Source organism: Scophthalmus maximus, chromosome 10 (assembly GCF_022379125.1).
Source record: "Scophthalmus maximus strain ysfricsl-2021 chromosome 10, ASM2237912v1, whole genome shotgun sequence".
Taxonomy (NCBI): Eukaryota; Metazoa; Chordata; class Actinopteri; order Pleuronectiformes; family Scophthalmidae; genus Scophthalmus; species Scophthalmus maximus.
This window is the reverse complement of record NC_061524.1, coordinates 2300568-2352405: the sequence shown is the minus strand read 5'-3', so window position 1 is coordinate 2352405 and position 51838 is coordinate 2300568. Positions and strand designations below refer to the sequence as shown.

The 51838-nt window shown below is 46.8% G+C and overlaps 2 protein-coding genes across 2 annotated transcripts; one reads left to right on the top strand and one right to left on the bottom strand.

Moving 5' to 3' along the window:
• Positions 1-20382: 20382 nt before the first annotated feature.
• On the bottom strand, positions 20383-43444 carry arfgef3 (ARFGEF family member 3). Its single transcript, XM_047335090.1, has 42 exons — positions 43101-43444; positions 41435-41486; positions 41000-41081; positions 40462-40602; positions 40267-40335; positions 39541-39657; positions 39347-39386; positions 38930-39014; positions 38629-38733; positions 38419-38543; positions 37979-38226; positions 37771-37883; positions 37351-37483; positions 36658-37247; positions 36003-36355; positions 35165-35331; positions 34721-34892; positions 34530-34637; positions 34042-34257; positions 33693-33803; positions 33188-33338; positions 32642-32962; positions 31501-31634; positions 31145-31287; positions 30877-31056; positions 30643-30784; positions 30055-30177; positions 29844-29947; positions 29598-29742; positions 29377-29505; positions 29087-29263; positions 28882-28996; positions 28021-28123; positions 25287-25418; positions 24527-24657; positions 24171-24179; positions 23850-24068; positions 23586-23757; positions 23222-23323; positions 22723-23120; positions 22202-22646; positions 20383-21691 (listed from the first exon to the last, which is right to left on the bottom strand). Exons 1-42 carry the CDS (start codon positions 43183-43185, stop codon positions 21500-21502), a joined length of 6879 nt encoding a protein of 2292 aa, XP_047191046.1. The 5' UTR covers positions 43186-43444; the 3' UTR covers positions 20383-21499.
• Positions 43445-46820: 3376 nt separating this feature from the next.
• LOC118283839 (5-hydroxytryptamine receptor 7) lies at positions 46821-50754 on the top strand. The gene is made up of 2 exons (XM_035606231.2): positions 46821-47633; positions 48615-50754. The coding sequence occupies exons 1-2, from the start codon at positions 47044-47046 to the stop codon at positions 49495-49497; spliced, it is 1473 nt and encodes a 490-aa protein (XP_035462124.2). The 5' UTR covers positions 46821-47043; the 3' UTR covers positions 49498-50754.
• Positions 50755-51838: the final 1084 nt, after the last annotated feature.

The window sequence follows — 51838 nt, the reverse complement described above, 5'->3', positions numbered from 1 at the left end:
AACAGCTCTGATTGGTGATTGGTCAAAAGCTTCCAGCGAGCGTATGGAGGAAGTGTTCCACACACTTACAACAAGTAGGTCGTGGAGTTCCACAAGGTTCCGTGCCGGGACCGATACTTTTCATTCTCTCTATGTATATGTTTAATTGAAATGTCTGGATGAACATGGATCAGCCTCATACAACAAGTAAGTCGTGGCGTTCCACAAGGTTCCGTGCTGGGACCGATACTTATCTCTATATATACTTAATTGAAATGTCTGGATGAACATGTATCAGCCTCATACAACAAGTAAGTCGTGGAGTTCCACAAGGTTCCGTGCTGGGACCGATACGTTTTAACTCAATATATGCTTAATTGAAATGGCTGGATGAACATGTACATTTCTTCAAATACTGCATTTGTTTGTTTTTCCCAGCAAACGTTGAGGCAGATTTTAGATGATGTCGGCTGGGACTATCTGTGCCCGTCCTCTTTCACTTGGCCTCCTCTCAGTTTCATTTTTATTCACACGACGTTCTTATTCAAGGGTTAATTTAACTGGCCTTTCTTAAAGGAACTGTCCTTTGGATGGTCCCAAACTGCCACGGGTCCGTCGGGAATATTTATGAGGGGTCAATGCAGTTTCACGGACAATATTGGATGCTAAGCTAAGTCTTTGACTCCCCACACTGAGATAACACTGAGCTGGCCCGATGAAGAACAAACGCACCCAGAGGAAGCCGGGTTAATCTGCAAAGCCACAATAACAAGTCTAGAGGAGAGTTTTAAATCACCGCCTCTGTGGAGACGAGATTGATTGTGTCCGTCTCTTTGTGCCTACAGCCCGTTTTCTGTTTTCATCCATTAAGTGGATTTGGATTCTGTTAATGAATGGATGCATAAAAACAATTTTTTTTTCGAACGTTAAGTTTAGAATTATTTTCTTACTTAACTGGAAGTATAAGTCTGAGGTCATAGCTCATTTTTCAAAGTGTCAAATCTTCCAGGTGTGTTTTTTTCCATCTGTTGCACCAAAGTAAAATTGCAAACGAGTATATATGATAATAATTTAAATATCCCTCAAATATAGAGATGTTCTGGACACAGAAATTAAAACCTGGTGGTCGAGATATGACCAAGTGGTACTTTCCCTAATCTCTAATGTTGCCAATCACATGAATTTCTCCCTTTTACACATTTCAAAACTGCGATAAAGTCCGTAGGGTTCAAGTCAAGTGAGATACCCATACATTCAAATTTACAAATCACAAAACCATTATTCATGTTGCAGAATTGTTCATATGCCTGGAAAACCTCCATCACTATGACCACCCACACAGCGTTAGTAATCAGTTTAGCGGTGTCCCGTGTTCAAATCGCAACCTCTCCATCCATATTGATACCCATCTATGATCGAGCCAGGCCCCCGTGCTAAAGGTCCTCTCCTCTCCGGTGTATTTATTCGGTCTCAGTTGCTGTAATACATCAGTAATGCTGTTTTTGGCTCAAGGTCAGAGCCGAGCGTCCAGAGAGCCGAGGCTGTGATGGATTACTGCTTTTCCAGGGCGTTGAACTCCGGGGGACAGTGACAGATTTCAGCAAATCAAGCAAAAAAATAACCTTTTTTTGTATTTTTTCCTTATTGACACCTCAGAGTTCCTGAAGAGGAAAGAAATAGCTTCAGTTTACCTGCGTGTGATGTTCTGATGAGGACCCTTATCACCCTGCAGAATAAATGGAGTGTCTCCCTCAGAGGAAACGACAGCCTCTGTGATGATAAGAGGAAAACTTAGTCCTCGACGCCGCAGCAAACCTTCATCATCTTCCTCCTCCACCGTCCTCCTTTTTTCCTAGGACTTCTCTATTATGACATACATACAAAATTGTTCTACAGTCTCGGAGATCCTTTTTTTATGAAGTTAATTCTTTGAGTTCCTTCCTTGTGTATCTCTGTTAAGTTATGTTTGTTTTTCCTTGTGTTTCTTGTGTCCTGAGTCTCTTTCCTGTTTTATTTTGAAGTCATTTTCCCTAATGGGGTTTCACCTGTGTGCAATTAGCCCCGCCCACCTTGTGTATATGAGTCTCTAGTGGTTCCCTTTGTTCCTGTTTCCTGGTTCTGTTTTTAGTCCCCAGAGATTGTTTCTCGCTAGTGGATTATTTTTGTTGTATTCTGTTATTTCGGCCTCCTAAGACTGTAAGTCAGTTTTTTTGGTTTTCCATTTATTAAAATACTCTGCATGATGAGCCCATTCAGGCTCAACTCTAGTTGGTGATGGTTAGCAGCCAAAGATAAAGGTTTTCTGTTTCCAGGGGGCTGGTGGAGACCAAAACCAAGCTAAAAGGTGAGTGAATGGTGGATTTTGACAATTAAAGATTAGTAAGATAAATGGACATAAAAGAAAGGAATTTTAATCTTGGTCTTTTATCAGGTTGTCCCTCTGCTCTTCCTAAAGTTATAAAAAAAAAATGGCCCACAGGTCTTTTTGTCCCTTGAAACACCATTTAAACGATTTACGTGAAATTTGGGTAAATTAATTTTGTGTTGAATTTGATATAGTGTGATGTATAGACGACTTGAGTTTGAGGGACTGAATCATTTTCAATTTGTCAATTTCCTGATGGTTTACATTTGGAAAGGGAACTCACCTCATGCAGGGTTGTTGCACTTTGTGATGAAAAGACAAATCCCTTTTACGATGCACATTAAGAAGAAAGCGCTTACTTCTTTTGCTCCTTGTTGGAAGCCTGAAATACGTGAACAAAATCTTCTTTTTTTCTTACTTCAACCACCATTCCACACAATTTTGCAGCAGGGCTTTATTTTCTTCCAATCTACTCCAATCTCCAGGGTATTTTACCAAGCACGACTGATAGCAGGCATTCATAACATAAAGATGGCTTGATATGAACATAAAAGTGGTGCAGATTAGAGGGCGAGGAGGCTCGTGAGCTTATATCCGTGAACAGGTTTCTTTTGAAACAGGATTCAGAGATGTAATCCAGCAGGTCGTTTTTCAAACCATACCTAAATATGGAGTATATATACTCACAAGCCGGCATATATAAATATGTCACATTCTCCTCTTTATGATATCTACCATATGGACACATTTCATATGCAGCAGTTACACCAATTCTAAATGAAAATGCCTGTGCCTAAATTAAACACGTCATACAGTATTTCACACTTCGATCACACAGACATCTAAATTAGTGGGAATAAATTGGCGCTCAGCTGAAAATGGCACCTGCCAGCACGTTGAGAATCTGATTCCGTTCATCTGAGCATAATGTGTTTGCTTACTTTGACTAGTTGGGGCTTTGTTATGGTGAAAAAGATGAATAGATATATGGATAATCATGAAATTCAACATCCTAAAAGGACCCTTGACTTTTCTAGTCCCACCACTTTGACATTTTTGATTGTTATGGGGATATTTTAAGGAGTATAAAAGTATAACTTGACTAGATAGCATATGTTAGCATGCTAACATGTATCTAACAACGTGTTAGCATGCTATTTTCCCCCCCTGCTTCCATTCTTGTTATTAAGGCAAGCTAATATGAAGCTAAGAAATGTAGATTGTCTTGAAATTCAACATGTCAACGGCACCCCTTTGGGTTGTTACTAAATTATTTTGTAAGGGGGTGAGAATGACAAAATTTCAGTTTGTCCAATAGCTGTAGGCTACTTTTCTTAGCTGTTAAATGGCAAATGCTAGCAGGCTAACACATGCACAACACTAAGACATAGCTTAGCTAACCCCTAACCCTTGTGTTAGGGTTGTCTTTGATGGGCATGTTAGCATGCTGATGTTAGCATTTAGCCTGAAGCATTGTGCGGTTAGCATTGTTGCAAACCGTTTCTCCCTGCTTCCATTCTTAATATTAAGCTAAGCTAATATTAAGCTAAACTGGCTGCAGCCAATGCTTGGTGCAGACATTTGAGAGTGGTATGAAACAATTGCCTATTGCCGATTATTAATTTCCTAAGCTTAGCCTTAATTGAAGAAATATATATATATATATATTATATTCCTTATGTTCATTCCCTCTGTATCCAGATGACATTTACCCTTTGGGGGAAAGTTTTTAGTGTGTACTTTAGTGTTTATTTACTTTCTAGTGTGCCCAAGTCCCATCCGCTAACATGGAAATGTTTCACTTCACTTCTGCGTGGGCCGCCATGTCGTCCGTCCTCGTCTACAGTCGTCGGTGAGACGTGCTACTGACACACGAGTAGCTGTTCAGTTCATCAGTTTGAATTATTGAGGTGTGCCTCTGAAAAGCCACTCAGCATTCAGTCCACCGCGGCGTCCTGCTCCCGGGGGGGGTGGCTGCCGACCGAGCGCTTCCCACTTTGTCAAATCCACAGACACGACCGCGGCACCTGCATGTCAGGGGCCCGGTCCCAGAGGCTCATGGGTAATCTTCCATCCATTGACTCCATGTAAACAGACGTGTCATGATCTGACTCTTGATTCGTCAGCCTCAGCACCTGGAAACTCTGCTCCTCCGCCGCCGTCGCCGCGTGACAGCTCGGCTGCACTGCCACGACTCTCACATTCAAATGTCAAATCGGCGATGACTCCGGGTGCTGTTAGCGACACGCATACATACGCAACCGCGTGACGAGCCTCGAGAATTTAGCGTTGGACTATTCTAAGAGGAAGTACTTTATGGTCGTGAAGTAGATTTGTACTTGCGTTTCCTCTGACAGTGGCAGATATTAAAATATGGTGGGAAAAGGGGAAATAGGTACCTATGTTGACATTATAAAGATGTAGTGATTATTTATCTTTGTAACCAATATCTTCTTCATTTTTAGTAGGTCATAAAAAAAAGTTGTCGTCTGATGTGCACATGAGTCTGCAACAACAATGAACCCCGACACGAAGCGTAACCCGATCAAAGTTGAACGCAGCGTTTAAATGCTGCAAAAGTGTAAAATCATAGACAATTGATCGATTGTCCGCCATCTGTAGAATGACCTCTGTCTTACCGTGTTGTCGGCCTCAAGAATGCAAATAAATGTAATGATCCTTGCTTAAAAAAGTATGCTACCCATAGATTATATGAAAAACAGGATTTGATTTCCTAAAAATCTGATGCATCATCACTGATATTTTGAGCGCAGCCCACGGAGAATTTCGACGAGTCGCGAGAAACAAAATCAAAGCAGCGACGAGCGCAGTTACGTCCCCGAGTCAATGGCTCATTAACTTGACGCAACGCTGCAATTTCAAGATAAAACCCCACAGAGAAGCCATGTTTGACAATTTTCAACCAAAAAACAAGTTTCCGGTGAAAGCCAATTAGCAGGACGAGCCCGGAGGGGAGGGTGTGAGGGTGTGAAGGAGGCGTCAGCGGATCAGTAGATCCGACAGCCGAGGGCCGTCCGCCGTCTGAGCTTCGGTCTCTTGTTCTTTTCACACGCTCAGAAAAAGCGATCAAACGCATCGTTACATACTTGATGGAAAATCACGAGTTCGGATTCATCGCAAGAGCAAATCGCATCAAGAGACGCACATCTTGAACTTGAGCACTCAAACACAGTGCTAGAGTGTGTGTGTGTGTGTGTGTGTGTGTGTGTGTGTGTGTGTGTGTGTGTGTGTGTGTGTGTGTTTGTGTCTGTGTGTGTGTTTGTGTGTGTCTGTGTGTGTGTGTGTGTGTGTGTGTGTGTGTGTGTGTGTGTGTGTGTGTGTGTCTGTTTGTGTCTGTGTGTGTGTTTGTGTGTGTGTGTGTGTGTGTGTGTGTGTGTGTGTGTGTGTGTGTGTGTGTGTGTGTGTGCGTGTGTGCGTCTTTTTCATCACCTCCCTCTTTGATACGCCATTAAATTCAATATAATCTCACTTTCCAGATTTCAAGCTGCTTCTGAACGGAATCATTTGAACAGAATTGCGCAAAACAACAAGCAGTTTTACAAGAGAGGGAGAGAGAAAAATAACAAAAATGTAATATTCAGGTCCGCAGTGGAGCACATATACGGTATGATATGGAGAAGAGACAAACCGGGAATCGAACCCCGACTTCCTGTACCAAAGTCAGCGGTGTAACCCACTAAGATATACCAGCTACATTTGCATAAGAAGTGCTTAAGACTATTGTACAGGACGTGTATGAGGCAATATGACTTTAATAACCTCTGTATGCATCATAGGGAACCCAGACAGGAAACGCACGTGTGACAAAATCACTACGACGAAAATGTCATTTAAACACCATGACATTGTATTTTATTAATATATTAATCTATAGGTGTCAATCAAAGGAATTCATTCCGCCCCCGTACTTTTCTGCACTCATTTCTTTTAGACACAAGGTGGCGCCATTTGATAATGTCCTCCTGAAAACCTGCTCGTCCTCGGATCATGAGGTTGAGAACTGATCATCGGGACTATGTTTATTATGATTCCATGTTCCGTGTGCAAAATGCTCTGAGAGCTGCGTATTGATCAGCAGCGACAGACGGGTTCAATTATTGGGAAATAATCTCCACCATACTCTCTCTCTCTCTCTCTCTCTCTCTCTCTCTCTCTCTCCCTCTCTCTCTCTCTCTCTCTCTCTATTTTAGTTAATTTTCATCCTTCTTCATGTAAATTTTGTAAATTTATTATTCTTAATTTAAAATTATTTTCTTTTACAATTCGTATATTTTTAATTTATTGTGTAAATATTGTATATATTTTTTACTGTGTGCTGTGTGAAACGTGCTGCTGCTACACAACAATTTCCCATCTTGGGATGAATAAAGTATTTATAAATCTATCTAAATATCTATCTATCTTCACATCTAATATGGTCATATCGCACATCCCCACTGGTACACTTAAGTGCAATTAACAAACTGTGCAATATTTACATTTATATTTTTTCTCCACATGTCACTATTGATACTGCTCTGTACATAGTATTTATATACCTTTTTTATATTTTCTGTTATATTTTGCACATACCTATTGCCTTTTTAAATGTCTTCCTATGTTCTTCTGTCCACTTTGCTGCTGTGATGTCCAAATTTCGCCATTGTGGGATGAATGAAGGCAGATCTCATCTCATCTTATCTCTTTATATCTTCAGCTCTGACAAACTTGCTGGTTGGCATCAAAAACGCGTCGCAACAATTACGTCCTCGTGACAAAAACATGTCAAATGTCGATGTGTCGGAAGCGAACTTTCCATGTCTCCAGACTTTCGCACGTACATACGTGCGGCTGCAACCGTCGATTGTTTTCATAGCCGATTCATCTGTCGATGATTTTCTCGATTAGTCAATCAGTTGTTTGGTTCACACGATGTCATGAAACGGTGAAAAATGCCGATCGTCTTTCCCCAAAACCCCAAGATGATGTTTCTGTTTTGTCCACACACCAAAGATCTTCAGTTCACTGTCACAGAGGAGCAGAGACACCAGAACACATTCACGTTGAAGAGGCTGAAATCAGAGAATATTGACTTTTTTTTTCAATCGATTACTAATCGATTACTAAATTTATATATATATATATTAATTATATATATTATATATTATATTGCAGCTCTACATGTATGACAAATGTCTCAGGATCGTGCGGTGACACCAAAACCCAAACCATGCTAATCACTGATGTTGGGTTGTTCTTATGTATCAGTTTGCGTATGAGTCATAACTAGCGTATGAGTCATTACTAGCGTTTGAGTCAAAAGTGTCTTTTTATATGCTCATATTCATGAATGCTTTGTTTTCTTTTTAGTGCTTATGGTCATTTCTATGAAAGTGTCACCTCAGTCAAACAGACCACGGGGTTTAATTACAAATGAGTTTATGAAAAATAATAGTTTCACACACTGCACAGTCCCTCGAATGAAAAGAGGTGTCAGACTTTTGGATCACACGTGTAGACACAGTGACATATTAGAATGACGCCTATAATAAACTCATGGTGTACCTGTGGAAATGCAACAGCAAAGATATCATAGGAATGGCCTGTAAAAGAAAATATACAACAGGATAGAAGGTCAGCCCCGATCCTACGAAAGGATTCCGTGAGGAGGGTATTTCTTTTATTGTCTCTTGAAATAGAAATATAAATAATGTGTGGAATTAAAAACAGACATGTCACAAAAGACAACTTAACACTGAAATAATAAATAAAAAAAAACAAAGGCCAAAGTTTCCCTAAACTAGAAAGTTTGCTGTTAACAGCCACTGAATCAAAGTTAGTTTCACGTCCGCGGGTCGAACTTGTGTCAGCTCATCCCGAGAGAGTCGCATTTCATGTCAGATGTTCTGCTCCATTCATGAATCACTGACCTTTAATATAAAACCGTGGCTATTTTTAGATTGCCAGTTACACGACGCTCTGTCTTGCGAGAGAGAGAAATCATGTGGTTTACTGTAAGTGAAGCTTATTGGTGAAACGATTTTAGTGGTATGCAAACGAGGAGTGAGGTGGGGGACCCAGTGAGGGGCAACGCAACAGTACAGTTACAAATACGCAAAAAAAAATCAAATGTCATAGACTCGATGACGGAGATATGCTGCTCTGTTTGTGGTCAGAGTTAAAATGTGACAACTGCGTTTTCAAAGCTCATAAATGAGCCACAAAGAAAATTCCACATGCGGATCTGGAATGTCCGTATCTGATGTATGTGATGTCAACAGATTATGGTTGTCCACTATAAAACCTTTATTCTTATTCTTTTGGCCACTGGGACGCAGTTTTCTCGAAGAACGGCGACTCGATTTATGGCATTAATTGACTTGGTTACTCGCTTCCCTTCATGAAGTGTTGCCCAGACAAAGCGTTGTGTACATGCTGTAAACTTAACGTCAAGTCATAAAATTGTTAAGTATCAAATTGGCCGCGGTTTCGTTTTAAAGCTCAAACTCAACGGGCGAGTGACCAAAACAAGCGGAGAGCGTTCTGCCTGGCGCGCACACACACACACACACACACACACACGGTTACAACACTCCTCATGTGACAAACACAACTCTCACCACTAACTAATGATTGACTGACTGAATGAGTCATTGACAAATGGTAGCTGGTAAACGGTAAGCGAGCGGAAACAGTGAACGTTCCTGTTTCCCCTATTTTGGGACCAATTTTCTTTTCTTTTTCTATCAATGACTTTGGTGTACGATGATTAGATCCAGTAAGCGTACATCTCTATGCAGATGACACTTATTTATACCATGACACCATTAAAAACAAATAATATATATGATATCAATAAGATAATAAATACATTGTGTAAAAGAAGGGTTTTACAGAATCAGTGTACTCTTTAAAAATGCTCCAGCTTTAAGACATTTGTTTTTTTCCCAGAGGTCCTGTGGTTTAACTGACCATGTGAACAAGTAAAAAAAATTCTTTTTCCACAAAACGTGAGACTTATAAAAGGCCACAAGGTGTTAAAAAGGCGTATTAAGTATCTCAAGTCCAGTTAAATATAAATGGTCTGAGTTTTGTGGCTGAAATGTAGATGGAATAGTCAATAAAATGAAGCTTATATAGTCATGATACTTTGGCGTGCAGTATCACAACATTTGTCACACACATTCCCAAGTCTACACCATGACAGCGAACGGTAAATTACATTCATGTAAACACGATTAAATTCATAAACATTTTGGCAAAAACAGAGAGTAAAGCAGATGTGATTTCTTGCAGCAGTGGGAAATAACTAAATAATAATGCATCTAATGATGAGCTAATGATTTTTTGGCCATTTAAAACCCAATCCAATCAGAGAAGGGCACATTGCTACTAGAATCATGTCAGGGTTTAACAGTAAACAGTGCAAAAACCTTGAACATACTCGCGGCTGCTATAGCATATACAGTACTGTTTGATGAGGAGAGGTGCTTTGACATCCGATGTGCGTCCACATTAGCTTTGTTGGGGGAGCCGGCTCAGCATCCTCATGGCAGTGTACTCGCCGGAGTCGGGCTGTCTACAACTTCTTAAGCAGAAGATGCCAAAGAAGAAGCAGAATGAATTATTTAAAAATCAAAACATTTCAATCAAGGGAATTGAATGTGACATTTTAAATAAATACCTGGCCTTTCTCAACTTTGTGCGCAACAGGATAAACGCCACCAGCAGCAGGATAGCGACCACGGCGGCGACCACGGCGGCGACCACGGCGGCAATCCAGAGTTTGACGGGAGTCCCTGTCACGGGGACACGAGGTTCACCACTCAATTTGAATAATGGTATTTCAAAGTCTGACGGCAGGAGCGCGCGAGCACACACACACACACACACACATGTTCATGTTATGACACAGATTTAGACGGGACAGATTTAGATAAACTCCCGCAGGGTGTAACCCCAACACTTCATTCAAACATTAACTTGAGTGTCGGTTTACCACCTTCAGATGATCCCTACCATGGCTGTTCAGAGGCAGGCCAGCGTCTGCATTGCACTTGGCTGCAAAAACACACAAAAAAAGATATTCTTACTTCGGAAATTGGCTAAAGGGAAATGGACAGTTCACTATGGAAGTGTAATTCGGGCCATGCGGTAGAAAAAAAGGAATTTTTTTTAGAAAATCGCGGAGAATAAAGTGGAAATGTTGAGAATAACGTTGAGATAGCTAGGGCCTCAACTATCGATCATTTTCTTGATTAGTCGATCAGTTGTTTGGTCCATAAAATGTCATAAAATTGTGAAAATGTTGATCGTGTTTCGCAAAACCTCAAGAAGTTGTTTTTTTGTTTTGTCCACACACCAAAGATATTTAGTTCACTGTCAGAAAGGAGCAAAGAAACCAGGTAATATTCACATTTAAGAAGCTGAAATCAGAGAATTTTGACTTTTCCCCCCATAAAAACTTACAACATAAAAATCGATTATTAAAATAGTTGGCGATTAATTTAGTTGTGGATTACTAATGGTTCAATCGATTAACTGTTGGAGTTCTAGAAATGTCCCTAAACGCCCGTGTTGTGGTTCCAGTTCAGCTGTCACACCCGTAGCTTGGCTACGCTAGCTTGGCTACGCTAGCTTGGCTACGCTAGCTTGGCTAACTGCACGCCTCTCGAAATTCATTAACGGTTGTTTGCAATTGGACGTCGTCGTGTCCGGACACGCGTCTGTCACCGCATCGCTTCTTCCACATCCAGCCTGTCTATAATAATATCATAACTGTACAACTTGGTTTCTTGTTTATTTCTCGAAATAACATTTCAACCCTATTCTCGACATTTTGACTTTATCCTCGAAATGCAAGGCAAAAAAATATAAATATTCCTCCTCTCATTCTTTTTAAAATGAATTAGAACATCATTTTTTTTTACAGTGTCAGTTAAAAATTGAATGTAAAATAAAATCAAACAAAATACTAAAATATGACAGATACTCACTGACGCATTTGGCCTTGCGTTCCATCCCCTAATGAGACAGAAGAGTGGGACAATGCAGGAGGGATCATAATCATGCGGAACAGAATTATGGCAATTTCAAGATGGCGTTCATCGGCTTTTGCTGAGTCACTCGTCGCGACTGGCGTGTGTGTTGTGAGTGCTTCCTTTCTTTCAATTCGCTGAGCAGAAAGAGCAAAGTCGATGCTGCTGGCCTCTTCTTTAAGGACCCAGTGTTCACACCACACGGACAACAGAAACGCTCCGGGGGGTAGCGTGGACGGCAGCCGTTGGACATTGACTTTTTAAAAGTCAATCTAAAAATAATACACGCGGCGAATGACATCGGAGCCAGAAATGTCCGCCACTCACCTCAGAAGAGCAGTACCGCGCGTACTGAATCACCTCCAAGCACCCGGAGGTGGCGAGAGTGGTGTCGCTCTGCTTCACCACCACTTCGTCGGTTTCCCTCTGATGGCTGTTTGCCAGCACGTGGCCCTAAAGTCAACGCACGGGAGACGGATGAAAATCAAAACGGCCTCGGGAAAAAAAAACTAGAACAGACTTGACGTTTCGTTCGGCGACAGCGATCTTCAGGTGCAAAGACATCATCAATCACGCGACAGTGAAAGCGGATGTTTACGTGACTTGCCCCCCCCCATCACAAGAGGCCCACTTTGTACATTTCAAGCACAGGGGTCAGAAGGGTCGCTCGCACGTGGACGGCAACCCCAACATTGACAGGCCTTTCTTTATTTCCAACGCGGTTGTAAATAAAGAGAGTTGACGGTGGCTGACTGATGCAATGATATCAGTTTACACTTCCACCAAGTCACACGGTCTTCTCTGGAACTCGGCCCTGTGGGATGGCGTTGCACGTGTCATACCAGGGAGTCAATCACCGGGGCCTGAATCCGTCCCACTCACCGTCCGGTTGGTCCAACTGTAATGACATCCGGTCGCGTTGAACTGCGGCAGGCGGTAAACCGTCCGTCCGGCCTCCTGAGTGACGTTGCAGTCGAGGTCGTGTGCACCGCAAAGTGGCAGAAAGGCGACTGAGGAGAAGGAGAAAGAAAAAATACACTGATGACTCGGCCACAGTCCTGATTGTAGATTTAATGTGGCGACGTCGTTTGAACCACACTGTGATTGCACAATTATCATTCCTGTCACTGCTTGGTGGGAGCGGATTAGCTGGTTTTGAGTCATGCTTCTTTTCACTCATATTAATAATAATAATAATAATAATAATAATGTTCATATTCATGAATGCTTTGTTTTCTTTTTAGTGCTTATGGTCGTTTCTATGAAAGTGTCACTTCAGTCAAACAGACCACGGGGTTTAATTAAAAATGAGTTTATGAAAAATAATAGTTTCACACACTGCACAGTCCCTTGAATGAAAAGAGGTGTCAGACTTTTGGATCACACGCTTGGTGGGAGCGGATTAGCTGGTTTTGAGTCATGCTTCCTTTCACTCATATTAATAATAATAATAATAATAATAATAATAAAACCTTTTCAGTGTACTCAAAGACACATCACAAGATAAACGGCAACAGAGAAAGTAGCACCACTGGGATGACGTCATGACCCTCACTCCAAGAAAACTGTGTTTGAGATGCTTTTTTATCATGAAAAAAATTAATAAATAGAAGAGTCAAATACGAGTGGTAATGACTGAAGCCTTTGGAAATAAATTGGATTCGTTTCTCGTGCCTTTTTTTTTGTCTGTAATAAATGCTTGAAAACTGATGAGTAATGCTTGTAATCTTGGTCACTCTTAAATAACACGAGCACTTGATCTGTATTTCACGACCCGATATATGGACACAAAGGAGGAGAGTGACAGTGAGCCACTACTGTAAGTCCATGACTCCTGCGCCGACAGGAAAGAACATCAACAACCACTTCCTCTTCAACACGGTGCAACGTGGTTCGACTTTAAGAGCTTGTTATGGATGAGTCAAAAGTACAGTAGCTGCTCATGCTGTATATATATATATATATAAATATATATAATCGAATTCACTTACTTGCCAAAGGTATGAGGAGATGAAGAAGACGCAGCATCCTCCTCGATTCTTCTTCTTCTCTGTCTTCTTCTTCTTCTTCTTCTCCTTCTCCTTCTTCTCTAAAGACGCACGTTGTGTTGCAGGGCTCGACCTTGAAAAGTTCTGCGAAGAGAGGACCGTGTTCCTTCCTGGCAAGGAAGAAATGGAGAAGTGCGTCGCTGACGACGGCGTCACACCTGGGCCTTCTCTTCCCCTCCACGAGTCACGGGATGATGATGATCGACATCACCCCATTCTGCTGAGGGGAGGGAGGGAGGGAGGGAGGGGGCAGGAAGGGGGCAGGGAGAGGAAGAGAGGGAGGGGGCAGGGGGAGGGAGGGGGAGAGGGGGCAGGAAGGGGGCAGGGGGAGGGAGGGGCTATAATACTGATGGTATGTGTAGGCGTAAGGGCACAACAGCTGCATACTTCCAAAGGTCGTTGCACTCTTCAAAGTTGAATCCCGTCAATCCGGTGAATGCTGACATCAGTTTGGGAGGCTGGAGGTCCACGAGTGCTCTCATACTGTACTAGGAAACAAGTGTGCGCCGTAGTGAAGAAATGTAATCATGAACCCAGGTTTGAATGGATGAGTGAAGGGAAGTGTGTATCACAAGGGTCAATGAATAGGTGGTTTATTAAGGGGAGCGAGAAGTTTGCGCCAGGAAAGAAGGACATAGACTCTTGTCTCTGATTCAATTAAACATGACTCGTAGACAAACTTGTTCATATTTGAACGATTTATTTGCGCATTTCACAAAGGAAATCAAGATTTCCGCGCCCGTGCGCATGTGTGTGTGTGTGTGTGTGTGTGTGTGTGTGTGTGTGTGCGCGTGTGTGTGCGCATGTGTGTGTGTGTGTGTGTGTGTGTGTGTGTGTGTGTGTGTGTGTGTGTGTGTGTGTGTGTGCGCGTGTGTGCGCGTGTGTGTGCGCATGTGTGTGTGCGTGTGCGTGTGTGAACGTGTGTGCGTGTGTGCGCGTGTGTGTGTGTGTGCAGGGCAGAGTGACAGAGGCAGAAAGAGAGAGCGAGGTGCCAAGTACCGGCATCTTGCATCAATATCTTTTAGAAATAAACCACAGACATAGTTTTAAAGTTGGACATTCGACGGAAATCATGTGGCATATGTTTATTCTTCGTTCACATTCGATGACACGCGATGACGAAACACAAATGTGTGTGTGTATAATAAAGATTCTGCTGCGTCTGAGAAGGACACACACACACACACACAGAGTATAAAACACACTGTGGTTTAGGGGCAGGAGGGTGGTTGAGGGTGGTTGAGGGGCAGCAGGGTACAGACGGCGTCCTGGTGGACTGAATATAAAAGGTTTGATTCCTGCAGCAGAGTCGACGTCAGACTGAAACCCTCACGTGTTCCGTGTCCAGCAGTTCTGGACTCTGACGACAGGAAACGTTTTGTGGAACAAACCGCGTCGCCGCTTCGACCTGAAGCTGGACGACGACGACGACATCATCGTCGTCTTCTTCACACTCTTCGCTCTCACGTACAGTCTCTGTGTGTCCGAGGCGTTTCATCCTCCACTCGCTGCTCTTCAGTCTCTGATTTGCTCGCCTCCGTCCTGCAGCCCGGTGCCGTCCTCTTCGCCGCCGGTCTCCGGACCCGGACTCGGCGGCAGCAGCTCCAGGTCCTTGGAGCTGCTGGTGCTGGCGGCCCTGGCGATCCGGGTGAGCGTCTGCTCGTAGGGCGAGGGCAGGTAGACCATGAGGAACACGCCGTCCGTCACGTCCTGCTCGGAGCTGGAGCTGGGCAGCTGGTGCGGCCCCCTGCTGCGGCGGAGCGACGACAGCAGCTCGCAGTTCCTCTCCGGGTCCTGCAGGTCCTCCAGGGCGATCACGTTGGCCAATCCCAGCTTGCCGTCCAGGCTGAAGCCCCGCCTGCGGCGCAGGACCAGGAAGCCGACGGCGCTGAGGAAGAGGAGGAGGACGGAGACGGTCGCTATGACGATGTAGGTGATGGATCCTGCGCTGATAAGGGCCTCGCCCGACCTTTGACCCTGTGACTCACAGAGAAGATCATTAGAACAATTAAATAAGAGAAAATGAGGGTGAAACTAAACTACGTAACTTTTCAGCAGCATTCAAACGCAAAAGTCAATCAATACTTCACTATATTCATTATTCATATTATCACATCATCATATTTTACCTAACGACTCAGGAAAGAATTCACCTGATCCTTAAAAAAATGATTTGAATCATATTTTTTTCAAATAAACGAGGAGAAAACAACAAAGATGCTCAAGATACGTTTCATTTATCTGATAAAGTTATGTTTACTTTCTCATTTTAGGTTCTTTATATTTGTATTTTCGTTTTATTTATAGTTATTTATTATAAAGTTGATGGTTACACTGAAAAAATATCAAAACTGCATTTCTCTGTCAACAGTGTTTGATAACATCTTAACATAATGTTAGCATATATATATGCTGATATATCAGAAAAATTATCATTTTATTTTATCGGTTTCGAACTCAAACATCAGAATAGGTCGTTTCATTTTAATATTTCATCATCAGAAACAAGGAGAGAAAACATCGCAGCTCAGAGATTATGACTCGTCGTTTCATCATTAACATATTTATTTCTTTAGTTATGGATCATTTCGGTTGTTTCGATGTTGCTTGTGTCAAAAACAAAGAGGATACTTAAGAAGATTTATAGTTTATTGTTTCAGAAATGTTTTTTTATATTCATATGACACCAGCTGATGGTTTCATTATATTCATTTAGCTGTGACGTGACAGACACGGAAGCTCTGTGGTGAAGTCACGTCAAGTGACCAGCAGGTGGCGCCGTCGGCCCAAAAACATCCGTTTGGCCTCTTTTCACTGAATGAATCTGTTGCCGTGGAAACGGTTCAAGGTCAGCGACGACGTCTGGATAAAACATTAAAAGATTCTAATCAAATCAAAAATAAAGTTTAATCTTTTGAGCTTGACGTCAAAACGCTGAAAAACTGATTTTTTTTTCATGAATTAACAATTTAACAATTAACCCTTTTCATTATTTGAATTTAATTCCGTTTACTCGTTACTGGATCAGCTGTGCGTGTGTGTGTATATGTTTGGCTTCCACACAGCTGTGTCGTGGTTAACATTTACTTTTATTTATGATTCATGATTCTTTTTTTTGTAATTTTTATGCTCCACATAAAAACTAAATTGTGTTTCTAACATCCACAAGTCAGTTAATCAGCGCAAGACATTAAAATGATAAGCTCATAAATAAAAACACCTAATAAACTAAAGTTATGCTAAAATAGAATAAAATAAGATCATAAATAAAAGCATTTAATAAATAAACTTAAAAATTACATATTTAAAACATTTCACACTTTCTCTGGTATTTGACAAAACCGCACAACATCATCAGTTTTACTGTGAGCAGATTTTAATCTCACAGATTTCTTTGACTTTAATTAGAAGAAATGCAGACTTTTATTCTGAAAACCGATTAAGAGTAATTCAACAGAACGTTTTATTATTTTAATGCTTCAAAACATTTCTGCTTCATTTAACTTCTTCCTGCTATAATTTTGTCCATTTACAGATTACATTTTATGAAGATCAATAATAAGAAATATTGATTCATATGTCTATAATATAATATACTAAAATGAATATAATAAAAAAGTCTCCAAGTCGTCAAAGCCGGATCGAACTCACCGTGGTCTGCCGGTCGGTGGAGGGCAGCGCCGAGGGGCCGGGCGACCAGTCCAGAGAGTCTCGACCCGCCGGGCCGAACTTCCTCCAGCTGCTGTCCAGCAGAGAGCGCATGGTGGACCGGTTGTAAGGGGGGCCAAGCGGGCAGCCGGGGGGCCACGAGGAGCCGGGGGGCCGCGAGGAGCCGGGGGCCACAAGGTGCCGGGGGCCACGGGGAGCCGGGGGCCACGAGGAGCCGGGGGCCACGAGGAGCCGGGGGCCACGAGGAGCCAGGGGGCCACCAGGCCCGAGAGCAGAGGAGGACGACGAGTCCAGAGACGGTTCAGAGGAGAAAGTGACGCAGCTCAGAAGTGACAAGCCTGAAATATGTGAAGAGGAGGAGGGAGGAGGGGGTGGGGGCAGCAGACTGTGTGTGTGTGTTTGTGTGTGTGTGTATGTGTGTGTGTGTGTGTGTGTGTGTGTGTGTCAACAACAAACAGTTGAAAACGCTCGTCCCTCACCAACTTCATTTTCCTCATTTAATTAAATTAAATTAAATTAATTTCACCAATTTTCTTTTTCCGATTCTGGTGTAAATAAATGAAAGTGTTGAATGTTCACTTTTAGAATTGAGCTCGACGTCATCGTCCTGTCGTTTCCATTCTTTATCTCGTGATGCGTCAAAGACGATCAATGACTGTACACAAAGACAATAACTTACTGTATATAAAGACGATCAGTGACTGTATATAAAGACGATCAGTGACTGTATATAAAGATGATCACTGACTGTATATAAAGATGATCAGTGACTGTATATAAAGACGATCAGTGACTGTATATAAAGACGATCAGTGACTGTATATAAAGACGATCAGTGACTGTATATAGAGACGATCAGAGACTGTATATAAAGACGATCACTGACTGTATATAAAGACGATCACTGACTGTATATAAAGACGATCACTGACTGTATATAAAGACGATCACTGACTGTATATAGAGACGATCAGAGACTGTATATAAAGACGATCACTGACTGTATATAAAGACGATCAGTGACTGTATATAAAGACGATCAGTGACTGTATATAAAGACGATCACTGACTGTATATAAAGACGATCAGTGACTGTATATAAAGACGATCACTGACTGTATATAAAGACAATCACTGTCTGTATATAGAGACGATCACTGACTGTATATAAAGACGATCACTGACTGTATATAAAGACGATCACTGACTGTATATAAAGACGATCACTGACTGTATATAAAGACGATCAGTGACTGTATATAAAGACGATCACTGACTGTATATAAAGACGATCAGTGACTGTATATAAAGACGATCAGTGACTGTATATAAAGACGATCAGTGACTGTATATAAAGACGATCACTGACTGTATATAAAGACGATCAGTGACTGTATATAAAGACGATCACTGACTGTATATAAAGACGATCACTGACTGTATATAAAGACGATCAGTGACTGTATATAAAGACGATCACTGACTGTATATAAAGACGATCAGTGACTGTATATTAAGACGATCAGTGTCTGTATATAAAGACGATCAGCGACTGTATATAAAGACGATCACTGACTGTATATAAAGACGATCACTGACTGTATATAAAGATGATCACTGACTGTATATAAAGATGATCACTGACTGTATATAAAGATGATCACTGACTGTATATAAAGACGATCAGTGACTGTATATAAAGACGATCAGTGACTGTATATAAAGACGATCACTGACTGTATATTAAGACGATCACTGACTGTATATAAAGACGATCACTGACTGTATATAAAGACGATGATGGTCCCGTCCCTCTGAAGAGCACTCGGTCGAGCTCATTTCCCAGAATCCTCAGAAACATCTGCAACACAAACACGTTTAATCAAAAAACGTGAACATAAACAGATTAGCAGCCGATGTGTGGTTCTGTATGTTACTGTGGCGCCCTGCGTCATGTGACGTCCCCCTTTAGAAACTGTGTCACACGTCTGGGTCACGCAAACACTTTGTCCGTCGGCGTCCGACGACACGAGCTGAAGCTGCTCAGGCTGAAACGCGTGAAGCGAACAGTCACACGATTCCACTTTTTATTAAAAAACGCCAACAATCTGCTGAGGCTCTGAGCGACGCGAGCACATTAATCCCCCGACTGTCCGACTCCCAGCTGGAGGCACGGCACGACGACACGAAGACGAGTCGTCAGACCGGCGAATCAGAGACAATGAAAGAGTGATGGCGGGACACGTGGTGGGCGACGGGGGAGGTTGATCTACAACGTCAAACTAAAGGTTTAAGTCTGAAAGAAACAAGTGAGAGAATCGAACAGTCGGTGCAGAATCGAACAGTCGGTGCAGAATTGTCTCATGTCACTGTCTCATTATTCAAATGCTTTTTTTTTTTTTTTGATGGAAACGCCATCATGGACTTAACAGAATAAATCCTTCTCGTTGCAGCTGACGGTCGACAACATCTGTCCGCTCGCTGCTCGCCCCATAAAGCTGCAGGAAACAAGGGCAAGTGGTGACGGGACGTCCGGTGGTGGTGGTGGGGGGAGCAGGGACGGGACCAGGGGGGGCGGAGGCTGGACTACATCCTGGGAACAGATGTGAAACCCCAGTTCAGGGTTAGACGAGGTTTCCTAACTGTGACATATTTCGTATAAATATATCTTTACTATTAGCTGCATCGTGTGATAGAGGGAGCGTCGGAAGGAGAGAGAGAGAGAGAGAGGGGAGTGAATGAAGCAGGAGAAGAGAGAGAACGACCTCGAAGGGAAAGAAGAGTAAATCTTCTCAGGCGCTTCAGATGCCCCGCCCCCCTCACGCCCCCCCCCCCCCCGCCTGCCCTCAATATGGTCCGAGCGGCCAAAGTTCGCATCAGCTCAACACTCATCACTACATTCATCCATCCAGTCAGTCCAGACTCAGGAACAACCAGCTGGACGAACAGGAAGTGGATGTGAAAACATTACTTTTCATTTTCAGCATCGTCAACACGAGCTAACGAGTCCTCAAGTCCTTAAAGCTACAGTGTGTAATATTAAAGGAGACATTTCAGAATTTCATGGAATTATCAGACGCTGCCGGAAACCGGAAAACGGAATCGGCGGTGCTACACCATAAAGTGTCCCCCTGTCGTGTGCTCAGTTGTCTGCAGTAAGCAACTTTACCACCGGATGCAACCGCAAAAAAAGTTACACAGTGGTCGGCGCAAGGGTTCGTCCTCAGGGGAGCAGGACGCAGCTCGGTCACGAACAACAGGACTCAAGATCGTGGAAACCATCGTTCGTCAGCACGTTGAAGCATTTTAATCAACTGATCAGAAGCTGATAATCAATAATCACATAAATTGAATCAATTGTCTTCACGTGTCAAAGCTGTTTTGGTTACAGAACAAGAAGCAGCTGAAACTCACAAACAAATAAACCACAGACTTTAAATAAAGATCATCATGATTCCCCCCCCCGGTGTCTGGCTGCAGTACAGGTCATAAGCTCCGCCCCCACCATGTAAGCAGTTGGGACATATGGACTAAAGTAAAAAAAGAGCACAAAATGGCTGCGCCTGAATATCGGAGATATTATACAGTCTGTAGTTTAAACAGGAGTCTGTCAGTGACCTGCTCGTATCAGAGAAACTATGGAAATGAAACACATGAAATATTAAAAATTAGAAGCAAATTATACAAACACAGAATTTACAGCAGAACAAACAAACAGTTTGGTTTAAATAAAACGAGACAGAAGTTCAAGTTTCTACAGAAACATTCACAAACAGATCCGATCAGAGATCCTCGACAGTCTCCATCAGAACGTGACGAGGTCTCACTCTGACTCTGAGTGCAGGTTCAGACGGGACTTTTTCTCTTTGGCGTGCGTACAGTAGATGTCTGGGACGCGGGGGTCAGAGGTCGTGTGACAGGACTCACAGGTTTCTCCTCATCATCATCATCATCATCACAGCAGGTCAGAGGCCAGGACACGTCGCTAAATGACCATGAGCAGGAATGTACGCGGCAAAACGAGCGGCGGACAAAAGGCGGAAGGAGCTGCGACGTTTCTTTACGATGTGGAAACTGAAAACAACCCGTGTGCAGGTGAACTACAGTTCCCATGTTACACTGCACATGTATGTCCACATGAGGGGGGAAACTAAATTAATCATATTTTATATCATTCACAAACCATCAGCCAATCAGATCGTTGACCCTCATGTCACATGACGTCTGCCCGTGTCGTCCAGAGGCTGTCAATCAGATTCATCACGACCAATCGTCTTTTCACCAGTCAGATGACGTCGCAGTGACGCCGCCACAAGATGGCGTGAAACAACGTCAGACTGCGACTCCATTTCCTGTTTACGTCCTTCACCGACCGACCAACCGTCTGCATCGCCGCAGCGTCACAGTATGATGTCATAGAGTCGGCCCACGCGGCCCAGCCACTCGCGCAGCGCCTGGCGGACCCGGGCGTCGGTGACGTGGCAGGACAACTGGCTGAGGCACGGGTAGAGCGCCGGCTGCAGCGCCAGGAAGGAGGCGTCCGTCAGCAGGAGCGTCTGGTTGAGGAGAGTCAAGACCATGTTGGTCCACGCCTGCAGGGGGCGACAAAACATTTCAACAAAGAGTTTTAACTGCACACGCCAACGTCACCGCCATGTCGATCTACTGATCAGGAGCACAGGTCTCGATCAGACAGGAAGTCGGTTTTTTTGCGATGTGTTTCTGAAGCGTTTTGCGAACTTCGTACGAATAAACACAGACGGATGTACACCTGATATTTTAGCTTCGACACCCATCTTATTTTACAATCTAAGGGTTTGATCGTGGCCCAGCAGCCATTCAGAGAGGCCTATGCTGCAAACAGGAAGTGAGAAAAATGAATGACGTCCACGACAACTATGTTAACCACGACAACCTGTGGAACCAACAGTTGAAAACAGACAAGACCTGAAAACCTGGTGTTGATGATGTCACGGTGTTGATGTTGTGTTGATGATGATGTCGTGGTGTTAATGATGATGTCACGGTGTTGATGATGTGTTAATGATGATGTCATGGTGTTAATGATGATGTCACGTGTTGATGATGTCGCGGTGTCTCACCTGTATCTGGGCCTCGGAGTCTCTCAGTGAGATGCTGTGGGAGCTGATGGTGGATCCGGACCTCGGTCTCTTCTCCTGCCTCAGGACCTCGGGTCCGGCGCTCACCGAGTGCCTCAGTGGTGGCCCCTGCTGGTCCACCAACTGCTGTGGCCTCTGCGGGGGCCTCTGCGGCTCGCCGACGATCCCTCCCCCTGCGGCGGAGCCTGCCCGGCCCTGCTCTTTCATGAACAGGTTGACGTGGCTCTGCGGCGGCGGCTGCTGCTGCTTCCTGCGTTTGTACTCCAGCATCAGTTTGCTGATGGTTTTGTCGGTGGCGATGGTGTACAGCTTGTTCCCGGCACTTTCCCACCATTCCTTTCTCCTTCCCGTCCCGACGCTGCCTGGAGCTCCGCCTCCCGAGCTCGCCGTGGCACCGGAGTCCCTGCGCGGCAGACTTCCTGTGCAGCTGTGGAGAGACGAAACAGCTGGTTTCAGTCGACACGTTACGTTTCAGCCTGATGTGTGATGTGACGCAGTCAGACCTGAGTCCCGGACTCGGTGTGGGCGTGTCTCCTGGCGATGCTGCGCTCACATCCGCCACCTGACACCTGTACCCGCCATCCTCCGAAGGCGTCCCCCTCGCCGAAAGCCCGCCCACTGACGTCGGGGTGGAGGTCTCTGATTGGAAGAGAGGCAGGAGGAAGATGTGATCCCCTCCTCCTCCTCCTCCTCCTCCTCCTCCTCGGAGCAGCGCCGCCTCCTCCAGCGTGCTCTCCAGGTCCCGGTGCATCTGGATGTAGCTGTTGCACAGATCCATGCACAACTTGTAGAGCCGTTTCACCAGCCATGCCCAGTCGCCGCCGCCCAGCGGCTGCACGCTGAGCGACGGGATGGGCGCTCGCCACTGGTGACGCTTGTCCCGTCCGCGAGGGGGACTGACCTGCCGGGGAGACAGAGACGAAAGAGGAGGATTTTAGATTTTTTTTTTTAACTTTGAGGAAAACGTTAGGATGTGACCTGATCAGAGATCGGCTGTGTCACCTGAGCCGTTTCTTCAAAGATGTCTTCGTCCTCTGACGAGGCCGATCCGGGGTGGGAGGAGTCAGAGCTGTGCTCCTCTTCCTCGTACAGGATCCTCTTCACCTGGGAACACAGACACAACTTCCTGACGACAAATGAAGCCGATGCGTTGCTGGGACGTTGGTTAATGTGCGAGTGACTACAGAGGATGAATTTGAAAACTCAGCGACTAGCAAACTCTGGTGCAGCTACTTTTAATTTTGTTAAATCAAAATAAACAAATAAAATCAGCTGCTACGAACTCGTTTCATCAAACCACACAAAAACTCACCAGTTCAGATCTAAAACTGGAGGGAAACATTAGCGACTATAGTGGCGACTATACCTGCTGAGCCGTCATGCCGTCGGCCTGACTCAGGGTGGCGCTCAGCAGAGCCTGGAAGTACAGGTTGAAGCTCATGGCCGACTGACGGTAGAGGTTCGCCGCCCCGCAGACGCCCGACACCTTCATCAGCAGGTACTTCAGCCCCGGGCGGGTGTCGAAGTCGCGCGCCGTCCTGCAGGGAGGCGGAGCAACACGTTACCGCGTCGGAAACCGATCAACAACAACATCAGGTCAATACTGTTCGTCAGAGCGATCAGGAAAAACCTGTAGGAGTCCAGCAGCAGGTCCAGGATTATGGCGAGGTTGGTCATGGAGATGTAGCGCAGGAAGCCCGCGGTGGGTCTGCCGGGGTCAGAGGTCACAGGCGTGACCCGCTCGTGACCTTCGGGCTGCTTGACGAACTCCTCCAGCAGGATGTCGGAGAGGTTCTGCAGCAGCACCTGGTGGGACAGCAGGCTGACCACGATGGTCCGGAACGGGATCCTGCACAGTCCACAGTTTGAGTACAAGTACACAAGGTGAGTACAAGTACACAGACTGTACGTACTGTACACATCATTGACTCCACAGGACAAACTGTCTTACCCGATTTTCCTGGAGCAGCAGCAGAAAGAAAATCAAAGAGTTAGATTCACATTTTAAATTTAAATTAAAAAATAGATTTAATGTTGATTTAATGATTTTGACACAAACTTACAGGGGAAATGAAATAGTCTAATTTTATTGTTTATGTGCATCAACAGGAAAAACAATAATAAAAATAAGCACGTTTTTTAAACAAAACATTAAATAAAATTGAATTACCTAAATTGAAATTCACACCGAGATTGAAGCTTTTAAAAAAAATCTGATGTTCGAAGAAGGGATTTAAAAGCAGTGACAAAGTTCAGGTGCTCAGCGAACGACCACGGGATCCAAGATGGCGCCTGTGTGTGTCTCACCTCTTCTGAGCGTGTCCGTTGGACAGCTGGTCGGACGGCATCTCGATGATGAGGACGCAGGACTGAGCGTGCTCGAAGCCGTCCTTACTGCTGGGCGTCTTCGGAGAACACTGAGTGTCCAACATGAAGACCTGAGACACGGGACACGTCTTGTCAATCACATGACGACCTGAGACACGGGACACGTCTCGTCAATCACAGCGCCAGTGACACGTGTTTAAACTGGGCGGAGTCTCGAGATGATCAGAACTACAGTATCCGTCTGAAGAGACCGAAGCTGAAAAAAGTCCGGATGAAAACGAAGGATGAAAACAAACGAACAAATTGAAACTTTTTTTTTTTAAATGCACATGTCATTTTCTGCCACCAGGGGTCTCCCTCAAAATAACGGCGGCGTTCCACTTCAGGCTCCGCCTTCCTTAGGAGGGTGTGGTCTAGGAAAGAAAATGAAGCGGTCTGGTCTACGCCGGATTTCGTGTTTGCCGTGACCAGCGTATTCCGCCCCTTACCGCTGTCGCCTAGCAACGGAGCGGCAGCTGACCACGGTTGGAAGGATCGTCACCGGTGCGCTATGAATCCTGGGAAAGGTTGAGCCGGGCAGGCAAACAAATGAAACACACCCTTACCTTCATTAGAAACTACATTATACTCAAGATTTCACTGAGAAAAACAAATATTCTAATTTAAACATTTTACTTTTGGATTCAACGGAATCTGTTTCGCTCGTCATATGACGACCCGCAGTGGTCGCGGTGCTGACCTGCTGAGCCATAGCTTTGATCCTCCAGTACTCGGCCTCGGCGGAGGGCGAGTGGGACGGAGCCGCCACCTTCACCTCGCAGGCGTCGCCGGAAAAACTGTCCGACCCGCTGTGGAAACAGGCCAGGAGGTTCTGCAGGGAGACACCCGGGAAGAGACGGAGGCGGAGTCAAAAGACGGACATGGAATCACACAGAAGCTCCTGAACAAATTTCCAGGAACTAGGTCCTTCTGTCTGTCTGATGGAACGTGCAGAAAAGAATGAATCAGTGACACGTTGTTGTGGATCTGGACAAAGGGGGCGGAGCCAGAGATGTTTGATCTCATTCTTTAACATTGTTAGACAGAAGGTTTTTTGTTGACATGTTCGATGATTCCACAGGGAATAATTCATTAAAAAAAACGATCAGATACATTTACTGACTGATTCTGTGAGAGTGAGGCAGAGATCTGGCGCAGATGTAAATGTGGGAGGAGCCTGTTGGGTCTGGGGTGGAGCTCCGAGCGCGACCGAGTCTGAGCAGATGAATCCAAACCGTTTAGCAAAACATACATTTAATGTGACCTGAATTCGTCGCTTATGGATGAAATCAGCTTTTCTATAAACCCAAGTCAGAGGTCACGTGTTAATGTGTCCGAAAGCTTCGGCTACATGTTCATGTTAAGCTCTGACGTCAGTTGGTCCTTCACATTCTCTCAAGAGAGACATTTACATTTACACCAACTTCATCTGGGTCAAGCTCACATGTGAGTTTAACATCATTTAAATCTCTGGCCAACAATTAATCAACTCACGTTTAAATGGTAACCCTCATGTTAAAACGTTTCATGCTCCTAGTTACGTATTCATAGTTACTATTTACGCGTTCCTCGTTATGCTTTTGTAGTTACTTCTTACATGTTTGTAGTTACATCTTCTAGTTACTTTTTAGTTGTTTCTACTTAAGTTTTCCTATTTGCCTGTTTCTAGTTATTTCCTTTAAGTGTTCGTGGGTACATCTTCTAGTTTCTACTTAGGTTTTCCTATTTGCGTGTTCCTAGCTACGTGTTCCTAGTTACATGTTCCTATTTGCGTGTTCGTAGATACTTGTTACATGATACGTAGTGACGTAGATCAATAAGGAAAAGCAAGTAATTAAAAAACACGTTAAACGTCGCAGCTGCTACGTTTTCCTGAAGCTTCCAGTTCCTGAAGTTCTGCTCCAAAAAAAAGCTCACATGCGGAGTCCCTCAGGGATCCATCCCGGGACCCCTTCTGTTCCGTTAAAATCACAATGATTTTTCCCCAATAATTACCATCAGCTCAGTATTCTCATATGTTTGGGCACTTTTTCCCGTCTTTGTTAACTTTGTCTGTTGATGATCTTCACTTCACTTCCTGTTATTCTTGAATCTACTGTAAGACCTCGCTGATTGTTTCTAAACGTTCAGCCCGTCTTGCTGTAGAGCTCGGACCTCAATCATAAGCTCTCAGCTCAGATCAGAAATCAAATAAAATCTTGTTTGTGCCGCGGTTCACGACTAAAACTCAAGAGGTGACGGAGCTTTTCCAGCTGCCACTCTCGGACAGAAGCCAGACAAGCTTGCTCCGTCTCTGCTTTTTAAATCTGGGCTAAAGACACATTTCACTCACTGTCCCACTAATCTGTTTATCTGTCTGTAATGCTCTGCTCGTCTCTGCTCGTTTGTGTGTTTCTTTTTTTTCTTCGTGTTTCTTTAATATCGTTTTGTCGGCTTACTCTCTTGTGTTCAAATGAGCTTTACAAAGAAACTTTACTGACTTACTCGACTAATCCACCAGAGAAAAGACTGTTTACTTTCTGTGACGTCCTGAAACTTCAGGCTCAGTGTGTAAGTGTGACAGAAGAATCTTATAGAAATGACCACATCATAAACAATAGTGTCGCTGCAGTCACATAAACACACGGTCGACACGTGTGTCCGAGCGTCTCGGAGCGTTCGAGGCCGCATTTGGAGCTTCTACACGCTAAACTGACAAACACCAGTTGAAAGAGTTTTCACCACAAACAACAAAGAGGGAAACGACATCATGTTCATCGTCCAGCAGAATCACATGACCTGAAGTCAACAAGCAAAAAAAAAAAATCTGTCAATGGAGATAAGATGATCATCATCATCACGCTGACACACACACACACACACACACACACACACACACACACACACACTGCTCTAAGCTGTAAAGCTGCTTAGCTGCAGATTGTCATGCAACTGCAGGAACACACAACATCCACTAATAAAATGCCTTGCGGTGTCACCTCTAACAAACACACACAAACACACATGCACACACGCGCACATACACACACACATGTGCGGCTTATGACTTATACTGCAGCCAAACACCAGGGGGCGATCAGGAAGATCGGGAACATTGTTGGGGTTTTGTTGACAAACCTATTAACAGAGTAACTAAATCAATGGCGTGTGTGTGTGTGTGTGTGTGTGTGTGTATGTGTGTGTGTATGTGTTAACTGGGGCTGTCAAGCTTAACGTGGAGTGTCAGCATGTCAACAGCAGATCACTCCTGTTCCAACCAGCGGCTGCAGATTGTGGCTCGCTGGATTACGTGGTGACCAGCGCACTGTGTGTGTGTGTGTGTGTGTGTGTGTGTGTGTGTGTTTGTGTGTGTGTGTGAGAGAGACACGGTTCCAACATGTGTATGGTTGTTCTTTTTCTTGCCTACACAGTGTGTTAACATTGTGTGTTTGTACCTTGACCGGTTCCAGCGTTGCAGAGAAAGCGTCCTGCAGAGCGCAGCACGCCAGACGCCACATCTCCTCCGTGAACACGGGACCAACCGTCACCAGCACATACCTGCAGAGGAGACAGAGTCAAGACCAGGTCCGTCCATGAATGCACACAGAGAGACTGATTTATAGAGTTCATGTTGAATTCTGTCAAGTCAACTGAGGACAGAGAAAAACCAGACAGAGAGAGAGAGAGGGCAAGAAAGAGAGAGAGAAAGGGCAAGAGGGAGAGAGAGAGGGCGAGAAAGAGAGAGAACGAGTGAGAAAGAGAGAGAAAGGGCAAGGGGGAGAGATTTTTGATTTTTGAAAACAACTTTATTCAAAAATTCACCAGAAAAACCAGGGCCGTTTTTACAAATGCGCTTAAAAAGAGAGCGAGGGCGAAAAAGAGAGAGAACGAGTGAGAAAGGGAGAGAAAAAGAGAGGGAGAGATGAGCTCTCCCTCCTTCACTGAACACACAGCCGTGGTGAAACACCACTGGTTTAAAAACTCCTGTATGTCGTTCATCAGAGAGTGGAATCTGAAATCCACTCTCACTCTGGCTCTCACCAGAGACACGTACATTTGTGTCAGCTCGTGTCCGGACACATGTCAAGGGCGAGAGGGCGAGAGAGAGAGAGAGCGAGCGAGAGACAGTGAGAGAGAGAGAAAGGGCGAGAGGGAGAGAGAGAAAGAGAGAGAGAGAGAGAGAGAGAGAGAGAGAGAAAGAGAGAAACAGTGTAATAAAGTTCATACTGTAAAACTGTTAGATGCTGTAGATTCCCTCTGCTGATGTGTGACAGGTGATTGACAGGTGATTGACAGGCGAGTGCAGGTGAGCTCACCTGATGCAAGAGCAGCCCACTCTGGAGATGGTCTCCGCAGGTTCCGACACACAGGAAACCAGCAGCTTGAACAAGTCCTTCAACATCAGGTTGATTTGGGACTCGTAGCCAATGTCTGTGTACGACAACACAACGACAACGTGAGGAGGCAACCGCGGCAACGTGAGGAAACAAACAAACAAGCGAGGAGGACGCCGCAACTCACCCGAGTGTATGAAGCTGTTGACGTGCTCCACCACCAGCTCACACGAGAGGCCGATGGCGTGTTTGAAGTTTGCCGCTGCCATGTCCCAGTACGCGTGGTCGCCGTGGCTACGCTGCAGCCACAGTGACATCACAGGAAGCAGCAGCTGGATGACGGAGAAGATGGCGAACCCCGGACCTGCGGCGGGAGGAGGAGGAGTTAAAGGTGGAGTCACACTCTGTGTGTGTGTGTGTGTGTGTGTGTGTGTGTGTGTGTGTGTGTGTGTGTGTGTGTGTGTGTGTGTGTGTTACCTGGTACAGAGGTGACCTCTCTCAGCAGACTGAAGAGCAGCTCCAGGGTCGGGGGCTGGTGCTGTCGAGGACAGTTGGAAACTGCAGCTGTGAGCTGCTCCAGCAACAGGATCCAGACCTGGATCAGACCTGCAGGAGCCAACGTGGCGATGGAGCATTCAGGCACCAGAGCAGAGGGTCGTACAGAGCAGAGCACAGGGGAGCGGGGCAGCGTAATTTACCTGTGTCATCGTCAAACTCCTGGAGGACGCAGTCCATCCCGTCCTCGCTGCTGACAGAGCGCTCCTGTGACCTCATGGGCAGGCTGGCGAGCCTCGCCCCCAGGAACACGGGCTTGGACGGCATCCTGTAGATCTTGGCCAGCAGCTGTCAATCAAATGCAATCGCAGCTCCGTTAGTTCATGGGAAACGAAGAAGAAGAAGAAAAAAAATGACCTGCAACACGTTTCTGCATCTGAGGGTCCGACCTGCGAACATCTGCGGAGGTAGTCGAGCGCCGGGAGGCAGAGGTCAGTGGAGCTGTGACCCGACACGAGGACGCAGTCTCCGATCTCCTTATAGTCCACCTCCCCTACACACACACACACACACACGTTACACACACACACACAACCTGATTAAAGACGCGAAGTTTAAAATCACCAACGGTTTTTGAAGGCAACGTCTGGTGGGACAAACCTAAACCTTTGACGAACTTCATCAGGCACATGATGTAGTCGGTGGCAGCGTTCGCAAAAACCTGGATGTTGTCGGTGTTGATGAAAGCTTCAAAGACATCGAAGACCGGAGCCTGGGACTTTCCTGAGAGGGGAGGAGAGAGGGAAGGATGGAGGGAGGCAAGAGGGGAGGAGGGGGGAAGAGAGGGAAGGATGGAGGGACAGAGGAGGAGAGGAGGGGAAGAGAGAGGAAGGCAAGAGGGGAGGACAGGAGTGAAGGAGAGAGGGAGGGAGGAGAGAAGAGGAGGGGAGGAGAGGAGGGAGGCAAGAGGAGAGGAGAGAGGGAAGGAAGGAGATACAGAGGAGGAGAGGATCGCAGGAGAAAGGGAGGGAGAAGGGGAGGAGATAGGGCAGGATGGAGGGAGAGAGTGAGGAGGGGAGGAGAGAAGGATGGAGGGGGGGACAGAGGAGAGAAGGGTGGAGGGAGGTGAAGAAAACATGAGAGAAAAGTCCAATCAAAGATTTTTCACAGCCGACGTTCAGCCCTGATGATGATGGCGATGACGTGTGATGAAGGTGTGTCGTGTGTCAGCAGAGAGTGCAGACGGACCCATGGCGTACTCTCCCAGCAGGTAGTCCTTGGTGTCCGTCTTGCTGCTGTGCACCGTCCTCAGGGCGCTGAACAGAGGCCTCCAGCCCGACAGGATCTGAGGCGAGCACATCTCCACCAGCTCGCCGATCGACGTGACCACCTGCGGTGAGACGAGTGCAGAGACACCGTCAGAGCCGAGCGACCGACCGGCGCCGCTCGTCCACCTGAAAAGGGGGCGGAGACTCCACCCACCTGGTCCTGCACGTCCTCGTCGCATAGCTCCAGCTGCATGGCGTGCTCCAGCGGGCGGAACAGGGCCTCGTTCACGTGGAAGTGAGGAAGCTCCGCCCAGCTCGTCAGCACCTCCAGCAGGACGTCGTGGATGAAGGAGACGGCCCTCTGGGACACATGGCGCTCTTTGTGGCACGCCGCCTGGACCAAGAGGAAACATTTAGCGTGTGTTTACTGTGAGTTTTCAAAGTAGACCTTAAATAAATGTAAAAAGGCTGCAGTTACCCACCTCCACCAGGTGTGGCGCCACCACGCTCCACGCCCTCATCATGTGGAGCAGCGGTCGGTTCTTGTTCCTGGCGATCCGCAGCATGGCCTCGCCCAGGCGGCACAGCAGGAGGCTGCGGTGCTCCAGCGTCGACTTGGCCTCGCCTGCGGACGCACACACGTGTGATGAGATCACCCGGGAAGAAACAAAGGGAAGAAGAAGAAAAGAAAGATGGAGGAAAGACCCCGGGAATAAAGGGCGGAAGCTGCTTCACGGTTAGTGTTGGTGACTTCGGGGTGTGTGTGTGTGTGTGTGTGTGTGTGTGTAAGCGTGTGTGTGTGTGTAAGCGTGTGTGTGTGTGTGTGTGTGTGTGTTACCGGGCATCGCCAGTGAGTAGTCTCCCGTCTCAGTGACGGAGTCGAACAGTTGAGACTGGGACGCTTTTCTCAGCTGCTGCAGGAAGAACACCAAACCCACCATGTTGAGTTTGGTGGCAGCTTCTTCAAACAACCTGCGACACACACACACACACACACACACACACACACACACACACACACACACACACACACACACACACACACACACACACACACACACACACACACACACACACACACACACACACACACACACACACACTTTAAATGGCGGCTGGACATTTGATTGGTGTGAAAACAGTGATTAAAAGTGAATATTCTGATGTTTCACAGCCGAGTTTTGTTTTGTTTTTCTTTCTCTGTTTTTATGGGGGGGTGGGGGGGTTTCTAATGTGTTCAGTCCATCTGCTCCAAAAGATCAGAGAGGACCGTTTTTTATTTGATACTAAAAGCCCAGATAACTGCTTATATAACAGATGATCCCCAGAACACACACACACACACACACACACACACACACACACACACACACACACAGCATGTTTACAGCTGTGTGTGTTTGTTTGTGTGTGTGTTGAGCCTAGGGAAAATAAACTTTAATAAGTGCGCCACTGTTATCACGCGCAGATTCACGAGTATAAACAACATATACATTTGTATCTCTATACTTGTGAGGACCCATTTATAGATCTAAATGTGTTTTCTATGACGAGTTATGACCCCAAAAACTTGACAAAAATTATCACAATTTTACACAAGCTCTGAAAAACATGTATTTTACAAAAATATATAACTATTTATCATAAATGTGTGTGTATGTGTGTGTGTGTCTGAAATACACTCCGACAGCTCTGTTCTGCTGCTGACACCTTGTGGTTGGAAACAGACATCACCTCCTGCCAAGGTTATGTCAAATTAATTCTCTGAATAAAACAATATTCTATCTTTTTTGATTTCATAACATCTTTTTTTTTTTTTTACTTTCACAAATTATAATTTTTTATAAATTGATTACATGAGATTTTTTTGACTGACATATTTGATTCATCTGACTTTTATGGGAATTTAAATTGACTTCAGGGTTAAATATGTGATGAACACGTGATGAACATGTGATAAACATGCGGCGTGGACTCACCTGTCCGCCTGCGTCGACAGCGTGCAGACGGCCGTGGCGGCGCCGTGCCCCGTCATCAGGCTCCCGCCCCTCAGGTCCAGACCGCGGCCTCCCGCCCGGCCGCTCTCCCTCAGCAGCTCCTGGATGGACAGAGGCTGGATGACCGGCTGGCTCAGGCCCAACTCCGAGGCCTCGGGACTGGGCTCGCAGCTCAGCTCCAGCCCCTGGTCCACGCCGGCAGCCGCCTGCTGGCTTTGCTGCGTGATGGTGGTCAGAGACGACGGCAGAGGGGAGCCGTCGCTGAAGTGGGTGTGCTCCAGTGAACTGATGTACTCGGTCACCCTGAGCGAGAGAGATTGATTGATTGGACAATGACAAAACAACTTCCAGAACTTTCAGTTTCTTCTTGAGCTGTTTAACATCTAATATTGTTTATTTCTATTTCAAGCCCTTTATTTTTTTTTCTCTATTTCACTCGTGGGAAACCGGACGCCGTCTCTTCAACTGAATGAAAACATGAGTTATATGTGTGTGTGTGTGTGTGTCTGTGTGTGCGTGTGTTTGTACCTGAAGACGTGCGGCCAGCAGTCGTGGTTGTGGCTCCCCATCTCCAGTCCCACGTTCAGGATGGCGTCCATACACAACACGTGGGCCGTGTGGAGACGAACTCCCTGAGGACGAGACATCTGCTCCAGACGCTGCTCGACACGCTGCTTCACTGGACACACACGCACACACACACATACGCACGCACACACACACACAGGTAAGTCGGTAAGTAACTAGATAGGTATGTATTTAGGTAAGTGAGTAGGTAGGAAGGAGGAAAGTGGGTAGGTAGGTATGTAGGTAAATAGTTGGATAGGTATGTAAGTAAGTTGGATACTGGGTATGTGGGCAGGTGCAGGTACATACATAGGAAGGTAGTTAGGTAAGTAGGTCATTGGGTAGGTAGGTAGGTAGGTAAGTAGTTGGGTTGGTAAGTAAGTAGGTAAGAGTGTGTGTGTGTGTGTGTGTGTGTGTGTGTGTGTGTGTGTGTGTGTGTGTGTGTCTCTGTGTGTTCTCTCTGTACCTTGTGTGATGGCGTCTCCCGTCTCTCCCACCTCCTTCTCGTCCTTCTCCTCCTGCACACAGGAAGCCGCCGCCATCTGGGCTAAAGCTGATGCACAGTTTGCTGCCACACCTGACAGACACACACACACACACACACACACACACACACACACACACACACACACACACACACACACACACACACACACACACACACACACACACACACACACACACACACACACACACACACACACACACACACACACACACACACACACACACACACGCACGCTGTAAGGACACACTCACCGTCTCTTCGCCGCACAAAGGGAAACTTAACCTCTAGAACCTGACATAAAACCCACCCAGGGCGCAGCTGAGCGCGGCCGCCTTCCTCAGGCCGTCCAGACTGAGGCAGATGGCGTCTCTCTCCCTCTGGCTCTGCTCCTTCAGCCCCTCTGCTCCCAGGATGAAGGCCAGGCCCCGGGAGCTGCCCGCCATGCGGCCCGTCAGCGGCGTCGACAGCACGTCCATCAGGTTCCTCCAGACGCCGGTGAGGATGAAGCGTGAGAACACGGCTCCTGAAACACACACACACACACACACACACACACACACACACACACACACACACACACACACACACACACACACACACACACACACACACACACACACACACACACACACACACACACACACACACACACACACACACACACACACACACACACACACACACACACACACACACACACAGGCCCGTTGATTAATGATTGAGGGAAACACTGTCCACAATATGTATTCACATCTATATTTATCCACGCGACAGGTGTTCCTGCGGTTCTCTCACCTGCCGTCGCGCTGTCGCTGCTGGTCTTGTCGCATCTGATTGGCAGCTGACTGCACGGACGTCTGATCAGTTGACCGCCGATTGCACTGCTGCCCAGACCGTCGATATCTGGGAGGGGAGGAGGTGATGGAATAGATTGTTACTGTAATAGAAAGAATGTTACTAGTAGTAGTAGTAGTAGAAGCGTGTACCTGTCAGCATGGTGATGAGTGGCAGGGTGTGTGTGTGTTCCTCTGGCGAGCCCCAGTAACCAGCCTCCGCCAGCAGGTTGCGCTCCAACACCTGGTGGTAGAGCTCCTCAATCCAGACCTGAGACAGAACCACGAGGACGCCGCTGCTCTGGATCAGACGGACAAACTCCTTCTGCACCACACGCACACACGCAAACACACACACACGCTTTAGATATTGTCTCTCCTACAGTGTTTTACAGAATAAAAACAGACAAAGATTTTTTTTTTTAAATACTACAAGAGATGAAGAAAGAGATGAAATAATGATGAATCATTTCAAGCTTTGGTTCGCTGATTTGTCCCTGATGAAAGTGAACGTCACACGGTGACTCGTCAGAAATGTGAAAATCAGCTGATTCGGAGGTTTTTGTCCCACGAGCGGGAGGAGACGCGGACGCTCACCGGGCCGAGGGCGGGCGCCAGCGTCCGGCGCCTGTAGTAGTCGCAGCAGCAGAGCTTGAGGTTGAGCAGCAGGGCGTAGTACGACACCAGGTAGAGGCCGTCCGCGTTCATCAGAGACTGACAGCTCAGGGAGTCGCCGGTCTCGAAGCCCGGGGAGTGGATCCCACCTGGAGGACGGGAGGGGGAATTACAGCCGCTTGTATTTATAAACCTGGCTGTGATAAATAAGAATAACAAATCTACAGGTGAAGGAGAGACACAATCTGTTCACGGGATATACAGCCTGACGTCGCTAAAACTCCCAGCAGGCCTTGTGCTCTCACAGGTGGATTGTGGATCTCTCATTCCAATTCTTCGCTCCTGCTACAATCTGGAGTTGAAAACACTACATTACCCATGAGCCCTTGCTGAGGTTGGTCCAGAGCAGAAGACTGCTGCCTGTCAGAGAGTGAGATCATTCCACCTGCTGAATGTTTTATCCACTGCAGCAGATTTAGTTTTTGATTTTCTCTTTAACTGGGCTGGTGTCTGGCTGAAATGCATCCTGGGAGTTGAAGTCGACTTGTTTTTTATGAAAGTACCTGAACATGAAAACATGCCGCAGGTGTTTACACAGGAAGATATATTTACTTTAGCTGTAACTCTACACCTTCATCAAATATCCTGTTTGTTCAACTGACACACACACACACACACACACACACACACACACACACACACACACACACACACACACACACACACACACACACACACACACACACACACACACACACACACACACACACACACACACACACACACACACACACACACACACACACACACACACACACACCAGCCTGGAGTCCGCTGCAGAAGTTGGAGGAGAAGCTCTGCAGCGTCAGGTCCACCTCCGCGGCGGTGGCGAGCCCCAGCAGCCGCGGCAGCAGCGTGGCCAGCGACTGGACGAAGAGCCGGGCGCTCTGCTGGTCGGCCTCCTGGTGGCGGAGCAGCTTGAGCGACAGGGCGGCGGAGCGCAGCGAGCGGTGGCCCGGGCAGTCGCGGGGCGTCTGCTGCTCCTCGTCGGCCAGCGAGACGTTGTCCGAGCCCATGTCGGAGACGTCCGAGCGGCCCGAGTCTTTCTCCGCCGCCATGGAGTACTGGTCGCAGGAGTCGAACTCTGTCCGCGACAGGTCCTGCTCCTCCACACTGCTGGAGCAACAGGTAGATGCGTTACATCGTTTCTATAACATTGTTACTGATCGACTGATTTATCGTCGGGAAAAAAAGCTTAATATCATCAACACTTCTGAGAGTCAGGCTGCTTCCGAGACAGGAAGTTAATCTGAAACACACCACACACACACACACACACACACACACACACACACACACACACACACACACACACACACACACACACACACACACACACACACACACACACACACACACACACACACACACACACACACACACACACACACACACACACACACACACACACGTACCTGAAGTTGCTCTCGCTGTACCGGGACCCTCCCACATGGTGCGACCTGGTCCTGGACTCCACAGACAGGAAGTTGGTGATGTCGGGGTAAACGAGGCCGTGACTCCTCTGGACAACATCTGGAGGAACCACACCCCCACCCCCACCCCCACCTCCTCCTCCTCTCCCCCCCCTCCCCTCGACCTCCCCTGCCCTTCCACCCCCCTCCCCCTGACGGTTCCTCAGGTCTGGCTCCGCCCTCTCTTCACGCTTGGCCACCTCCCGGCCGCCGCAGAGTGAGAGTGAGGGGAGGCCGGCGTCCTCCCCGCACTCCTCTGGAGTAGTATGTCCCTGGCCCAGGCCGAGCCCCTCCCCCTCCCCCTCCAGGTCCAGGGTGGTCTGTCCCGTCTCTGTGGTGATGCTGATGCTTATGTCAGGGCTGCGCTCGGCGGCCCCCATGGCGGCCATGTTGGAGGCGGGGTCCCACGCAGGCTGCTCGGACGACAGGACGTGTCTCTGCCACCTGAAGTCGGCCTCGTTGATCTCCACGGACTCGCGCGTCGACTCCGTCCCATCCCTCAGGTCATCCAGTCGCCTGAGGAGAAGCCGAGCCTGAAGAAAGCAGCTTTACTGACCTGCTCTTTCTCAACACAAACATCAAAGTTCTACCACAGAATCTCCGCCCGTCGTTGCCTTGAGGCGTCGGGACTCGTACCTGCTCCGGCTGGAGGCCTCGACCCTGCGACAGCTCGTCCAGCGCCCCGAGGAGAGCGCAGGCACAGGAGACGGAGGAGTAGCACGCCTCGATGCCTCCCTTCACACACGCCTCCGTCATGCCATCCATCACTCTGACAGGACGCGCACACACACAGGAGCCAAAGTTTATATTAATCAGCGATGAAGTGAAACACTGGTCATGAAATTGGCTCTTCATCGTCAAATGATGGAAGTTCCCACTGGGAAATGTCAACTTGAACGTCTCCTGAGGCCGGATGTAAATCTGAGCCTGAGCAGACGAGAGTAAACACTAAGCTTCATGTAGAGCGTGTAGCTTTAAGAGCACGGCAACATTATGACATCACATGACTCAACTCATCAGCATAAAGAGAGAGAGAAAGTGGGAGGAGTTACTGACAGCTTCAGCAGGTCCAGGTGCGACTTCCTCTTTGAGAAGGAGCGTTTCCTGGTTTCGGGTTCAGCTACACACGGACCGGCGAGGTCGTACAGCCGCTGGGGGCTGCCCAGGATCTAACACACACACACACACACACATACGAAAGAAACTGTCTAATACATGTTTTATTAAAAGGTCAGCGCCGCCGCCGCCAGTCGGCTCCTCCCACCTCCTTCATGATGCGGATGGCCTCGGTGCGGTGCTGCGGCGGCGGGTACAGCAGGATCCTGTGGTAGAGCGACTGCAGCACCGGCTTCATGGACTCCACGCAGCTGACCAGACGCACCAGCTCTGCCGCGATGTAACACACCGTCCGCACCACCGGCGCGATCCTGGCGGGGGCACTGGAGGAGCAGCCGGATCCCCGGCCCTGATCGGACACGCCTCCGCCGCAGGAGTCAGCGTCCTGATTGATCCCTGACAAGAGGCAGAAACATCACATTGATTATTGACATGTTCATCACAGTCGAGGAACGAAAAGAGAGTTTAACATCAACTTTATCTTTATATACAGTCAGTGATCGTCTTCATATACAGTCGCTGATGGTCTTTATAAACAGTCGCTGATGGTCTTTATATACAGTCACTGATTGCCACCACTCTAGTTACCCAGACTGGGTCTGTCTGAGAGCCGGTCCCGGTCCACTGCCCCCGTGTGGCCGTGGTGGGAAGTGATGGTCTTGTCGTTGACGGGATTTCCCATGATCGCCACGAGCGACGGACAGAGCTGCTTCCTGAGAGGAACGAACGAGAACCGAATCAGGAAACAGAACGCGAGAGGGGGGGACGTAGACGCTGCAGACGTGTAACGGGTCTCACCACACGAGGTCGGTAAAACCTCTGGACAGGTGCATTGTGGGAGGACAGCTGCTGAGCATGGAGAGGAGACACTCGAGGTAGAGCAGCTGTAGCAGCTGGTTCTCACTGTGAGGAGAGAAGGAAAGTGACCTTCAACATGTCAAACTGCTCTGCATCACAGGAACAATTAAGATCTTTGATCTCTGCAAGATCGTTTTAAAGAGAAGATTTTCAATATAATTTCAACACTTTGAGATGATTTTCTTACAGACTTTAGAAGATCTCTTAATAATGTCTCTTCTAAAAAAAAAAAGAGTTTCACCTGTCGACAGACTCCAGCTTCTCACAGAAAACGGTCAGGACGGTCACCACATCTTCACACAGAGCCTGACTGGTGGGAGAGACATCTGCACACACGCACGCACACACACACACACACACACACACACACACACACACACACACACACACACACACACACACACACACACACACACACACACACACACACACACACACACACACACACACACACACACACACACACACACACACACACACACACACACATCTATTATTCAATATGCACATGAAAGGAGACATTCTGAGGAAAGAAGACGTGCTGAGGGAAGTCGAGAGTGTTTTGAGGTTTTGACCGCAGCTCTGTACGATCTAATGAAATCCAAAGCTGCTGTTCTGTCCCCGCCCTCCAGCTGTAAGCTCCGCCCCCCTCACGTACCTTTCCTCTGCAGCGGCGTCGCCTCGTCTCCGTCTGCTCCCTGAGGAGGAAACAGCACGAGGCCCGTTACCGTTACTGGGTTGACACGACTTTTGGGTTTCAAAAGTGTGTGTGTGTGTGTGTGTGTGTGTGTGTGTGTGTGTGTGTGTGTGTGTGTGTGTGTGTGTGTGTGTGTGTGTGAGAGAGAGAGTGACCTCTTGTCGGTGCCGCAGCTGAAGCGCCAGGTCGCCCAGAATCTGACTCAACGTCGCTCTCACCGCCGTGTTGATGCTGCGCTGGTGACAGCTGGACAGGTAGGTCTCGATACACACCTGCGCACACACACGCACGCACACACACACGCGCACACACACACACACACACACACACACCCCTCTATTGTCTGAGTCACAGAAACACAAAGTGTGTGACGCACAGTCACCAACAGACACACTGAACGACCGGGGAGGTTTCCATGGCGTCACACTGGTTACCATGGTGACCAGACTAAGGCCGGAGGACGTGGCTCTCTGGGAAAGGAGCGACTTCTCTATTGTTCCTTAAAACGAGTTCAATGATGTTTAAAAGACAATAACAACAATAATTGTATTTTCATATATTATTATTCCAATTTTTTTTTACTAAAAAAAGGAAAAACGCTCAGGTTCAGTGAAATCACCTACAAAGGTCAATAGGTCACCGACAACTACTGCAATTTCAGTAGATTAAGTTAAAAATCAGGTTCAATCTGTGAAAACATAAGAGGTAAACTGTGACTCGTTTTCTTCGGAGCATCACAGGAAGTGATCATGAAAACATCCACACAAAGATCATCTCTGCTGATTGTGTTTGAATCAATCAACAGACAAATATGTTTATATATATATATACATATATATATATATATATATATATATATATACATATGCACATAGTCTCACCTCAGCGATCCTCAGGATGGAGTCGCCATTAATGTCAAAGTTCGGTGAGTAGGTGATGCACAGCAGGACCTGGACACCGGAGGCAGAGACAGTCAGAGAAGAAGAAATATGAGCATTTAGAACTATATGATATATAATAAAAATGCAGTATGTTCGTGGGCTGATGAGGAGGAGGAGGAGGAGATGACACCATACCTTCATCACCTCCACCTGCAGGTCCTCATGCAGAGCGGGCGTGACCCTGACGGCCTCCAACATCTTGCTGACCAGCTGCTTCTCCCGAAGCTCCGCCTCCTCGCCAACTCCGCCCACAAAGCGCTCCTCACACAGCAGCTTCTGATTGGACAGAGACAGAGGAAGGGCGACGGTCGAGTCAGAGTTTACAACGAATCGTGCAGAGGACAGATAAAAAAAATCGTCTGGATTCTCAGCTGTAGTTTAAGTCTCAGCTGTAGTTTTAGTCTCAGTTGTAGTTTAAGTCTCAGTTGTAGTTTTAGACTCAGTTGTAGTTTTAGTCTCAGTTGTAGTTTTAGTCTTAGTTGTAGTTTTAGTCTCAGTTGTAGTTTAAGTCTCAGTTGTAGTTTAAGTCTCAGTTGTAGTTTTAGTCTCAGTTGTAGTTTAAGTCTCAGTTGTAGTTTAAGTCTCAGTTGTAGTTTTAGTCTCAGTTGTAGTTTTCCAGGTTCGATGAGGAAAGTCTTGATTATTTGAGGCCACGGTTCTTCAGGTTCTGTACCTGCATCCCAGCGAGCGCCGTCTGTCCCAGTCTGCTGTTTTTAGACTCCAGAGCCATTTGAAGAGGAAGGAGACAGATCTCTCTGCAACACACAAAGAAGAAGAAAAGATTCAGCTGAAACTTTCTCCCGGGGCTTCGTCTCGCTCAGTGTTTGCAGTTGACTGAGCTTCATCTCTGAGCTGTCACATCGACACTGTTCAAACGGGTGAAGATGCAGGAAGCCACCGCCTCACAAGGCAACGGCGGCTTCATTGAGTCTGCACTCTATCTATGAGGCTGTAGAGCAGCGTTGAGACGCCACGAAGGACACAACGTTAAACATTACATCAATTTCAGCATGAAGGAACCTGGAATCGAACCCCTGTACCGCAGTCAGTGGTGTAACCCACTGAGCTGTACCAGAATGACACTTCATTGTGTCTGGTTGAAACTCACCGGAGCTGAGAAGCTGAAACTTTGGCCGACCTGCTCGGAGATGCCAGGGTTTCTGAAAAATGAATGGAACAAAGAAAAAGGACACGTTAAATTCCATATTCACTCAATTCCACTGAACTGATGAAAGATTTGTTTTGTGTGCTGAGGCCAGCTGGCCAATCAGAGCAGAGAGGGCTTCACTGGGAGGGAGGGGCCTTAAAGAGACAGAGGATGGAAACTGATGTGTTTACTGATCATCAGAGCATTAATAAAAGCCTTTTAATGTAATAATACACATTAACATTATGAACATGAATATGATCAGAATATGTTTCCTTTAAGTAGAAAGGGACAAACTTTACATTTATAGATGGAAATATGAAATATGAGACCTGCAGCATGGAACTCCTGTTATTCTGAAAACATGTCGAGGTTTGTGTGTTTGTGTGTGTGTGTGTGGGGGGTGTGTGTGTGTGTGTGTGTGTGTGTGTGTGTGTGTGTGTGTGTGTGTGTGTGTGTGTGTGTGTGTGTGTGTGTGTGTGTGTTTAAGGCGGGACGTCCGGCTTCCCTCTCTGACAATCAGCTCCACCTTGATTGACGTTGTGGGCGTGTCTCCAGACGGCACATTTCATTGGCTGATAAAGTTGATTCAGACAACAGAGAGAAGTGACACGTCTGGTTTCATATACGTCACTTTACTCATAAACTCTCTCTGTGTGTGTGTGTGTGTGTGTGTGTGTGTGTGTGTGTGTGTGTGTATATGTGTGTGTGTGTATATGTGTGTGTGTGTGTGTGTGTGTGTGTGTGAATATACAGGAGTGTGCACGAGTGTGCACATCGATTTTAATATTCAAATAATTCTCACGACAGCAAGGATAAAGATAAAACTCGTGGACTGACGTATCCCTCAGGTCGTTTTTGCCTGTGAGGTCACAATCAGGGCAAAGGAAACACACTGTTGCTGTCAAGAAAAGAAGAAGAGAAACAGGGAGTGGTATTTTCCAGAGGAAATTCTTATTTTTAGTGTTGAAGTAAAAGACAAAGCGGTAAGTTTAGTTTGCGAGGACGAAGATTTAGAGAAGTGAAATTTCTGATACAGATACACATATATGTGTGTATATATATATATATATATATATATATATATACACACACACATAAGTGGATCTGTCTAATACCTGCGTGTCTGATTTTTGATTCATAATGAAATTCATAAAACCTAAAAAGATTTCCTTCAGTGGTGTTTTTTTTAAAAGGATGTTTTAAGGAACTTTTTTTTAAATCTTTATAGGATGTTTGTTCATCACATTATATAGAAAATAGGATAAAATTAAAAAACCTGATTCAAAATGATGCGTTTAGGTTCCTTCTTGTAAACAGGAACTTTATTGTGTGTCTTTATTATGTGTTTTTTAATGAATATTACATTTAGTTCAATGTGATGATCCCGGTACAGGTGCATCAGGTTTCCTGATGATGAAGATGAGGATGAGGAGGAGGAGGAGGAGGATGGACCCCCTCCTCCTCCTCGTCCTCCATCATCTCCGTCACTGTCGGTGTTTGACACCTGAAATAATCCGGGATCGTCACAGTAGCAGCTGTTAGCAGATGTTAGCAGCTGTTAGCAGCTGTTAGCTAACACCAGCAGGTGGACACCGCGGGGGGGCGGAGGCAGCCGGACACTCACCGCGGGCGGAGACGCAGGCGTCGCGGATTCCTTTGTGCTTGTGTCCGGACGCGTCTTTGTGCAGTTTCCGCAGGATTTCCTCCATCGTGTTGGCGGAGGAGAAGAACGCGAGCGGCGTTATAATCCCCGGCGACTCGGACTCTGGGTGCGTTTGTGTTCGTGTGTGTTCGTCTCAGTGACAGCATCTCTTAACCCCGCCCGCCTCCTCCTCCTCCTCCTCCTCCACCCTTCTGCTGTGATGATGATTCATTCCCGACGAGCGGCTGATGATGATGTCAGTTCCTCTGGAGGTGGAGGGAGGGAGGAGGCGCCGGTGGCTCCAGGCTTTTAATCCGCGGAGGCCCTCTGAACATTACCCGTCCCCCTTCTCCTCCTGCCCCCGGCTTCTGACCCCCTCAGCACCGCCGAGTTGTGGAAATCCGTTCCGGTAAAAGGCGAACTCCTCCAACCTGGCAACACGACATTTACACGACTGAGGGATGAAAACACGGAAGGGATTGACGGAGTGAGATTGGCTCCTGATTGGCTCTCAGCAGCAGCGCGACAGGTGGAGGAAGCTGCCTTCACAATAAAAGCCTTTTCCCACCAAGCACATCAAATAGAAAATATTGTCTTCGTATATAATATATTCATACAGTTTTTTTTATTTGTCATATTTTTATTTTTAGTTCATATCGCCGGTAAGCGGTAATTTTGTAACCGTAGTAACTTTAAAACTGTAGGTGAGAACCAGACAGAGGCTAGTACTGAGTTAGCATTAGCCCATAACTCAAATATTATTTAAAAGAATACTAGCTCTTAACGCAAACATGTGTTTTTTAAAACCCAAACCCTTCATAAGCTCCTCAACAGGAAGTGGTACATGTTCACGTGGCTCTGTTAGCATGCTAACATGCTTACAGTGTGTGTTACCTTATTAAATGCTAACACAATGAACGGGCCAAAATGCATTAATATGCTAACTGTTAACATCTAACATTTAGCATGTCAATGCTAACATGCTGCACACTGCCACATTCAGTCTTAGCATAGTAAATTGATGTTAGCATGCTATGTTAGCGATAACCTCAAATTGGCTGATTGTAATTCAAGAATATTCTGATATTACAGACATTTAATCTTAATCTGTGAACATCTGTAGTCTATTTATTTTTTTTCTGTAATGTTTAATATTATTTAAAAAAAATACTAGTTCCTAATGCAAACATTGTTTTTTAAAAACCGAAACCCTTCATAAGATCCTCAACAGGAAGTGATACAACACCTGCAGTCTATTTATTATCACTGTAATCTGTCCAAATGTTTCTGAGATTTATCTTTGATCCACATCTTCAGCAACAGACAAGAAAAAACAGTGTCCGACCCATTTCATTGTGCAAACAAACACAATCTTGGTATTACAAAAAAAAACAGAGACTTGGTTTGAATGAAGTTTGTTGCTCTGTAACTAAATGTTTTCTGTATTAAACTAGTTCCACGTGGAAGCAACAGGAAGTGATGATAATAAAGTTTTTGTTTGAAAATGATTTGTTTTGATATAATATCTCAACTGATTGTTCAGGTGACTTCCCGTGCGGTGCTGCTAACGTCTGCTCTAATCGTCAGTGTTTCACAGCAGCCGAGATGACGACCTGCGCTGACCTTCCCTGCACGTGCCAGCTCATCATCCACGTGATCAATAAAAGACATTTAGCTCAAGTCGTGTGTGACGATCAGCAGATCTCACTGTAAACACAATCACCGGCAGCAGGCTGCGGAGTATTGATTCCTGACAACACCCGCGCTGCACCCTGCAATAAATCAGGTGCCACGGCAACAAAAACGTGGGATTAATGTCATTTCTGTGTTTAATATATTCATATATTCCCCGTCTCAACCGACCTGTTCCCACCGGGGTGGTGAGTAATAAGGTAACCGAAGATGATAACATGAAGAAACACAGCAGGCGGGTGACAAACGGCTGACAAAGATAAAAAAGAGTGTGAGAATATGATGAAGATGAAGATGAGTGTCAACATTCATAAAGGCAACGATGAAACAGCACATTTCTCTTATTCTAAAGTTTTAAAGAGGGAAAAAAGTGTTATCAAAGTGGCCATGAAGTAAAATACAACCAGAGGTTTATTCTTTTGTTTCTGTTCTGAGCTGAAATTATGATTTTTTTGTTTTTGTTTTATGACCACCCACATTTAACAATAATAATAATATATTTGATTTATAAAGCGCTTTTCATGTACCCAAAGCGCTGGTACAAAAAGAAATAAATAAAATAAAAGTTTAAAAATTTTGGTATTTGTTGCTGCAAAAAAGTTTCAGACAACTGATTTATGTTTCATGCATCTTGGCCGAAAGTATATGGACAAACATACATTACCTGAACCTGCCATTCTACATTTATGGATATTAATCTCCTGCTTGTTGCAGCTGCTGCTTCTTCTTCTGGGAGAAGGCGGCAAAAATCGAACCAGATTTCCGGGTCCGGCTGCAGAAAGCTGCTCCCTCGGAGTTCCGTCCCCGGCCGGTCAGGTTCTTCCAAACCAAACTGAGAAACTCTTCCCTGGAACTGTTGATATGAAGAGAAAAAGCAGCAGATGGATGTATGAATATAGTTTAATACTGTTTCGTGTGACTGATCCACAGCCACAAACTGACCTCAATGACCTCTCACTTCTTGTTAATATGTACGTCAAAGAACACACAACCTCAGGATGAACTAAAGGTCACATCATAAATGAAAACAATATTTCTGTCAAACAAACTTTATTTTGCTTTGGTTTTTCCCCCATGAAACATAGTTTCCGTCTAAATGAGACAACACGAGGTGACAACTCCCTCTTTGTCTGAGCAGCTGTGACCTTTGACCTGTGATGAGGTCAGTTTATGGCTGTGTGAACCTGAACAACACTGTTGTCGGGCGATGAGACCTTTTACCTCTGTAAACGTGACCTTTTTTTTACAAAAGGGAAGAAAAACAAACTAAAGCACAGAAAACTAAAATGCTGCAGGTGGATGCAGTAGAGGTGTGCGGCCGCTTGGGGGCGCTGCCATGTCAGGCTACACACGGGATTAGAATCACAACCTCGTGGCGATGTGAGACAAAGACTATAGACTCAGATTAGGAACGTGATGAAAAGGCTTCTTCATCATCCTCATCATCATCGTCATCATCACCTGCAGGAGCCGAACATCTGAGGAGTTTGACAGGTGAGAAAAAAAGTCCCTCAACCTCGATCTCAGTGTTTCCCTTAAATGTGAAGTGATGTCAGTTTGTGTGTGCGTGCGTGCACGTGTGCGTGTGTATGTATGTACGTGTGTGTATGTATGTACGTGTGCGTGTGTGTGTATGTATGTGTGTGTGTGTGTGTGTGTGTGTGCCAACGTATCATTGAAATCGACCCAACATTTCTCTCCACTCCGCGCAATTACGCACGGTCCATCCACGGACGCGGCTCGTGAACTGCGGGTCGCTTTGTTGTCTGTGGATCATCCGTGTGCACGTTTACACATGAAACCCTCGGCAGCCTATAGGCTTTCCCCACGTGACGTCACGCGTCAACTTTTTTTGGGGGGGGGGTATGTGTGCGCGCAATGCGTTTTTTAAGTTCCCGCTGTGCTGCGGCAGGTGCGACGTTTAAACCAACAGGAGCAGCAGGGGATAAGTGTGTGTTTTAATAGAGGTCAAGTCTTTTTTGGGGGCGGGGGGGAGGGGGAGGGGGGGGAGGTGCCCGCGGCGCGCCACGCGCGTAACGACGAGTAAGTCTGTACATAGATGAATGAAGACGTCGAGAGGCTTTTGTGAAAGGAAGGGGAGCGCGTCACAGAAGCAGTTCGTCCTGCAGGGATCCCTCAGTGCTCGTGTCCACAGCGGCACATGTGTGCGGGTCCATGTCGCCGCCGGACGCGCATCCAAGTCCACGGATGAGAGGGACCGGGAGGCAGCAGAATGCTTGTGGCGGGCGCGAGTAACGGAACCATGAGGTCGTCGTTCATGGTGGAGGACGGAGCCGGAGCCGGTGCCGGTGCCGGCGCAGACCCCGCGGGCTCCACCAACATGATGATCTCGGAGGCTCTGGCGCCCCGGCTGCTGAAGATCGCGCAGGGCGCCGCGGAGGCTGCGGCTGCTGCGGCGGCGGCGGCGGCGGCGACGTCTCCGTCCGCCTCCAGTCAACCGCAGGTCATGGAGACGAACGGGACCCGGTGCGGCGAGCAGATCCTGAGCTACGGCCGCGTGGAGAAGGTCCTGATCGGCGCGGTGCTCACCATGCTCACGCTGTCCACCATCTGCGGGAACCTGCTGGTGGTCATCTCCGTGTGCTTCGTGAAGAAGCTGCGTCAACCGTCCAACTACCTGATCGTGTCTCTGGCCGTGGCCGACCTGTCGGTGGCCCTGGCCGTGATGCCCTTCGTCAGCATCACGGACCTGATCGGGGGCCAGTGGGTCTTCGGACAGTTCTTCTGCAACGTCTTCATCGCCATGGACGTGATGTGCTGCACCGCGTCCATCATGACCCTGTGCGTGATCAGCATCGACAGGTGAGGTCAAAGTTCAAAGTCTCTCACTAAAGTTCATCATCCATCGATCGTCAGACAAACTTCGTTCTGAACTTTTTACGCATCTCCATCATCATCCTCCTGCTCCTCTTCATCCTGCTTCCCATCTTCATCATCATCCTGCTCTTCTTCATCCTTCTCCTCCTCATCACCATCCTGCTGTTCTTTATCCTGCTTCTCATCTTCATCATCACCATCCTGCTGTTCTTCATCCTGCTTCTCATCTTCATCATCCTACCCCTCCTCATCTTCATCCTGCACCTCCTCATCTTCATCCTGCACCTCCTCATCTTCATCATCCTCCTCCTGCTCCTCTTCATCCTGCCCCTCCTCATCTTCATCCTGCACCTCCTCATCTTCACCCTCCTCCTGCACCCTTCATCCTGCTGCTCCTGCTCCTCCTCATCTTCATCCTGCTGCTCCTTCTCCTCCTCCTGTTCCTCATTTCCATCATCCTGCTCCTCGTCTTTAATCCCACACCAGCAGATTCTTCAGACTGACTAATTTAACATTAACACTAAAATAATAATAATAATAATAATAATAATACATGACATTTCTAGACCGTTTTTCTAGGAACTCAAAGCGCTTGAAATTACTGACAGTTGTCATGTGTCACGTCATTTCGTCAGTTTGAAGTTGAAGTTATAATAATCTACTGAAAACCGAACGTGTGTGAAATTCGGAACATCGTGTCTCTTTTTCCCAGGGATGTTTCTGGTTTTAAATCTGAGCTGCGACACTTTGCTCTTCTCTTGTTCTCCGGGCTGAAAGATTAATTCATCACATGTTCATAAGCGTCTTTCGTAAGAACCAGGGCATCGGTCACTCGGGGTGAACGAGGCAGACGAATCCTCGACACTCGATTTTGTTTTAAATGAGAGAAGAAGAACGAGGTGACCTCAGCCGCCCCCCCTCCCTGTGCCGGATGTCTTTCACTCAGACGTGTTTTTTTATCTGTAGGTATTTGGGAATCACAAAACCGCTGACCTATCCCGTCCGGCAGAACGGCTGCTGCATGGCCAAGATGATCGTGTCGGTGTGGCTGCTCTCGGCCTCCATCACCCTCCCGCCGCTGTTCGGCTGGGCGCAGAACGTCAACGACGGCAGCGTTTGCCTCATCAGCCAGGACTTCGGCTACACCGTCTACTCCACCGCCGTGGCGTTCTACATCCCCATGTCCGTGATGCTGATCATGTACCACCGGATTTTCCGAGCCGCCAAACTCAGCGCGGCCAAGCACACCATCACCGGCTTCCCCAGGGAGGGGGAGCACGCTGCAGGGGCGGCTCCACGGGCGGGCAGAGGGGGCCACCAGCTCCACCAGCCGGCGGAATCCGGAGAGACGGCGAGCGTGGAAGCGACGGAGGAAGGGGAGGAGAGCTTGGACTGCGCGGCGGCGGCGCTCAAGCTCCAGCGGGAGGTGGAGGAGGAGTGCGGCACGCGCGTCTCCCGCCTCCTCAAGAGCGGCGAGCACCACCAACGCCGCAAGAGGAAGAACCAGTCCATCTTCAAGCGGGAGCAGAAGGCCGCGGCCACGCTGGGCATCGTGGTCGGCTGCTTCGCCTTCTGCTGGCTGCCGTTCTTCCTGGTGTCCACGGCGCGGCCGTTCGTCTGCGGCGTGGAGTGCAGCTGCGTACCGCTCTGGCTGGAGAGGACGCTGCTGTGGCTCGGCTACGCCAACTCCCTCATCAACCCCTTCATCTACGCGTTCTTCAACCGCGACCTGAGGACCACCTACAGCAACCTGCTGCGCTGCCGCTACAGGAACATCAATCGGAAGCTGTCGGCGGCCGGCATGCACGAGGCGCTGAAGCTGGTGGAGAAGCCGGACGCTGACGTGTAGCGCCGCGGACCGGGGCCAATCGGCGCTGCCGCAGGAGACACCACCATGCAGAGACGACCACCGGGGGAAACAGCCGGTGGGGCTCAGACTGTGGCGACGCTGTCGGACCGGCGATTCCCTCGAACGTGACGGTCGAGGGCGAGAGGAGGCAGGGCGCTGTGATTGACTGGACGCACTTGAAGGCACTCAGAAGACGCCCATGGGCCTCAAGCTGCACATCTTTTACTGTGAGGATTGTGGGAAATGGTGTGGAAGTTCAACTTGCTGGCGACGATTTCACGCTGTCTGGACGGAGGACTTCAGCGCACGAGAAGTTCACTCTCTGACTTTACACTCGGCTGCCGCAGCGGATGGATTTAGAGAAGAACTTGCCCTCACAAAAGGAGAAGAAAAAAGAAGATGGAGTTCTCGGAGCTCGATTGATCCACTAAAACGCCAAATGTTTTTCAGCTCGTGTCCACGGTTTATCACGCGGCCCTCAGAACACGAGTCACGATTAAAACACGTCTGATATGTAAATATTGTCGAACGCGCCTGATGTCAGAGGTCAAAGCGTCCGATCGACCTGGTGTCAGTTCATAACTTTTACTCTTTTTGTTGAAATGTGTCGAAACTCGCTCCTGTTGCCTCTTCGCAGGTTCTCGCTGCGACTTCACCGAAAAGCCCCCCGATGAATCCAACTTCAGTTCGAGCTCTGTCTTGTATTTTCAAACGTGACACTTAATAAGTTCTGTGTGAACACAAGCTGACGACATTTTCACCTTTTGTTCTCCGACCTGAAATATCTATTTTATTTGGTTGCCGCCAATTGTCTAAACAAGACAAACAGAGGTCATGTGACCGCGGTATGTTTTGTAGCCAAACATCAGATTTTTACTTCTGTCGATTGTAAATAAAGATGGACGACGTGACAGCTCGCCCCCTGGTGTCTGGCTGCAGTATAGGTCATGATCCCCGCTATTTGACGGTATAAAAACCGGCTGAGACGTCATGATTGACAGCTGACACTGACTCAGGATTGGTCGAGAGCGTGTGTGGGCGGGGCTGTGACACCACGGCTCCACTCCAGGATCATTACATCACAGACTCTGACTCCACATGACGTCACCAGCGAAAGATGGCGGCTCCTGACCAAGAGGAAGAGACGTGACTTCATCTTTATATACACTCGCTGATCGTCTTTATATACAGTCGCTGATCGTCTTTATATACAGTCGCTGATCGTCTTTATATACAGTCGCTGATCGTCTTTATATACAGTCGCTGATCGTCTTTAGATACAGTCATTGATCGTCTTTATATACAGTCTCTGATCGTCTTTATATACAGTCAGTGATCGTCTTTATATACAGTCACTGATCGTCTCTATATACAGTCACTGATCGTCTTTAGATACAGTCACTGATCGTCTTTATATACAGTCGCTGATCGTCTTTAGATACAGTCACTGATCGTCTTTATATACAGTCAGTGATCGTCTTTATATACAGTCAGTGATCGTCTTTATATACAGTCAGTGATCGTCTTTATATACAGTCACTGATCGTCTCTATATACAGTCACTGATCGTCTTTATATACAGTCAGTGATCGTCAGTGATCGTCTTTATATACAGTCAGTGATCGTCTTTATATACAGTCACTGATCGTCTTTATATACAGTCAGTGATCAATCATCAGAAGTAAAAAGCTGATTTTGTCTACAAACTGTTCAAACATAATAAAAGTAGTTCTTTCATTGGTCGAGATTTGTTAAGGAACAAAACGTGTCACTGTTGTAAACTTGTGCTTGTCACAGTTTATTTTCTGAAATGATCCAAGGGACAAAACGTCCCGTCAGTTTCCTGTGGACGGAACCAGACAAAGCTTTTCTGTCAACTCTGAATATTCACGAAAGAAAAACATTCAACGCCAAAAGAATCTGTTTTTGGTGAATGTGGAACTCTTGCAAATATGTGACATCGCCTTATGAGCCCCGCCCACTTCAAAACCGGCGAGAACAAGCGCGGACGAAACGTGAAATCAGAGAATCTTCCCGTGAAATAGTGTTCAGACGTTAACGGTCCCATCACACTTCATCGGAAGGAGCTGATTCAGATCTTTTAAGTAATTAATTCCGTTATTAAAATCGCCGTCAATCACTTCTAAGTTGAATAATAATTTCATCGTCTAATCTTCACCGACATTAACTAGAAATCGTCCAAGGTGTCGGACCCTCTCTCTCTCAGCTGTGTGAGGATCGGGAGCGTCTGTCTCGTGTCGCTCGCCGCTGGGGACTGAAAATAGAAACATTAAAGCGTTGATTTATTGTCGCGGGAGCAGCAACAGGAACCTGAACACGA

What these genes read in the sequence shown, in the direction of transcription:
- arfgef3 (XM_047335090.1), bottom strand. Translation starts at nt 43,185, where the DNA reads ATGGAGGAAATCCTGCGGAAACTGCACAAAGACGCGTCCGGACACAAG. An exon ending in CACCTGGACCTGCTGAAGCT is followed by an intron (nt 37,484 to 37,770) that starts GTCAGTAACTCC and finishes GCGTCCTGTCAG; the next exon opens with AGTGATGGATGGCATGACGG. An exon ending in CTGCAGCGGACTCCAGGCTG is followed by an intron (nt 35,332 to 36,002) that starts GTGTGTGTGTGT and finishes CCCGTCCTCCAG; the next exon opens with GTGGGATCCACTCCCCGGGC.
- LOC118283839 (XM_035606231.2), top strand. Translation starts at nt 47,044, where the DNA reads ATGCTTGTGGCGGGCGCGAGTAACGGAACCATGAGGTCGTCGTTCATG. An exon ending in TGCGTGATCAGCATCGACAG is followed by an intron (nt 47,634 to 48,614) that starts GTGAGGTCAAAG and finishes TTTTATCTGTAG; the next exon opens with GTATTTGGGAATCACAAAAC.